The sequence below is a fragment of the Tinamus guttatus genome, unplaced genomic scaffold (genome assembly GCF_059628265.1).
Source record: "Tinamus guttatus ecotype Peru unplaced genomic scaffold, ASM5962826v1 Tinamus_guttatus_pri_ptg000510l, whole genome shotgun sequence".
Lineage (NCBI taxonomy): Eukaryota > Metazoa > Chordata > Aves > Tinamiformes > Tinamidae > Tinamus > Tinamus guttatus.
The window spans coordinates 2,888,232-2,959,149 of record NW_028289044.1 but is presented as its reverse complement, the minus strand read 5'-3'; the positions used below and the strand labels follow the sequence as shown (position 1 = coordinate 2,959,149).

Sequence of the window (70,918 nt, the reverse complement as noted above, 5' to 3'; positions counted from 1 at the left end):
TATCAGGAAATTTTCAGAGACTCCCGAAATGCAAACTGAAGGGATACACTGCTTTATGTCTCCTTCCAAGCCAAAAAGAAATCTGTTTGTGAAATAAGCCCTCTCTATGGTAATTTAATTTGTGGCAGATGTGCCCAACAGCTATGACATCATCCCAAAGCAGGTCTTTTCTCCTTCTCCACTCCCCCCATCCAGCTTTACAGGAGAGATACAGAGCATAGAGGGATTTATCAGGTGTCTTATCATAAATGTGCTCTATATCCTGAAGTGCCTCTGTGAACTGGTTCTCATAGGTAAAAACAGCTGTTAGCTCAGAATCAGGACAAATAAACAGAAAAAAAAAAAGACTGTGCACAGGAAAGAAAGAGTTACCAGCAATTGTGTATATTGCGGAGAAGTGGAATAAAATCAAATATACATCTCATTTGTCTTTAAACATGTGATTTCTTTTGCTGTCAGAACCGTGGGTGAATTCACCTTCATCTGAAAGTGAAATCAGCGCGGGATTTGCCAGCGAGCAGTAAATCTGCAGGAACCATGCTTGGGAGATAAATCAAGCTCTAACCATTTCATCCTTGGCGGCTCTGCCGAGGTGGCCGAGGCGGGCGTAAAGCAACGCGGGTGTCATGGCAGGTTAGGTTCTCTGAACACCCCTCCTCAAAGCCGTCACCTGCCACCAAATTCACTTAACCCAGGCCATACAATGGCCACTGGTTGGTAAAAGACACCAGCCCATTGCATACAGGCTGCCCGGATCAGGCACACGTGCCCAAAGTGAAGCGTGTCAGGAACTTGATGTGCCCAGGGACCACAGGCACCTTGTGGGATGAGATGACCCTGGGAAGCCGGCAGACGATAGGGTGGTCTCAGCTCTAGGAGGATCGTAGTCCCAAGTCCCAATTCAGCTGGGTTTTAGGTGGTCTAAAAGTGACCCTACTTCACATCTGAAAAACAAAACAAAATTAAAAAATAGCAGAAAGAAACACAGGGCTTTGGGATGTGGAATGTGTAAAGACGAGGGAGGTTTGGATAATTTTTGTCAGTACTTTGTACACTATTGGGAAGCCCAGCACACTGGAAGCCCCTTAAACTTTTCTGCTGTCTTTTCAGTGAACCCGCAGGGATTTTTTTCCACTGTGTGGATCTCCTTTTTTTGCATTAAGGTCTCCAGGTTTTCCCAGACCCAAAAACATCTATTTTGGTTGGGTGATGGGGGGACCAGGGTAGCAATGAGCATTGCGCCTCCCCTTGGGAGGCTTCCAGGGAGAAGGAGGTGGTGCACACGCATGCTGGGACGGCAAGGGAAAACCCTTCACATCCATAAAAAACAGAAAATCTTCTTATTGTAGCCATCGAGGTCTTGGCTTTGTGCTGTTTCAAGCTATTGCCTTTCCTTAGGCAGGTCAGTGGGCCAAATCCAATGATAAATACAAAACTCTGAGATCATTATTTCCTTCTTGGACTGTAACTGATGAAAAGCCCCATTCTGTTTGGCTGGGCTACAGTCCAAAGCCCAGTGACCACCCTGCTGCAGCAAAATGCTGAAAAAGGGGTATTCTTGAAAACCTAAAACATCATTGCAGCTTTTATTGATAGGAAAGAGAGGAAGTCCCCTGTGTCTCTGTCTTTAGTCGTTTGTGTCCTAGCACTGTCTTCATTTAGGCTTGAAGAACCTCCTGCCGTTTCACAGAGCAGCCATCAGGGATGCAGATCTTTGCCGTGGGATCTCCCCTTGGGAAGCAGGGAGGCAGAGGGAGGGCAGAGTGGCGCACGCTGCTCCCACCTTCGTGCCCGTCCATGCCCGGGGCCGGCGACAGGGTGGATTTTGGACCTGGCTGAAAGCCAGCCAGGCCACAGTGTGTTCCTGCACTTTTCCAAAGTGTGCACTGATGTCCAGGTTGAGAACATCATCCCCACTGCGGGCAGTGGCGTGGGTTGGACTGGATCTTCACAAAATTTACATTCTGCTTTCATGAGTTTTCAATCTGGGATAAAAATTCAGCGCATTTTCCGAGCAATCTTAAATATTGATTTTCAATGGCTCTTTATTTGCAAGCTTGAATATAATAGCATTAAATTCCACCTCACTTCTGATTTTAAACTTGGACATTTGGGCACAGAAAGAACCCCATGTCCCTCCCGTGTATCCACCTCCACCGCAGTAGGTGAGACTTGCTTCCCGCAAGAATTCCCAAGCACATTATGGCCAATTTCCCCCAAACTCTCTGCAGCTGCACTGGCAAGGGGCCAGCGAGCTCAAGGCCGGATTGGATTGAAGCTAAAGGTGCAACATACACAGCCCAGAACCACCAGCACGAAGGCTCTGCCGTGGCGGAGCCGCCACGAACGAGGACACGCAGGGCTCGTGCCCGCTCCGTGCGGGAATAGCCGCACGGTTTCCATCATTTGTGGTGCTTGCATAGCTGGTGCCTGAACTACATGGCAAGAAGAGAGTACCGCTCCTCTGCAACACTCCCGGGTCCAAGAGGATGGGTCGGTCCTGTGGATTTTGAAGTGGCAGAAGTCACGATGATGCCTGTCTGTCCAGGGGCAGGGAGCACATGGCCCAGGAACCCCACAGAAGGGCTGGTTTCTCTTCACCAATAGCTTCTCTTCCAGCCTCGGGAAGCACTTAGAGAAATGTAAAAAATCAAAGTGAGGATCAAAAATTAATTTATTTTGTGGGGAGTTAGCAAATCTTGCCACTCCCAGGAAGGCTTCTTAAAGGTGGCGCTGGAGGAACAGAGCCAAACTTCTCCCATGCTCTGCCAGGGCAGTTTCTGTCCTCTCTTGGATTCTCTGCCCAAGGAGGGAGTCCATGAGCTTTGCTTGCCTGCAGCAGCAGCTGCTCCTGGTCCAGGTGGGACGATGCCTCCCTGTTCTCTGACTTCCCTGGGTGGAAATCCTAATCAGGACTCTGGTCGTGGAGAATGATTTTGACCTTGAAATGGAAATAATGTTACAGTCTTCAGCCTTTGCAGGGCTGTAGATGCTAGTGCTGACATTACTGAAAGCCAGAGGTATTTTCCAGCGCAGGGTGAGTGGTGGATTCACCGGGATGCTGGTGCAGGGTAAGGGAGGGAGCCTTGGGACAGGTCGCTGGCTGTGAGGGGCACTGGTTTGTTCTCCTTTCCTTAGCTGTTTACTTGGGTGTTTGGTAGCAATATCACTGACTCACCACTATTACCAACTCCCGCATAAGACTTCTTATTTTTATCAGCAATAAAAGCCGTACTTACAATGCATTTCTACGGCAGTTTTAAAACCAGGAGTCATCAAGGACTTGCCTGCCCCACTTTCATGCCGTGCTACTTTTCAGGCAGTTTTTAAATATTGTCCAGAGAGCAGAAATCTGCCCTCTCACAGCCTGGCACTGCGTAGTTAAGGGAAAACCATTACAGAAGGACAAGGAAGTTTCCTTTCTCTTGATGATAAGCAAGAACTCATATATTGACTATAGAGGGGCTTTTGAATCTGTTCCTCATGACATTCTCCTAAGCCCACCTAGGGAAATACAGGCCATATGAAATCATTAGTCAGAGGGTGCACAAGTGGTTGAAAAACATACTGACTTATCATGGTTCTCCATCAGACTGCAAATTCTTTTTTAATGGGGTCACCTAGGGTCCGTTCAGGGTCTGTTTCTGTTTGATATTCTCATTAAGAACTTGGATAATGGAATAAAATCTGCTTATATGATCTGCCTATCGCACTAAGCCAGGCAGATTGCAAGCCATTGGGGCCCAAGATTAAAATTCAAAATAGCTATGAAAAATCGGAGAGGTTTTCCAGAATCAACAAGTGGAAGCAAATAAAGCCACGTGCAGAGTGCAAGCAGGTCGAAAGGACTCCCATTGAAACGTGGAGTGAGCGACCAGGCAGCAGAAAGGACCTGGCATCTCAAGAGGAATAAGCACAGGGTGGTGGAGCACCATGGAAGGTCCCTGGTGTCCCCAGCAGGCCTGGGAGGTTTTCCCATATGGCACTGGGGAAGTTTCAGCTGGAGCATGTGTCCCATGCTGGGCATCACTTTTTGAGAAAGATGTAAACAAAACAGAGTCCCAGGAGAGGGATAACAGGGTTATAAAACCTGATCTGTGAGGAAAGGTTGAAAGAACTTGGGGTTGTTTAGTCTGGAGAAGAGAAGATGGATGGGACTGGAAGGAGTAGGGTAAAAGTGTTTGAAGATTATTGTAACGAGGATGAAAATCAGTTTTCTTGAGGTCCACTAAGAATGGAAGAGCAATGATAGGTGCAACTTGAAGCCAGAGAGATTTAGACTAGACATTAGGACAAGCTTTCCAACTATAGGCAAAGATAAGCTCAGGAGCAGGCTACCTGTGCAGGCCGAGGTAGCACAGTCATTAAGGGCTTTTAAGAACAGATTAGAGAAAGGTATGTCAGGGAAGGTCTACGTTAGGCCACCTCACCCCAGCATGAGGGAATAACTCACAGCGCCCTATGCTGGGGTTTCCTTTGCTTTATTTTATTCTGCGGTAGCTTCTCAGAGCTCCTCAGGAGCTGCAGGATCTGTGTCGATGGCTTCTGGTCTGGCACTCAGGAGGGAGCTCTGGCGGAGGAAGACAACCAACCACCCCCTACCTGCGACGCCCCTCTGCAAGGCCGAAGCTTACACGGCCTCATCCACGGCTGAGCTACCCTGTGTACACAACATCATTTAACTTCAAGTGGTGTTTTAGCTTCCTTGTTCGCTGGGATCCTTCCTTAAAAGCCTCCGGAGATACTTGAAGGCAGTGAAGAAGTTCTCATCTCTCAGGTCTCCTTACTGGAGTTCAGCCATGTTTGATGCTTGGCGGCTGCTCTCAGGACTGGACTATAAACTTAGTCCATCCCCACAGCACCGCTTCAAAGTGAAGTGCTAAAAGGTAAAATACCAAACCAGCAAGTGGTAAAGGCAATCCTGCTGCTTCATAAAGCAAAATAATTGCACCCTGGTAACTCCTCGCATTCCCATTACCCTACTTACTTCAGGGGCGATACAACCTGTAATAAAATATGCTTTAAAAAGCAACACAGTTAAAGAAACCATGCAATCTGCTTATTATTACCCAGTGTCTGCCCTCAGCAGGGAGTCAGTGCCTCTTCACTGCGACGATCCTAAATTATTCGAGCACATAAGTCTATGTTCTAGGAAACAGTAAAAATTGTCTACTCAATGATAAATAATTGCTTCTTCTTTAGAAGCACTTGTTATCACCTCCTAGTACCGAATATTTTTAGTACTGGCAAAGCATCTTCTTTTCAGCCCCCTCGAGACATCTGCTCTCCATATGGTGGACTCGCCTCTGCTGCTCCCACTGCCTGTTTCTGGGAAGGAGCACTCCCGATATGACAAAGAGAAATTATTTCCAGGTCTTCAAACATTTCACTAGTTCCTGACTCATGCAAGTAAGCTTAACAAATTTTGCACAATTGTACACTTTTTAATCCCTCATGCCTATGAAATTTTTGTCACGTTGCTTCCACTGTCAACAAGCCGCCCTCGCGGTCGCAACGCAAGGTTGGCCACAGCAGAGCTACTTATGAGACACTGCTGAGCCCACCTCAGGTACTTTATACGTGTATGTATATACAGTTTTATATATTATATATAGTTTTATATATACAAATATGTATAATATATATATATATATTATATACATATATTTTTTATATACATATATATATGGCTGGGCGTGTCCTTGCCATGCCACGCAGGTGGGACACCAGGATACAGCATCACTACGGGGACCCTGGCCACTTTTGGCGTTTCTGAGCCTGCTCCTCGGAGTGACAGCTCATTCTGCAAGCGCACAGGTGAGAGGCAGCTGTGGCTTTTGGCTGGGCAGCGAATGCCAGAATATGGATCAAGGGATCCAAAACCATTGCTCATGTTTGTGTGCGTGCACATATCTATAGCTACTCTCTTATTCCCTGTTGTACCCCATAATACATGTGTATTCTGATCTCACACCATAAAACACATGCGCTATTCAAATATATTTTCTCATGCCTTACTATAGGAACTGTCAGTTTGAATCTCGATAGAAGCTGTTACAGTGAAAAGACACAAGGCGCTCCCAAGTAATTCATTCAGCAGAACAAAATGATATTGCAAATAACAGTGGAGGAAATCCACAACCATGGTATTTTAAAGGCAAGTCCTCCACAGAGGATTGGGAGACAGCGTTGAATATTAACGCTTTTGACTCTTCATATTTGCATCTTTTAATAACAGTCAAAGGGCTCGTTTTCCTTCCATACTTACAGAAATCGAGGAACTGCCATACACATCTCTTAGACCAAAACTAAGCAAAGACTAAATGAGGGGAGCAGGCTGCGAGGAGTGGGTAGCCTTCCTCGTCATCGTGCTATGATGTGCTGACCCCCCTGGGCACCATCAGCCTTACATTATTCTTAATCAGTTGTGATTTCGTCCTGAAAACCTAACACTTTAAACTTTCCACACAGTATTGTTTACAAGACCTATAGCTAAGCCTCCAAGGATATAATATGTGGCCACGAGAAAGGCATTTAGGCACCCTTTCTCCTTTGCAGTACTTAGTAATCCCTTCTTAATTAGGAATAATAGAAGAGCAGCTGAGTGTGCTCAGTTTTTGGCAGCTGAGCACCACATATGAAATACCTGAAGGAAAAAAAAAATGTACTCCGGATTCTATTGAAAATACCACAGAAAAAATAAAAGCAAAGGACCTGGGGTGAAAAATTAAACCTGTGAAGAAAACAATGTTTTAAAATTTATGGTTAGTGAAAAACTGATGTACCTCTCTTTCTATCCCTGACGTAAAGTATATGGAACAGAGAGTTAATTTCTTGCTAATTAAAATAATATGTGGGCTTACTCTTTTAAGATGTTTCAAAGTTCTGTGTTCTATGGATATGCAAATAAATTCCCCCTATGAACTAGTGAATGGAGCTAGTGAATGAACTAATGAGTTTAGGAAGCATGTTATTGCCTAGTTTCTGCATGTAAGACAGTTTCTGTAGCTAAATAATGTTAAATATATTAGTAATTCATTGCATCATTAAAGACCTAAAGGGCAAAGATGTGTCAAACTCGGTACACTGCTTTGTCTCAACTTTTCCTGCGTACAAGGTTACAGCAGGACAGTTCAGTGGCAAGTTCCCAATTACTGAGGCACTGCCAACATTTTCTTAATGGGATTAAATTGTGCCTTGTTACTATACAAAGACATATTTTACATATGCTTGGCCATTCATTTAAAGTATAATTCTCTTTAACTGAATTATTACCCTGGATTCGTGAATAGTAAAGTCTTTATTTCATGCTTGCTTCAATTCTTCCAGCATTTAAAATTTATCCAATTACTGACAGAGGTATTACTAGAAAGGAGAAAAGGAGGAGCTTTTTTAAAAGTTTTCTCCTACTGTTAGTATCTCTTATCAGTAATTGCATAAATTCTGGGAGAAGAATTACAGGATCTTGACACCTTGGGAGTATTTCTTTTTGCTGCACGTTCTAAATTTAATTGCAGCTAACTGGTACATCTTTACCTCCCTCAAAGCAGCTTTTGGGCATCTCCTCCCTTGCTCCCTGCTCTCCGTAGCGGCTCAGGGCTGTAGGGGTTCACAAGCAACCCCACAAGTTCTTATTGCAGTTATTAACCATTAAACATGTACTTTAGAATGCTTCTTTTTTGAAAATGCAGGATGAACATGTCAAGAAAGGGAATCTACACCATTTGCTCTTGCTAGTGCTCAGTGAAGTTCTTCACTTGCTTAAACACTGATTTACTTAAGACTTTATTCTGATCTTATTTCACAGCTATGTAATTCCACGCCAATGATTTTACCTTGAATGACTTTTAAATACAGTGTATAAATGTGGGAAAATTAGGAGGATCACCAAAACGTGCATGGAAAGAACATCCATATATTTGATTTCGATATAGAAGGTGGAGCATAAAGCCTGATTCTCCTCTGTGGAAGAGTGGAGTGGTAGTGAGTGTATCACAGTTACACTGATAAAAATTGCAGTGCAACTAAGACTGTAGTTTTTATTACAAACTGATGCTTTCTGTTTTTCTTGTTTTGTACTGAATGTTTTTACGTTTCTGTGCGCTGTCAGCAAGTGTGAGCATAGGTGGCTGTTTCCTAAGAGATAAAATTCAGCAGGTCACACAGTTGTGTCCTATAGAGGATGCAGGACAACACAAACAGGGTCTGTACTTCTAACACTGCCTGCACTACCTCCAGTGCAAGCGCCACTATTGGTCAAATTAAAACAAATTTATGGCAAAAATTAAAACATTTATATTTTAACATCTCCAGACTTTATTAGGTGTTCTTTATACAGTCATCTGGTATGTTTAAAGAGTGAGCAATCATATAAAAGGAAATATGGTCATAACTGATTGAAGTAATAAAACCCTGAAACTAAATAACATCTCATAACTCATTACACAGCATATATTAGATTTCATTACATCAGTATATGACTTAGTAGAAAATTCTCCTGATAGCCATAAACCTCTAAAGTGTTGTCATCCTGAAAAATGAAATTAGAAGGAGCGGGGAGGACAATGCCAGGCCGCTGTGGCAGCGCCGCGCGCTGTGGCACAGCCCCACCTGGCGTCAGGGCGCTCGGGCCGCCACAGGCCATGGCGGCGCCACGCGCGGCCTGGCTTTCCCCCCCGTTGCCGCCATCCAACCCAGGGCGAATCCCACCCGTTTTCCAGCCCAAGTGCTGGGAAGAGGATCGTGTTTCTAGCATTTCATTTGTGTTTAATCGACCTGCTTTGTTGACCCCGCTGGGGGATCTGCATTCAGCTCCAGCTGTAGGAACGTCCCGAGAGGACGATGGGCAGAGTGTCTGCCTGCACCTATGCCCCCATATGCCCCTATATGCCCACAGGCACCATATGCACCTCCCAGGTGCCAGTCCGGCTCCCCCATCACCTCTCCCAAGCTTGGGCAGAAGGCAGGATCAACGCCCGGCCAAGCCAAGCAGAGGTTGCCACCACTCCGGGCATCACCTCTAAAGAAGGTGCCCCCTCCCACATACCCCGAGTGGCTTTTGCTTCTCTGTCCTTGAAAATAAACCTCCCCTCCCTCATTTAGCAGCTTCTAAAGACACGGTGCGAGTGATCTGCAACTGCGCTCTTCGCAACATCTGGGAGATCTTAAGGCTGAGCCTAATCCAAGTTGCACTGATGTAATTGTTTTGCTGGGAGAAGGATGATAACTCTCCCCACGTGTGTTTATACTCCTTCAGGATAATCCAAAAGCTTGTGGCTTTTTTTTCCCCTTTTTTTTTTTTTTCTTCCTTTGATGATCACTTATGTCAACACGTGCTTTATTGTATCCTATGTGTTTTTAAAGTGCTGGATGGAAGCAGCTGGAAGAGAAGTTCCCTTTCAAAGCATACTGCCTTATGTTCCTTTTGAATTAGCCTGTTAAATCACTATAAAATTGCTATTTTGTAGGTGTCCAGCCACAAAACACATCCAACAGGCTAGAAATAGGTATTAAAAGCTAAGCATAAAAACAAAGCAACGAAATCCCTCAAAGCTCTAGGGATAGGGACAGCTACAGCCCTCCTGTGCATGAAGAATGGGCAGGGCCTGCAATTGCTTAAGAACAAGGAGAAGAGAAGGCTGAGAGGGGATCTAATCAGTGTATATAAATACCTCAAGGGAGGGAGTGCAGAGGACGGTCATGGTCTCTTTTCAGTGGTGGCCACTGATAGGACTAGAGGAAATGGCCGGAAACTGAAACATCAAAAATTCCATAGGAACTTAAGGAAAAAATTCTTAACAGTGAGGGTGACAGAGCACTGGAACAGGCTGCCCAGAGAGGTTGTGGAGTCTCCTTCTCTGGAGATCTTCAAAACCCGCTTGGATGCAGTCCTGCGCCACGTGCTTTAGGTGTCCCTGCGTATGCAGGGGGGTTGGACTAGATGATCTCTAGAGGTCCCTTCCAACCCTAAGCATTCTATGATTCTATGATTCTATGATTCTGCGCAAAGCCGGGCACTCCGTACCCAACCCGCGTGCCAAAGCCCAGCACCGAGCAGGGCTGCGGGCAGGTTGCTGCCTACAGACACCGCAACAGACGGCCCCCGTCGCAGCAAATGGAGTCCTCAAGTCGTGGGCAACAGATGGGTCCAATACTGATGACCGTGAGAAGCCAGGTGACTCTGGGCCACCATAAACAAACTTTAAGCTATGAATACTAAGCATCTAATTTGGCATAATTACACCACCACTCCTAGAATCAGAATAGCAGCAAGACATCTGTACTACTGAAAGCAAATATGCCTTGCTTTATTTTCCCTGGAATAGCTTTTATTCTGTATTTTGAAAAGAAAATAAAGCATCTCTATGTTGCTGAGGCAGACTCGGGTTTTGATTTTGTTCCGCTACAGCCCAAGTATTCCTAGGCAGAGAGGACAGCCTCAGCAAAGCTCCAAAATGCTGATCTCACCTTTCCTCTGGTACCTCAGCTCTTGCAATGCACAGAGCAGGGCTGAGCCAAACCTCACCTGGAAGCTGAGTATATTTTGCTGTTTATCAGAGTCACTTCACGCTAATGTGACAGTCTCATTAGCTCTAAGGGCAGGCTGTCTCTGCAGATCAGTTGAGGCCTGCTTATACACCCAAGGAAAATTGAAGTTTTCTTCTGTCTTTTTCAGCAAGACAAAGTACAGTTGAGATGTTTAAGGATTTGGAGAATTCTCAGTTAATTGAAGTAAACCAAACATATCTAGCTCTTTTTTATGACTATTCCATAGTAGTATCTTTTCAAGCTAATACTCCACGAGGGATCACAACTTTCAGACAAAAAAAAAAAAAACTCAAAACCTCCAAAGTGCCTCGAAGAGATCTGAGCTTTGGACTCTGAACTTTGCTGCTAAAAACAATCATTTCAGTCTGTTGGGCTGCAGTGGGAGTATGGGGCTTCATAAAAGGGCTTAGGTGTTGTAATACTGAGCACAGCAGCGTTTAGCTTGATGTCTCACTATCCAGGCTCCCTATGCAATCCCACAGATTTAGACACAAAGAACCAGATCCACATAGGCCAGCAGGGAAGCACTTCAAGAAATGCTGAAGAGAGCACAGCCCAGCTGTACTGAGGTGCCTCATTGTGATCAAGTTTCAGGCCCCAGATCCCGTCCCGGGGTAGGGCCTGAGGCTGCACACTCATTAAACTGCAACAGCAGCTACAGCACTTGCTTAGGCTCGGGAGGAGAAAGATCCAGTTCTCTCAGTGCAGAGATGTGAACCCAGACCTACCCTGAAACTATTGGGATATCCTATTCTTCATGGAAAGAAACAGATGAGGCTGGGCCAGAAGAGATGGATACTTACGGTTGTGTCCGGGCATTCTGGCGATAGGACAACTTGGACTTCGCTCCTGATCCAGTTCACTGGAAGGTTCTTAAATGTTCTTTAGAGCAGATTTAAGCCTCGGAGAGTGCCGTGAACTGGGCGTTCCCAAGGTCAGCGCGCTCAGGCATCACCCTCCACAGCGGCCTGCAAAGCACCAGCTCTCGCCTTTGCCAAGCCACGTGCAGTGGATGTGACTCTTTCCTCGCCGTCCCCACTCAGTGGTCCCCAAACATGCCCAACTGTCTATTTTTCCTTCTCCCTTTTCACAGTGTCCATTTTCGGTCTACACGTGAGCACCCCACCCCATCCCTACACGACCCAAAGCATGCAGGGCCTAGCTCAATCCCCCATACTTATTTCCAAGCCCTAGCACATAGTTTCCTAACCCTGGTCCTCTCCCGTTTCTTGACCTGCCCTACGCTCCTTACTCAACCCCTTGGCTGGCTCCTCCTTCTGGAGGCCAGGGCTGGCTCAGGGTTCGGATACCAGGGGAGAAAGCTGAGCAGAAAAGAAGCCATGAGAGAAGACAACCTGACTAGCAGAAATTGCCCGAGCAGGTAAGTGCCTCTCTGCAGGTGGAATTAGACGCTGACCTTATGTTCTAACAGCTGGGAAATCAGCCTGTGGAAGAGCTCTACCAACCCACCGAAGCCATGGTGTGTCCCTGCTACAGCTGATTATAGTTTTCAGAGAACTTGAAATTTCTGTCAAATTGTCCAGAAGGATTCGGTAGCATTAGCAATGAAATCCTTAGGATTACCTTTGCTATCTAGAGAGAAAATACCTTAATTAGGAAGGTGTTTAACACAGGAAAATAGCTCCATTATAACGACAAGCATGATGCTTCATCGAAATTCTTATGAGATTTCTATCTGCTCTAGTTCTCACTTGGATGGAAGCTGGATGTAAAACAAACACGTTTCTTGTTACAGAGCTGCAAAAATGTGCTGCTTCCTGCTCAACTGATCTAAAATTCAAAGAAATTAGTCTGCCATAACAAACATGATATTTGCAAGCAAAGTATATTATTATTTTCACCATGTATTTAACAAAAGAACTTCAAGTGAAGAGTAGGTTCACTTAAAAGCGCAGAAAAATAAGTGCTTTAGCTCAGCTAAAGCTATCAAATTGCAAGGTTACAGGCTCTCTTTTAAATGAGCACGCTAATAATATAATTCTGCCAAAAATGTGAATTCAAGCTACACAAAGACCTCAGTAATTTATGGAATTTTTACAGAAATTCCATCCAAAATAAACTACCTAATGAAGATGAAAGTTTCAAAGGCCAATTAGGAAATGAAAAATTCACTGTTGCCTTGTGACATGACATTTTAAACTTAAGATTTTTTTTTTTTTCCAAATAGGATACCTCTTCTCGTCCAGGAATTCTTTTTACTCTCTTTAATACATAAAGCAGCTTTACTGCACTGTAAGACACAAATACATCTAACTCATTTTAAGTATTCCTGTACTTACTACAAGTGTGAAAGGTTTTCAAAACAGAAGTCCTATAGGATTGATTATACTCCCGCCAACACCTGCAGTATTTGCTATGCGAACAGAAGAATACCAAAATTTTTAATATTCTTGGAACTATTGAATTCAGACTCAGTTTGACTTCAGTTTCTGCACTCCACACTTTGGCAGATCTAGCCCCGAGCACCATACACTGAGAATTTAGCAAAATGCTCAGAAAGCTTCTGCAAAAAGTCTATACAACTTATTCAGTAACATGGAAGATCATTACTGAAAGAAGCAGGAAAAAATCCTGCTCTTCGAACAACATCCTATTTCCTTTTTTACCTGATTAGCTTTTCTTCTCCAACAATTTTTCTTTTTTTTTTTTTTTCTCCTCTCGTTTTGATCACCTGATCGTAAGGTTTTGCTTAAAATGATGACAACTTTTCAGCTAAAGAGCTCATTGCTGCTCATCCTGTGCACGGCCTGCACAATGAATCCAGTAGGATCCTATAGATCCCTGCACCAGAGAAGCACAAGTGCTACGAGAAAAATCATTGAACTGCCTATTTTTTTGCCAGTCCATTTCTTTCCATCACAGATATTTCCATCCCAGACATTTTTAAGAAAAAATACATTCACAAAGGGAAACCACATTGACCCTCCATCACTAGTGAGATCCAGACCTTTCATTTAACTGAGACTGTGTTTCAATTAGCTACAATTAATGCTAGGAGCTTAGTGCACATGTAGGATAACAAGGGACCATGAAATAAGAAATGTCCTGTTTTTTTCCAACTATTTTCCAGCTATTATTAGCCAGTAACAGAACCATTCAAATCTCACCTCGCATATTCTAGACAAGAGCTTGCAGTTTGTAACACAATGCTACAACTCCTCCAAGTTCCCAGGTCCCCAATATCCCTCTGTTAAACCTCCTTTTTGCCTCTTTGACTAAATACCTCAAAAATACAGAAGAGGAGGGGAAAAAAAAAAAAAAAAAAAAAAAAAAAAGGTATTTCCTAACATTGTTCTGGGAAACAGCCTAGCAGTCTTCGCTTGAAGGTCTTCATCAAACCTCAACAGGCTGCTGTACACTATGTGAGCTCAAAGCTAAAAAATAACAACTCCACATGAGAAGTATGTGAACATGTCTAAATGTGAGCTGGCAAACAATCTTAGCTGGGGTTAACAGGTCAGCTTTGACAGCTTCGCCTTCCTTCCACCCCAAAAGCTGTTATACAGACCACTTGAAAAGATTAATTCTGCATTTTGTTTTATTAACTTCCACTATTTGCTTCTGACACTAAACATGTTAAATTAGAGGATAAAGAGGTCAGTGATTTCAGGTCAGAATGTCCTTCCAAAAAACTCAGGCTACTTTAAAGTGTTTGACACCAGCAAAACCCTTTTCTCTAACCAAAGATATTTTTGAAAAAACGCTTTGAAGCACAAGTATCTTAATCCAAACCTGTAGTCAAATAAGCAGATGCTCATCTTTCTGCAAAATCCTACCTTTTATACAAGTTTGACAGAGATGTTTCCAAGTGCTGAAGAAATGAGATGGTCCACTAGATAATGAAGTATTCTAAGAGATAATGAAATAGTACTGATTCTCTTAGAAAATAAAGTATTCTAATAATTCTATACATTATTCGTGTGAAATGTTCCGGTCCTATTCAGGTCTCAGAAATGTGTGAGAAAGTCCTTCACACTAAGTCCACATATAAAAAGGTCTAGAATATTTCAACTGTGAGATTTTACAATAACCTTAAGTAAAAAAAAAAAAAAATAAAAGATTTTCTACATTTACAAGGAACTGAAGGTGACAAAAGCAGCTTCAGGTTCTAAAGGAAGCTTCCCTTTAATTTCTGAATCAATATTGGTGATGCAGCTATTTTTGCAATTTTTTTTAATCATGCCATGCTATGAAGTTTGAAATAGAAATCTGAACAAGGGACCTCTCTATCCTTTTTACAAATGTAACTGAGTGAAGTAGATGTTAAGATTACAAACAGTCATTAGCAAAGCTTAAAAAAAAATGCTTCTTTTCAAGCTTTAACCCCAGCACACTATCTTACAGTGCTAATTCAAACTATAGGCCTGGTTTGCTCTGTATGTATGTAATCATTTCTTAACTCCTCTACCTTATGTTCTACACGTTCTTGCATTTGGCAGACAAGCATGTACTTCCCCCCCAACCAACCTCCCACTAAAAACCAAACTTGTAACTGTCACACAAGCTTCTTGCCTGGACTTTTCAGTTGTGTGTAGCACAAAGCACCAAAGGCTGCCTCAAAGCTATCACTGAGCTATGGAAGACTCCAAACTCAATGTCTGCAGTAATTCCTGGATGTAACTGAATTGCTTCTGCATTTAAGCAGAGACTGAATTCCATGTCTGTCTCTAATGGCATTAAGCCTGTTAGCCTGACAGATTAAAATACTTCAAGCCGATCACTGTAAACAACATTTTTTAGGCCAGGAATCAGATAACCAAAGTTTATTAATATTGTGGAAAGGGTACTGCTTTCACCCTTTAAAAGGTTAGACTGTCTCAAGACCCTGAAGTGAGACAGTCATTATTTAAGTGTAATCCACTACCTTTTATACCACATGCATTGTTAATGCTCAAAAAGTGTAACAGTTCCTGAATTTGGGACTAAGAAACCATTTATGCTTGGCACTTTTATATCTGCTTAGATGCACAGAATATTACATGCTGCTGCCTCGTGATTTCCCCGTAACCTCAATTCCAGTATTCTTGTCTCCACAAATGAAAGGTGATGAAAAAAAAAGCATCTCCTCTTATAACCTAACAGAGACGCAAGCATAAGCAGCCCTTGACCTACCCCGCCAGCTGCTGGAAACAGCTGTACTATGAAAAACCATGAATCAAGAAGCTGGAATGAAGACTGCATGCCACTGTGGTAGGGTAACATTAGCTTGTTAACATTTACCAAGAAGCCTTCCAAGTAGATTTTATACTTTGATATATTTATTTTGCTTGGATGAGCAGATTCAGTGAACAAGCTGAAATATATCCTCCCTCAGCCTCACATTTGCATCTGGTAGACAACTTCTATAACAATGTTCAAAAATATCAGAAAGAAGGGGATATTTCCATGAAGTAGTTCAATAGTTATTTCTTGTTCCATGCTTCTCTTTCAAGTCGTTCACGAATTACTTCTTTTAGATAAGGTTCAAGATAGCGCTTATCCTAGGGGAGAGAGAGGGAAAAAAAGTTACATTATGAGAGTGACAGAGCCCTGGAACAGGCTGCCCAGAGAGGTTGAAGATCTCTTCTCTGGAGATCTTCAAACCCGCCTGGATGCCACCCTGTGCCACGTGCTCTAGGTGTCCCTGCTGGAGCAGGGGGTTGGACTAGATGATCTGTAGAGGCCCCTTCCAACTCCAACCAGTCTGTGATTCTGTGATTACAGCCATGCCCAGAATCAACTAACATCTCTGGGGATTAGTTCGCTCTCATTCCTCTTCAGGAAAAAACAAACACAAAAATCGCCCTGCTTACTAAAAGGTAACCTTAACAAATTAGCAATGGTTGCAAACAGCACGTGATAATTCCTACTGCCTCATGAACATCAAAAGCAATGGCGCCTTCAGCGGTGCCTTCAGAAAGCAGGTCCTCTTGCCAAATATCCCAGGCATGGGGTTGAGGAGTCTCATTAAACTGCAACTCCAAGGCATCTAAGTGACTGCTGGACTCAAACTACTAAACCCACAAAATAAATTAATGCATCTGAATCGGGGAAGACTCCAAGACGTGAAAATGTACAAGATCCACTTTATTTAGAGCAAAGGCCAGCAGAACTTTGCTCTCTGGAAACTAATTCTGCATGTTATCTCTAAACACCGTTTCCTAAACACCATTTCAAGAACATTCAACAGAAATCAGCTTTTTTTTTTTTTTTTTTTAAAAACACTCACAAATCAATCTGCTGTTCAAGTAACTTAAACATTCAGTTGATCAATGCAACAGTTATCAAATATAACAAAGGTTTTCACTTACGTTGTTATTCCTTGGCATTCTTATGAATAAAAGCTTTGGCTGAAGATTTTCTCCAAATTAAGGTTAAGCAAGAGCTATTTGGTAAGAATTTCTAATCTATCTGCAATAGATCACCATACCTAGCAATGCAGAAGTTTCATTTGATTACAAACCAAATTGGCAGGACTGTGATTTTTAATTTAAGCCTTTGTCATCTTGAGCAAAGCATCCTAAAGGGACCTTCCATTGCAACATACAGATTTATAAACAGGGATCAAAAGTTCTGATCTTCAAAGGAATCCCATTAGATACGGAATGAAATATTTACTCATTACGAACAACATGCAGGTATATACCTCCCTCATATAGAAAGTCTCAAAGAGAGGTGCACAGAGGTGCTATTTAAGGTCTCCCCCCACCAAAGACACTCTGTGAACTGACCTCTTCGTATTTCACCCACTGATCCTTTGGAAGGATCTGGTGTTTCAGACTCAAGTCAAGTGCTCTCTTCATGCGAAATATTCTCTCGTTGTAAACGGGTTCCGGAAGCCTCCTCAGAGCTTCTTTTACATCATCATCTTCATACAACACATCATCTCGCATCAACCCTGTAGCAGCAAGATTTTACAGCATCACTAAATAAACACTACTAATTAACATTTAAGCTTAACACGAGTGTTTTAATGCAACATTGGAATAACACTAAAAATACAATAACAGACCAATTCAAAAGAGAATCACTACTTGCTGACAGAGAATAAGCTGACTTGCACACACATTGCTTACTTCATGTTGTACTCTTTTAAAAATGAGCAAGAAAAAGTGTGTATTTGTTTCAGTGTGTTACATAGCAGTAATCTAGCCTGGGTATGAAGGGTGCACTTACGCTGACCAAAGTTAGACCCCTGTGTTTCAGGTGACTGCCTAGGTTAAGGAATTAGAAGCATTCATTACACTGCAGTCACCTAAGTAGCTGTGACTACTTTAGCATCAAGGATCTATTCTCTGAACCCCACTGTGCAGACTGGCAAGATCTCCACCAGGCGTAACCAGCTATAGAGGCCTGAAGTCAGATATTTTGGACCAAGTTTGTTTTCCTATGAAAATACAGTTACTCTGGGAAGAAAAAAAGTAGCTTTCTCAAAGATAAAATATTTTTAAAAATATATTTTTGGATATTAAGAAAAGGAAAGGTTTGTTTTGTTCCTATAACATTCTAAGATAGATGCAGATTGCAAGAATACACATAATGGCTCACGGATAAAGGTCTTGATCTTGTGTGACTGAGCTAGCAATAGTGTCTCTTTAAATATTCTTGAATTCTTTTTTTCCCTTTTTTTAAAAAAGTTTACACTAGTAAATATGCAGTTTATTTATGTATTTCTCTTGAGGTTTTTATTAACATTCAAAGAAAAGTAGCAAGTACTAATAGCTTCAATAATTTTAGCAGACAGGTAAGAAAAGGGCCTAAACCAGCTGCTGTCAAGACAACAATAGGGGATTAAACTTAGGCCAAAAACAAACAAGAAAAATGAAAAACTTCACTTTTCCATGACAGATCTACAAAGTAAAAACCATCCAGGCATTCTCCTTTACTTAAGGAACAGTTTCTACAGCTCCTTCACCCTCATGCTGCCAGGGAGACATCATATGAAGTTACAATGATAAAAAACATAAAAGCTTTTTCCCATGATGCAGAGGAGGAGGGAATGAGAAAGAAAAAGTATCCCACGCAGACTGACTGCTACCAGGGGAAAGCTGCATTTTAAAGGGCAGCCTCTGGAGAGCTAATAAGAGTATAAGACACCACCAAACTTGACATGGTAGGGGGTGATTTCCAGGCTTTCAGAATCTCCTTTATGAAAATAAATAGTCAACAGCTAGCTCCTGTTTAACCATAGTTGCTTCACTGAAAATAAAGAGCTAATACTGAAGGAAAAAAAAAATTCTTACTAGGCAGCAATCACAAGGACCGAAGCTGTTACGAACTTGTTTTCCACAACCAAAAATAGTGGCTGGTTTCAACAAAGAATATTCAATAAAGAATAACATGTTAAATGAACACGTGCATAGCAATTAGACTCAAACGAGCTGGCAGGAGCCTGTGCATGGGTCCAGCAGCAGGCCCGGGACCTACCCAGCTTGTTGAAGCCGGCCGCGTTGTAGTACCACTTCCGAAAGCTCTCGATCAGGCGGCTGCCTCCTGAAACTGAACGGCACCGGTTTCAGTCCACGAGCAGGACAGAGCTCAACAGTCACACGCGCGAATACCCCCCGACGTCCCCCACACGCGGGGACGCGCCGCTACGTCAAGTCCGCGCTACACCCACCGCATCTGACACTGACCGTGCGGCATAAACACCAGAAAGTAAAACAATTCAAACCTCTGTTTCCGCTAAATTTTGACACTAGACCATTCTATGATCTGGAATGGTGCCAACAGCCCAGAAACAGTAACAATTATTTTAGGATTTAAATCCTACCTGGGGTAAGAATATAACATCTTGAGAAAGCTAAAACACCCTGCTTTTCAAAACAGCCACCTCTAACAACAAATTTCATAGCTCCCACTGTGTTGCGCTCTGACTTTGCAGCCATCAAAGTATGTCATTAACTTTCCATCACCTCCTCCAGTTACTTAATATTATTCTTGGGCTCACATCTCCAAAACCTCCCCAAGGCAACAGCGGGAACCTCAGAAAAACGCCTGTTCTAGAGACGACGGCCACGGCGATAGCACATCTGTCTTTTCTCGGCTGCGGATGCTGGGAGCAGAGGACACAGCCGGGGGTTCCGCCGGGCACCGGCCAGCGCGGCAGTAACGCGGTGCCCGGAGAGGGCCCTGCCCTGGGCTCAGCTGCCTCGCAGCGCACCTCGGCAGAGCCGCGCTCAGCGCAGCCCCCTCATGCTCCCCGCTGCCGGCACCCAGGTTGGGAGCACGCCGAACGCGCGGCCTGGGCGCCAGCAAGGACGCCCGGCCCGGTGCCCTTGGGAAGCCGCACGGGAATAAGGCACAGCCCGAAGCCCGCTCCGAGCCCGGCGGAGCCCCGGACGGCCAGGCCAGGCCAGGCCAGGCCAGGCCAGGCCAGGCCGATGCGAGCCCCGGTGCGATGGAAGCCCCGGTGCCATCCCCGACCCCACCACTGCCCCGACCGCCTCACCCGGCGCCCTCGCCGCCATCTTGACCTCGGAGGGGCGCGCTGCCTCCTGGGTAACGCCGCCCGTGCCGCCAATGGCGGCCGGACGCACGCGCATGCGCACCAGGCTGCGGGAGAGTGCGCCGGGGGCGGCGCCAGGCGCGGGGTGGGCGGCGCCAGGCGCGGGGTGGGCGGCGCCAGGCGCGGGGTGGGCGGCGCCAGGCGCGGGGTGGGCGGCGCCAGGCGCGGGGTGGGCGGCGCCAGGCGCGGGGTGGGCGGCGCCAGGCGCGGGGTGGGCGGCGCCAGGCGCGGGGTGGGCGGCGCCCCCACCGAACCCGCACTTTCCCGCCTCTGTCAAGAACAAACCAGGCTCCGCGGCCCTTCCCGCTCAACCTCGGCTCCTGTTTCACCTTAAAGCACCAAAGTATTTGGGAGGACTTCCCAAAAGCTCTTCTATCCTCTCCCCTATTTCTCTTAGCATGTCTATAAAACCTCTTTTTTTTTTTTTTTCCCCCCCAGAAAAAGGGAAAGGAGCAAGAGCTTGGCAGAAGCTCACACATTTAAGATTTCAAGGAAAGGGGTTAGTTCTGACAGCAATCATGTTTCTGTTTAAACATGTTAAAGGAGTTAGTAGCCTAACCTCTAGGACATTAAAATATTAGATGTAATACATTTTGAATCATAACGCCATGTGCCATGGTGATAGCTAAAGATGCAAGAGCAGGTCTGGAGAAAGTAACTGTCTTTAGCACCGTGAACTCCCACACTATGCTATAAAAATATATTTTTAGATTGTTTGAAGATTCTACGTGCTTAAAGCCTTAATGTGCTTTGTGCTTTAATAAGGTGAAATATCTAAGCAAATGTCTTACATACTAAATAGAATGCATCTTATCTAAGAGCAAGGCGGTGGGAAGGGTTCGGCCATCGCATCTCAGACCACCACTTTACATGAAATTTGTTAGGCATTGCCATCAACAACATTAAGCTTTCAGAAAAAGAGACATTTTCATTAAAATACGCTTAAATTCAGATGACAACATCTGGATTTAAGTTTCCTGAACTATTTTAACTGAAAGAATGGAAACTTCTAAACAATAAACTATTAGGCAGTTTGCATTTGGATTGTCTCTTTTTTTCCACTTTGTTCAAATACTATGAATCATTTCATAATTCTATATTAATATAATTTACTGATAACATTAACCACATTCAATAATCTTACAATTCCTAACAGTACCAACTACTTCAGTTAAAACTGAACAAGATAAATTTGTATGGCAACTTGTATACCAAAGCCACATGAATCCCATGAGAGATGGGGCAAAACTACCCTTTTCTTTCCCTTGAGGAGGCAGAGATCAAGTTATAAAAGTAAAACCAGACACACCCCTGAAACCTACAGGAAGTCCTTTTATATATTCATTTTTATCTAGATTCAGTTTGCTGTTTTTCTTTGTATTTCAAACAAAGTTTCATCGTACTGCTTGTAGGGTAGTAAGTCCATCAATTGGCCTCATAAAAAAGCACCCTTGTTAGAGGCTGTTGTTACTGGTCAGTTTTTCACTCTCCCAAAGCTCTGAAAGAGAAAAGTAGAAGAATCTACCTTAATTTACCTTTCTGTCAGTGTATCATTCACTCTAAATTAAATAATGGCATTCACTTTCAAGGATTACATCAACAGCAAACAACATATTTGCTTAATCCCTGTGAAATACACACTTTAAGTTACCATAATGAACATTATTCTTAGCCATTACGCACCACGGATGTTCCATAAGCAACAACTTAAATCAGTAATTAAGAAGCTAAGTGACCATAAAAGGGAGTAGCTTTATATTATAAAATAAGTTTATTTCATACTTTCAGTTTATTCCTTTTTACATGCGTTACTAATTAAAGTGTTTTTAAGAATTTTTCAAAGTCCTGCATTGAGGCTTTGGCAATCTCTGTGCAGAAGACCTCATCGGGCAAGGACACCAGCTGGTGCAGAGAGATGTAGCTGGGTTGTGCTGGGTCATACTGGGCTCTTCCCAGGAACTTAAGAAACAAATGTCTCTCTTTGATTCGCAGCAATCTTGAGTTGAAAACCTAAGAGAGAAAGAAAGAAAGAAAAAGGAGAAGCTTTAGACAGTCTAAATTTCAGAATGTTGCAAATATAAAATAGCAACTGTTTTCAGACAGCCTGAAGTTTTAGCTAGAAAACAATCTGGATCTTTTGCCCTCATTAAGGTCAAAGATCAGAAAGAGGTTAGAATTTAAATCATGTTATATTGAAATGGGAACTTGGGGAACAATACAACTCTTGAGCACAACAGCCTATAGGCTAGCAGTTATTTGCATTATTTTTGTGTGACCACAGCAAAGAAAGAGGAGAGGAGCCATTGAGAAACAAGGGGCAGGAACACCTATGCATTTTACATATAGATGGAAATACTTCTTTATGTAGTCCTTATGTAGCTTTAGATTGGAATTACGGAGAGGAAACCGAGAGGTGACTGTATGCCCTAAGGCAAAACGGTGAGTTGCAGAGCGGCAACAGAGGAAGCAAGGGGCTGCCTCTCTGCTGCTAACAGAGTCAGGACACAGAATTCACTGCTTCAGAACCACCCCGGCCTTCAGCACAGCAGCGTTTATCCTTGAAGCCATCTGCCACCACCAGAGCTGCGCTCTAAAGCGAGAACAACAGTAAGGAAACCTCGACAGAAGCCGGTGGGATAAACCTGAAAAGAGGGAGGTGTGGGGAAGGCCACAGGAAAGCAGGTGCCGTGCAGCACTGAGGCACAGCGAGAAGCCTCACTGCAGAGCTAGAGCTCTGCTCTCTGTGGGCAGCACAGCTGAAGAGAAAGAGGCTGCTCAGGAGCTGATGATAGTGACAACAGGAATTGTGGACAGAGTGAAAGGAAGCGTTTAATAAAAAGGGAAGACAGCACTAGTGAAGAAAGGACTATGTGGGGATGGACACAAACCTGAACTGGGACTGAAAATAAAACTCATTTTTCCTGTTTGCATTTAAGGGCGGGTCAGCAAAGGGATGGGAGAGAAAACTTCTCATCCCTGCTCACAGACTTTAACAGTCTGTGATGATCAGCAGCTGTAGCAGCAGAGAAGACCTGACAAAATATACCCTGGGTGCCTCTTATTTCTGGTATTATTGTCCTTCAGGTTGTCGGCCAGGCCATATGGCAGACTGAGCTGTAGTAGTCCATTTCTGAAGCCTGCTGGATTTGAGGAATGAAAGGGAAGGGCAGAGAGGTGTCTGCAGCAAAAATGAGAAATGGAGGCATCTCCCCCCTCACCCCTCCAAACAAAGAGGGCAGCAGTAAAGAGTGCAGCCCCACAAAGCCAGAGCAGCACAACTGAGAAGGTGGGCAAAGCGAGGCACAGACTGGCATTAAAAACAAAGACACATGTATCAGATATCAAAATAATCAAAATCCTGCAGAGCAGTCTTACTTCACCATAGAATAAATCACTTTTTTAACCAGTTAGATACTCTGTAAGCTTTCCTTTAAGAAAGTTCTTGCAGTACTAAAGGTGCAGCATGTGCTTTATTTTAAAACCTTTTAAAAGTTACTGGGTGCTACACAAATGTGACTACAATTAAGTGACCAAGTCTTTCAACCTCATTTGCGAGGCAATAACTAAAATGAGAAAAATAAAGTGAAAAAAAATCTACCAAGTACCTATCAACTATTTTCATTCCTGGGTTTATTATTATTTTTTTTAATCAAGCCTTTGCAGTAGCAGAGTCAGTGGGAATCTCAGTGCCTCATGGCAAGAAGCTTCTTTTCTTGCCTTTGAACTATAAGGTGTTTTCAGATTCCAGAATCTGAAAAAAAATAAATTTTAACTAGGCAAATATGAGAGAGAAATGTTTATAAATGTGCTCTCTAATGAGCTTCATATTTTCTTTCTTGTCTCTTACCTAGGCATAAGGTTTGAGTACAAGGAATCCCTAAGCAGGCATTAATTTCTCTTGTATGACTCCTGAAGGGATCAGCCTGATTCCTGCTGTTAAAAACAAACACTCTCCACGCTGGAGTGCATGAAGAAACTTCCCAACCGGGATTTACAACAGTTGGTGAGTTGCTAAGAAGAGTTATCCAAATTAAAGTAATAGTCAGACAAGACAAAGAACCCATGTTTTCTAAATATAGTGAGGATCCTCCTTTGGCACCAAACCAGTAAAGCACTTGCACACACAGGACCTACAGTTTATTCCCAGATTAATAGCTCACCTGAGGAAACTGAGTAAGCAGATTGTGGGGAATGCCCATGACATTGTGTAGATAGTCAAATATTTTTCTGAGCTTCTTTTTGCTTGAAGTTAAAATCTTGGGGGTTTTAAACATTATGTGTTGAATTTCATTACGTTGAAAACCGAGTTCAATCTGACATACCTGCAAAAGAGCACAGTTTTATCTTCAGAAGGCAGCGATAGCAAACTCTTAAAATTTCAGTTTATTCTTTTTACTTTTATTTGCAATTTCTAATCTATTAAAGTCTTTTTTTTACTATTATTAATGAGTATGATTTCAATCCAGCAGTCTTAGACATGAAGCCCATCCAACATTTAACAAAAAAAAAAAAAAAGAACATGTAGAATACCTGGTATATTCAGTGTATTTTACAGTTTGCTAATGCCTGAACTGCTTTTTCAGAAACTGTCCTGACTTTAATTACATTTTCCGAAAAGGAAAATCTAATATTTTTTTTTTCAATAAAGTCGGGAATACTTCTCCCAAAGTGCAGCTCATTGAGCTGCAGAGAAAGGAATTCAGCAGACAAGAGTGTTTGCCTGGCAACTCATTCATTTCTTCTCTCCTCCAGTGACATTTATAAGCAGCTTGTTCTTAGTTGTGAGGCCAATGTGCTTGCAGTCAACATGACCAGGCTTTCAAATCCAACTTAGGTGCTTCTTCAGTTTGCAAGAAGGTGGTATATTTTGTTTGCTCACTTTGATCTGCCAAGATTAAAGCTCTTCTCCTCGACTGCCTGGCAAATGCCAAAGGAAGGGTTTGGTATCTGGGTTTTAAGACTATCTTAGGACTTCCAGGCCTGCACTAGCGCTTGTTTCTAGGGATGATTATATTCAAGTCTTTCAGCTACTGGTTCCTCTTCATCTGCTTTGCAAATATTTGCTTATCACACACACAAAAACATTAATAAGCAGATACCAGTGGAGCATAAAGAGATGTTTGTAGAGAGAGGTGTTTTTCACAGCTCTGAACTGGCAGTCATAACTCGCTACACTGAAAACAGAGAATAAGCCCTGATGCCAAATCACTGGAGATAAATAGCTGCCTCTACCGTAGGCTTTATTGTGACAAGTCTCTTGAGCTTTCTACATGCCTGAATTCCTGCTCTGCAAAACAAGACCACAATAATTCTCTCACTTGACATGTGGCTGGAGTGTAAGTGACCTTGATTATTCTCAATTTGACTGCAAATTATTTAATGTTCAATAACATACGGATATCCTTACTGTGCAAGCCATAGCCATGTTCAGACAGCTGATTCCTAGCACAGACAATAGGAATGCAAACTTCCCAATTCTACCGTATCAGTGCATCTCTAATTGCACTTGATGAGCCCTTTAAAGGATGGAATAATCTACCCCCGAGCTCATTTAGTCCACGACTGGTATCTTTTGACAATCAATGTCAATTGCAGCAGTTGTTTCCAGTCGTTTCCAGTTGTAACAGCCCACTCAGAACGAGGGATACCACTGGATCAGTTTGGAATTGCTGCTGGCACATGCCTTTTCTTGCAGACTACCACTTTCCCACCACCAACCCAGGTGGTGGAATTGGGAACACACAGGGCAGAATCCTGATCAAGTCTGAGACATCCAACCTCCAGAGAAGATGGAGCTTTTAAGTATCAGTAGATTTCAATAGTGAGTACCCCAAAAATCTTTCCCCTCTCTCCATAACATTTGTTAAAAATAAGAATTTGCTAGTTAGACAAGATAGTTGCACAGAACTAAGGGTCTTAAAAACACATTCTTTATAATATACTGAATCCCCACCCTGGGGAAACAATGTTCATTAAAAAGAAAGCACTATTAATTGGAACAGCCTGGTGTACTTTCCAGTCTCCTCCCTTACCACACACACATTCCACATTGTAGGATTCCTAGTGCTTAATAGTTTCAGAGCAGTAAGTCTGTCTGAAAATTATATATTTTAATTCATAGTTACGCATTATAGGATAATGGGATTTCTCAAATTGTTACACTACATCATGCTGTTTGGCCTAGCTGGCTTTGCAGCACGATAATTAAAGCAATACACAGTTACATTTTCAAAAGAAAAGGAGTCCCTGTGGGTTCAAAGTTATTTACCCAACAGTTGTTAATAATGACCATCTGCTATCAGACAATAGGTGTCAAATGCACATTTTGGCAGACTAGCTACCTGTCAAGAGAAAAATAATTGACTGCACATTTCTTGCTCTTAAATCCTCCCAGACAATCCAAGTTAGCAAAAAAACACAATAATTAATTTTTTTAAAAAAGGGAGGAAGCAGGCTCTATTTTTCACTCACTGTAGAAAAATGGGTAACCATTTGTGTCAACACACAGCAGCTTTCAGCAGGAAGGCCTCCAGATGAAGTTTCTAACCTACATCAGACTAGAAGATAAAGTAAGATATTGTTCTTTGTGTGCTGCAAGCTTGCTGTAAGCCTCCTACAGAGGAAAAAAACTGGGTTCAACAAAATGCTCTAAGTTATTTACATATTTACATAATTTTTTTTTTTGTACAAGATTTTCCTACAGGAAGTTTTATCTTCTGCTGACACTTTTTAAATTTTTCTGTTTGTTTTTTAAACACTTACTAATAAGCTCACCTGTATGTTTTCCTTTACAGGTTCTAATTTGCCAGTCAGTAACCTTGGAAGACGAACAACCAGATCCTTTGTCTACAATTAGAAAAAAAAATGTATTAGTGAAAGCATGTCTGTGAAACAGTCTCTGAAAGATACAGATCTTGTATTAACATTTTATTTTTGCTGATTTCTAATTCTAGTTGGGCAAGAACTTTCCCTTGTGCTCTGTTTTATCTCAGGCCCAAAGATGAGTTTTGTATAAAACAGCAATCTAATAAGAAGCAAGAAGTTATTCAAATGTCATGTTCCATTGAGACACAGAAGAAAAAAAAAATTATAGCTAATGTGAAACAGTTGGGGAGAGGGAATAAAAGCATCCCCAAAAAGCATGAAGTAGATTGAAGTGCCTACTCCTCCTCAGTGCCTAGGGTCATTTCTTCCTTAAAGTAAAGGAAACACAACCCAACAGAAGCTGTGAAAATCTTTTTTAACTACAGTATTTTATTTCACAGAATCACAGAATGCTTAAGGTTAGAAGGGACCTCTAGAGATCATCTAGTCCAACCCCCCTGCACACACAGGGTCACTTAGAGCACGTGGCACAGGACTGCATCCAAGCGGGTTTGGAAGATCTCCAGAGAAGGAGACTCCACAACCTCTCTGGGCAGCCTGTTCCAGCGCTCTGTCACCCTCACTGTTAAGAAATTTTTCCTTAAGTTCCTGTGGAACTTTTGGTGCTTCAGTTTCTGGCCATTACCTCTAGTTCTGTCGGTGGCCACCAGTGAAAAGAGGCCAGCACCATCCTCCTCACTGCTTCCCTTGAGGTACTTATAGACACTGCTCAGGTCCCCTCTCAGCCTTCTCTTCTCCAGGCTGAACAGGCCCAGCTCCCTCAGCCTCTCCTCATAGGGCAGATGTTCCAGGCCCCTGATCATCCTTGTGGCCCTGCGCTGGACTCTCTCCAGCAGCTCCACATCCCTCTTGTACTGTGGAGCCCAGAACTGGACACAATTTCTCTACCTCGAGTTTGGTTACACAATAATATCATGGTAATATTAGAAATTGCCCCACATCTGCAGAACCCCAGGAGTACTGGTAGTCCACCCTGACTGCAAGATAGTGGCTAAACACCTCACCAGAGCCATCTCCGGCTTTATCTGAGCAAGTCCAGGTAATAGAATACAAATTTTCACTTGGAACTTGTTAATTAGGGGCATCAGCAGCTATGGCAGGAGAAACAACTAGCCCTTCCCACATATTCCAGGAAGTGAAATCCTCAGGAGGTCCCAAAGCAGAGCGCTAAGCACTGATCGTGGCAGGACAGGACACCCAGGGTGCCTCTTGCCAAGCTGCATGTGTGGACGGACACGGCCCTTGCTCACTACGCTGCTCTCCACTGACAACTGTAGTGTGTGGCAGTACCCTGAAGAGATGAGAAGCCCGTTAGTTTTGCAGAAGTTAAAGAGCTGCTTGCTGTTTTAGCAGTGATTGTATAAAAACGTTGAAGGTTGTCACAAGGCCCTGTGTTGCAGGGCCTTTCTACTGTCACTGACAAAGTACCCCGAATCTTTGGTGTGCGTAGCCTTTACCTTTGTGACACTGAGGCCAAGTTCATTTTTGAAGAAACCCAGTCTGTTATCCAGTCTTTCCACTGAAAACAACAGCAAATACGGAGCTCTCGAGACCATCTGAGCGATTTCTGCCTTACCAAATTTTTTTGATTTTAGGTAAGCCACTCTAGGAAAAAAAAAAAATCCAGTGATGAAAATTTTATTGCCTCCATTTATTCTGTACTTGCTTAAATTCCTCAGTGATATCTTATAAACGGACAGATGTTCTAGCACTAACATGCAACTCTGCCAAAAATAATTAGGAGGGAAAATCTGCAGTTATCATAAAAGCAAAATATCACCTCTTCCAATTAATTAGAAACAAAATAAACCTTAGAGCATAATGTCAAACCTGAAGACAGATTTCAATTCCTTCCAGCTGTACCTAAGCAGATAACTATATTAACCTATGTTTAACTACCAGCCTGTCTCCTAGACTGCGAGCACATTAACAGATCATCCTGGGCTAGGGACATGAAGATACACACAGCCTTTTGCTATTTTAATGAATTCCATTTCTACTGCTGAAAGAACAGAGCACTATACCTCATACAGCTCTGTTTTGCCAATAGCACTGGAGCAGAAATATCATACAATGCCATCTGTAGAGACACCATCCAAAAAGACATTTCCAAATCACTTGAACTTACTTTTGTTATAATAGGTCCCTACTTTCAGTTACTGGTCCAAGGATTTGGTTACAAAACATCTGGTTGTCAGAATGGTGAAGAGCTGATCAAGGTTTTTATGCTTAACAGACATTGCTTTCTTTCCAACTCAAGGCTTTTCCCAAACTTTGTCGAATTTAGTGAAAGTGAAAACCTATTTTAAGTACTCCTTGCAGATTATTAGCATAAGAAAAAAAAAGAATGGCAGCAGGATGGGAAATAACACAGAAAAAGCAGAGAACCCATGTATCATAATTAAATATATATATATATACACAAGCATACTATACTTCGGTTTGAAGAGGTTCCTTTGATTTAGATAAGCAGAAATGGAGGTATCTGTTTCAGATGGGCTTAAGACATACAAGAACTGATTTTATCTGACAGTAATTAGGATACTAAATAGATTGCAGAATGTTTTGTAGACAGCCAGCATAAGATGCTTGCTCTTGCAATGAGGGGAAAAAAGGGGGCAGGAAGAGGGTATTTTTTTTTTTCTGAAATCCCGAAAAGCAAGAAACCAAAGAGGGATGGCAAGATTGTGACCACCTGACTCCAGAAACGGGTATATGGAGGAGACACAGTCAGGGGACCAGTTCAGCGAAGCTCTGTGACAAGCCCCAAAGTGCCACCACGAGGGCTGGTCCCCGCTGTGCTCGGGGCCAGCAGATCCCCAGAACACCTTAACTGTTCCCAGCCACCGTCAGCACCACCACGAAACACAGCAGCTGCTGCAGCTGCACGTACAGACGCTGGTTTGCAACTGTCAGAATTGTTAAGAATTATGGAATGTTGGGACTTTTACAGTGTTGATCTGAAGTCACACGCCAGATCTATTGAAATTTGTGTTTTGTTTCCTGGCAACATGGAATCCGCAGCAATAAAACATTCCAGAGTGATGTAACCAATACCACGTCCATCCGTTCTCAAGTGCTTATGCAAAGGTATACTCAGCTTTCAGAAGGCAGCTCTGTGAGGCACATTCACTTTAGAGCCTCCTGTGCACCCTCTGCAGCAGAAGCTCACTGTGACTTTGCAGGAAAGCATTCGTTAATGCCAAACACACACTCACTGAAATCAATCAGCAGAATATTCAGAATAAATTGGATTGCCCCGTTTCACTAACCAGACTGTGCCACAGGACAGCCACTTGATAGCACATCTGACTTCACAGGAGAATTAGAACTGTATCGCTGAAAAACAACAAAACAAAACAAAACACCAAACAAAAAACCCCCCAAAAACTCCCTATCACAATTCAGAAAATCATGAAGAAAAATATAAGCAGTTCAGACAATCTGTATTCAGGGTGCTTTTTACTGTCACTTTTTTGCACATATTCAAAATGATAAAGATTCTTTTCAGATGCTTTTTCTGAAAGACTACTTACTTCTACATAGGAAGATGGAAGAAAAAGGTAAAGAAAAAAAAAGGTCAGGCCTATGTTAGGTGTGAATCTCTAAATGTGCCTATTTCTCAAAAGTTGTATTTTCAAATTTCTGTCTTGGCAGATATTGCATACACAGCTCTTTGGGCTTTTTTATATACTGAAGGTATTATTATTATTATTATTTCATTACAAAGAACACTTAAAAATAGCTGTTCTGAAAAAGAAGACTGTTGCATTAATGTGAGCTTGTGAGCTAATTTTTAAGAATAACAGTCCATTCTATTTATAAAATCAATGTACCTAATGAGAGCATGAATCAGAAAAATGAAAAACATGAAACAAAAATAAATGAGTATCGGTGTCTAAGTGTAAATATGTAAATAGAACTACACGGCAAACAAATATAAAGAAATATAAATTGGTAAAAGAAAAACTAAAACAACAGTATGTCTGAAGGACAGCTTAGCCAACCAACCAACCCACCTCCTCCTTGCAGGTGGAATCTCATTAAAAAAACATGCAAAAAAAAAAAAAAACCCCACAACAACTGGAAGGCGCAAGGGAACCAACAGCCACGGCTCCAGGCCTGAGGCCTCACCCAGGCTAGGCAAGCACAGCTACCCCAGGCACTGCTGCAAGAACGGCCTGGCGTGAGCCCCCTGCCCAAGCAGCTAAGTCCTGCACCCACGTGTGCCCAGACACAGCGGTGATGGGTCACTTCTGACACAGGAGGACGGAGAGCTGATGTCAGGAACATCTCACACGGTGCCAGGCAGATCAACATCTCAACATTCTTGTTTTGACCATCATTAAGCCTCCAATTTAGAAGCAGCTTTATAAAATTACCATAAAATTACTCATACCAGTATTATCCAGTTATAGTTCTACATCTGGGCAAACAAAGAATTGTTAATAAAATAACTGCCATTAAAGAGAAAGCCTCCCTCCTGCTGGGAGGCATTAGCAGGCAGAGGCAGAGGAAGAGCAACACCATGAAGCAGCCTGATTCAGGCAACACTGAAGACCATGAAAACAGTAGCCAGACTTCACTCAAATTCAGATGCAAATCACATCACTTAGAGCCATGCTACTGAGGAAGGAGGAATATATGTATACATATCTAATTTCTTCAGCACATATTTTCAGTTTAAATGGCCCTTATATTCAGAAGGCAAAATTTTCTGTCATTAGGAGTTCCTTAATTAGCTGCATTAACTGCAATCTGCACTACACAGCATCTAGACTTAATACCTTAAAAAACAGTGGTAGGAGGGAGCTATGCAGAAAACGAAAGCAGCGTTAGTATTGCCAGTACAATGGGAAAGCAGCTTTTTTCCCCCTCCTACAGTCTCAAAATAAACACCTGCAGGCACCATGACTTGGTTTTTAATAAATAATTCCACTCTCAAAATAGAATAAGCTTTAAAAACAAAAACAAACAAACCAAACCAACCAACCGAGTATCTTTTGACACTAAGTGACAGTCTAATGTCACACAGCTGGGAACACACCAGGAAAAAAACAGTTCATGAGTGTCTCACGCTCTGTTAGAGCTGGAAAACAGAGGTGTGGGGGAAGCGGAAAATCATGTCTACAAAACCCACTCCTGCTGGTATAAGTAATGACAGAAAAGATCTCTTGTGCTCCTCTTGCTGCAGAGCTCACAAGATACAAGCAGACATTTCATTTAAAAGAGCTGTTCTAAAACGTGATGACTGGCAAAGGGTAAACACTACTGCCAATTATCAACATTTCCTGTGCAGCACTATATGTACAGTCAAGCATGACAGTAAATGAGGGGTTAATGTGGATCTTCACACCGTTAAGCCTTGGGGACCATCATTTTGGGAGCAAAGCAAGCAGCCAGGCTGGCAAGCTGCTTTTCCTGACTGTGGCAGAGACAGGGCTCAGCCCCGTTAGCTTAAACTGCCCATCTTCACCCCGATGCCACCAAGGAGCATCTGATGGGAGAACACATCCTGCTGCAGCATAAATATTGGCATGTGTGTACATCCAGAGGGAGGGAATCGTGCGGAGAAGCAGCCGTCAATATTTGTGCCTCCAGACACTGCGGACAAGGAGACTTGTTCTCCAGGTTCCCTGACCCTCCTCTCCCGTGCAGCAGCAGAAGCTCCATCCAGGCACGCGCCACCTCTCTGCCCTTTAGCTCAAAAGCATCCAGGCTCCTCAAAACGGCACCGAAGGGGATGGAGCTGGAGGGCGTAAGCGCCAGCAAGGCTGGTGTTGATCAAGGCATATTACTCTTCCTTCCTCATCCAGAGCACTACTGATGTCTCCCACTGTTCCTTCTATACTCAACCAGGAGCTGACACAGCCCCTGCCCCAGACAGCTCCTCAGCTGCTGGAACAAATCTGGCTCTTCAAAACTCTCAGCGATCTTCCCATTGCCACCCACCCTACTGCATAGTTTAATTAAATAACAGCACATGGCAAGTGCATGTACAGGGGTGGCTAAACAGTCCCACATCCAGGAGTTTAGCACATTTAAGTAGTAGACCTAACATTCTTCCAAACACATATGTAAAGATAGGCTAATCAAGATGTGAGATGTTAGGTACTAAGTAACCCAGAAGCAGTCTCCTTGCTAATTCAGGTCCAAGCTGCCACCAAAAGTGATGGTCTTATCCCAGTCTTCCTCCTTCCTGAAGTATGTTCCTTCTCATCCTTTGCATAGATGCTAACAGTACAGGGCCATATAGCACCATGCAACTGTTTGGTTTGACCAAAACTTACACAGAAAATGTTGTTAGTGGTCGATATTCAGGTGGATCAGGGAATTCACTCCAACTCACTACGCAACCATGACACGTTAATGGGAAGGGAAGCCATGGGAAGGGAAGCCACGGGAAGGGACTGAAGCCATGGATCAAGAGGGAAAGAAAACAGCAGCAACACAGATTTAGACAGGCTTAAGCCACTTGTTAAACTAGATCTTGAACCAACAGGTTTAAGAGCTTGGCACTATTTTAAAAGCTTACCGGGTCTCTAAGGCTTCCAGATCTTCACCAAGAATGAATGGATTTTTGGTCAGGAATGATCCCAGTTGATTGTCTTCTACACCCACATCCTTAAGAAACAGAAGTATTTTTTTTATGTCTTTTTCAAAGTCCAAAGTCAGTAAGAGCTGGCCTGCCTTTTGACGTTTCTCCACCTGGGATAAATCAACTCCTACAACAAAGAGCATCAGACATTATTTCAATTATGCACAGGTAGTATTTCCTACAAATATTTCAGAAAGGCATGCTGAAGTTTATAGGGCTGCTCCTTTTTTTTTTTTTTTTTTTTTTTTGCACTGATTTAGCATATATCGCTTGCTCAACATCGCAAGGTCACTTTCCACAATACTGCGGAAAGATTCAGATAAAACATGGAAACTGTTTTACCTGCTGCAAATCCCCCATGTGAGCAATCAAGCACACTACAATCTGCCACTTGCAGAGATCTGTTTTTATTGCACAGAAGTGCAAGAGCTCCCAAATCCATCACATAAGCGAACAGTCCTGAAGTAAATACCGTTGGTTACTGGCTCTCACAAAGTGATTGCTAATGGACTGGTTCAGATTTCCCCACTCTCTTTCTGATATTTCACTGCACTTTTGGGAAAAAGGAAGGGGCCAATAGCCTCGATCCCAACTAACCTTCTTGTGCATTCCAAATGCTTTTTGCTGAACACTAAGGTACTCTCCCATTCCTTCCTTCTCTCCTTCCCAGTTTACTATACCCCACTTTGGAGGCTCTGCATAGAACAGCTCTCCCTCCTTCCTGGAAGAGAGAGCTGCAATTTCACTAGCAGCAAATGAAAACATCCTTACTCAGACAAAAAGAAGAGAGACCAGTCAAATCACTCCAGGAACTCTCTACCCCTCTAGAAGTGTGGGAGATGCCTCTTTCCAGCACCTACAAGACTAAGAGCCTACCTTGTCTTCAACTAAATGGCTCTGCTAGTGAGTCATACCCCCTCCTCTTTCCATTTACCCTGCACATCATTGCACTGCCCTTCCTGGCTGTAGATCACTGTTCCTCCAGTTTTCAAGTTCTTAAGGGAATCAGTAAGCTCAAAATGCAAAGCACTAGGTGTAGGCTAACCACCTAAACAAAACCACATATACCTAGGTGCACGAGTTTTGTCAGGGTTTCCGAGTGGTCAACATAATCTCGGAGCGTGGAAGACTGGAAGGGAAGAAGTGGTTTTGCAGTGATCTTTACAGCTTCTTCCTCAGATATCTCCTCCAAAGCAGATGAGGGTTGGATGTCATCCCAGTCTAAGAAATAAAGAGGGAAGAGTCAGATGCATTTTGTGAAAGGCACAGTCACTTCTCCCAACACGAGAGATGTCTTCAGTTCCATCTCAAAAACACAAAGACATTCTGCAAGAACAGCCAGTATGTGGTCATTTGAAAATACATGAAAGCATCAATTCTGCCGCTACTTTGCAGTCCCAAATGTGTCTCTTTCTATACAAGCTAAAAGTCTAAGTTTGTCTCTGCCACATCTCCTTGTCACTGCCTATCAACTCTTGATCACATAACCAAAACTGAACTTAGTTCCCCAGCAAGCCTGTTTCTTCACTGATCACTGCAGGCTACGGATCATATCACCCTTGTGAAAAGCAGTCTTCTGTGTATCTTCACAAATACATTCTTGCCTGATCAAAAGTTACTGCAAAATCGTTTTCCGTAACACCTGCTTCTCCTTCTGAACCAGATGCCTGAATTGCTGTTGTTTTAACTTTCAAGATACTTCACACTGATCTCCTATTGAGCAATCTCTGAGATGAGTGTCTCAGATGATTCCCACCACCTCTGACAGTTAAAAGAAACTTTCCTACTCAAGGAAAGCTCCATGTCCTACTCGATAAGGTATTCCAGATGAGCACCGTTATGTTTTTTTTTTCCCCCTCCCTCAAGTGTCTAAAGCCACAAAACTCAATCCCTTTTCTTTTTCTTAAAAACAGTCAGCTTACCTATTCCAGGAGCTCGCAGAAGCTAGATGAAGTTTGTTGTTCTGCAGGCTGACCCACGGTATTCACCTCAACTATTAAACCAGCAACTAATCAACAGCCCTGATTATAAACTCTTTAGAATGGGAATTTTCTCTGTCCTTAGCATAACGACTAGGGCTTCCAAGAGACAAGGGTAATACTATTCCTTATCAAAAAGGCAAAAATAAATTACAACTGCCACGACAAGCTCTTATGAGCAGGAAGAATCTACTGTACCAAAGCAAACTACACAGAAGAACTGTCAAGAGCCATCACCACAGAGGTTGAGTTAGCCTATCTTTTCCTCAAAGCTCCACTAAAAAGGAAAAACCGTAAAATATTTTCGGTGACATTTACCCCTTAAACAGCAAAAGTCTCTCTCTAGGAATCCATATGGATATGAAATGTTTCCTTTAAGCTGCTGAGGTCCAAATCAATATACATCAATACCCTCTTTGGTAGCACAGATGCACTGTTTCCAGCTTCACATCCTTCAAGCTTCCTATTAGGAAACAGATCTTAAGAAAGGAGCTAGCAATCATTTTTCTTCCATGGGTAACAACACACCCACAGAACTGTTAGTCTGCCTGCAGACAACAATCTGGCACAAAACCAAACTGCACTGCAGGTGCAGACATGTAAGAGCTGGCTGCCCTGGCAGTTCTGGCGGCCTCCTCCAGCCCTGCTCAAAACCCCCTTGCCCTTCCCCTGTACCAGCACCAGCAGGAGAAGTGGCCAACACTGCACGATGCAGGCAGGGGTACAAAAATAGCAGCTCTGAGCTGCTGTTCCAGGACAACATTTCCACCCAGCTGATTATCATTCCAGCCCTGCTTAAAGGCGCTTTATTTCCTAGAGCTACCACAGGTTGCATTATGCATAGGACTAAACTGAAATAAATACTCTAGTTAACCAAGGTGAAAAAATGGGGCAACGCTCAACACCTGATTTGTGGCTTCAGAAGGGTATTCCTAAGGCCTCTTACCTTCATACAGCACGTCTGCATTCAGGTCAGGGATCGTTTCTGCTTTTTCTTGTTTCTGGTCTACCTGTGCAGCCAAAGGGCTTTCAGGAGACTCAAGCGACCCATCCTTGGAGCCATCAGGCCGAGCACAACTCTCTGCAGATAAAGGCCTGAAGCTCTGCGCTTTCCACAGAAAAAAGCCGTTTCTCGAGGGCAGCAAAGCCGGGGGGCAGGACACTTGACACGTCCGTGTTTTGCTGCTGTGACTCCTCAGCCCGTGAGGAACTTCAGGCGCAAGGGCTCTCGTCAGCAAACACCAGCCCCGGGACAGCCGGCGAGCCCACACCGCCATCTCCACGTCAGTAGGGCATCCTGCTGGAAAAGACCCAGGAATAGAGCAAGCTCTGACCTCACATGGTCTACAGGAGCCTGTGCATCAGTTACCCAAGCACTAGAGCGGAAGCTACCAGCTACAGAACCGTAAGGGGCTACAAATACGGGACAGGAGGGGACAGGCCGGGACAGGCCGAGCAGAGCTGCTCAGGCCTTTGCGCAGGCCGTCCTCACAGGGAGGAACTGGCGCAGGGCCCTAACCCCGGCCTCACCGGCCGCCCCAATCCGGGTCCGGGTCCGGGTCCGGGTCCGGGTCCGGGTCCGGGTCCGGGTTCCGGTCCCGGTCCCGGTCCCGGTCCCGGTCCCGGTCCCGGTCCCGGTCGCGGTCGCGCCGCCCCCGCCTCACCTGCCCGTCGCGCGGCTCCTGTGCGCGCGGCGCCACCACGCGGCTCCCCCCGCCCAGGCGAGACCACTCGGCAGCAGCGGGAGGGGGGGTCGGCAGCGCGGGAAGGCTCCGCGCCGCTTGCGCGAGGGGGCGGCCCGGCCCCGCCACCCCCCCCTGCACAGCGTGGGCGCGCCGGGCAGCCGCGCTCTCGCCCCGCCCCGCCCCGCCCGCGGGCCTGGCGGCGGCGCGCGCGCGCACGCGCACGCGCGCGGCGGCGGCAGCGGCGGCTCCGGGCCGGGGCGCCCGGCGGGGAAGCGGAGCGCGGCCGCGATGGCGTCGTGCGTGGGGAGCCGGACCCTGAGCAAGGACGACGTGAACTACCGGCTGCACTTCCGCATGATCAACGAGCAGCAGGTGGAGGACATCACGCTGGAGTTCTTCTACCGGCCGCACACCATCACCCTGCTCAGCTTCACCATCCTCAGCCTCATGGCCTTCGCCTTCACCAGGTGCGCGGCGGCCGCGGCCCGGCGCGGGGACCCCGCGTCGCGGTTCATTGCCCGGGTTGGCGTGCGATTCGGTGCGCGCTCTTGGGTCGCGCTCGGCGAATGCGTCCATGTGAATTGCAAAAGTAATGGTCGAGTGTGGGATGAGCTACGGAAGGAGCGTAAGGAAAGTTAAAAACGGCATAGCTGCAAATTGCTTGAGTTGTCCCTGCTCCTGGTGTTACTGGCGCGTGGCCCCGAGGCAGGTGCGCGCAGGGATCCTGTCCCTTGGGTGGCAAATCCCGAGCCCGGGCGAGAGGGCCTGCGGATCCCGGCTCCGTGCCCTGGACGTGGCTCCGCGCTCCCTTACGGCGTTAACCGGAGAGCCCTGTACGAGGGCTCCTCTTGTGCCGCTCTGTGCAACTCTCCTCTCCCCTGAGTTGGTTGGGCCCGAGCCACAGGGCAGGTTCAGAGCTGTTGAGTCTCCCAGGTCCACAGGACCTGCTTCCTTGTGGGATGCTTTGGGTTTCCTTCCAGGAGGATCGCTAGCGTTTTGTTGGATTTGTCTTGTTTTCTTTCTAATTTCGATGATTTCTTTAATTTTCTTGCCCTTCCTCCCTATTTGTCTCTCAGCTCTACTTCATTTCCTATGTATAAATATACCGATTGACTTCCCTTTAACTGCTTCTCCTCACATTTGGAAGCTCCTCTTGCTCTTTATTTTTTCTCTACTGTTCCAACCCTCACCCCAACGCTTAGGCGTTTCCTAAGCCTCCATGGAGGTACCACATTGCCAATCCCATGGCTGTATCCGGGGCACTGCCCACCGGAGCAGCCAGGCGGGAAGGTTCCTTGGAAGCTTCTCACATGTGCCCCTGGGTCTGGCCTTCCTATTCCTCTGCCTGCCTGAGTCTCCAGTGCCTGTGTCCCTGTTCCCACTTCCTGGGCACACCGTGTTGTGACAAATGTTTTTTTTCCTTTGCTTCCTCTGTGCAGTCAACTTGCATCGTAGTTCTGCTGATTGAGGAAGGAACTTACTTGAAGTAAGTTCCACACCAGGGGGTTTCGTGTGATGTATTCCTACTGACTTTGTTAAATGCATTTTATTCTTTTTTTCCAGGAAATTTGGCACAGGCGTGCTAAAGGAAAATTCACAGGCATTTGGGAATACGGGAAGCAGAATTTAGGGGAAGTTCTGGAGGACTGTGGGGTTATATTGCTGAAGGACTGAGCAAAGCGACACCCATCACAAAGGAAGCAGGAATAAAACCTATGGGGGTGTAGGACTGCCTTCTTAAAACAAAATCCCTGGATTATTCAAGTTGATTAAATGGGATGATCATGTATTTAGGTTTGTTTGGGGGAGTTGCTTTGCCCCACCTCTTCATTCAGCTAACCTCGTGTTTTTTTTTTTTCTTTTTTTTTTAGTAACATTCTAGTGTAACGTAGTGTTGCGGAGCAGGCAGGAGAGGGAGGGGAAAAAAAAGTTAGGTGCTTGTGCTGTCCTTTGTTTTTTCTTGTCTTTCCCTCCAAAAACCACAGACTTGAAAAATGCATTGCTGAAGTGGGTTTAAATTGAGAGAATTTGCTTCTGCCCTCCCATGCCAGCTTCAGAAACTTCACGCTGCATGAATGCTTGTATTTCCAAGTCAGCATCAAAGTTTCTCAGGCTTGGTGGGGAGATGATGTAGCACATTTTCTTGATTGCAGCTTATTGAGATTGTATCTTTCCCCTAGCAGCTACTTTGTTTCCTTTTGTGTGTTTTGGTGTTCTCCAAAATAACTCTTCCAGGAAAATTCTGTGACTATTACCCTAACTAGTGAGGTTGTCACTCCCACCTGATTTTTAGCCGCTTCTGGCAAAAAGGTAAGATAGATATCTAGCTCTTTTGAAAAAAGCTACTCTGAAAATAAAATACCTCTGCCAGTCATTCGGCCTATTGGAATGAGATTTCGATGGTCAAGAAGCCTATGAATAGAGGAAGCACAAGGTGTGTAAAGGTTTTGCAGGATAGACAGCGTTGATTTGGAGGGTGGCAACAAGACCAGGACAGCCTTCCTGAGGCTGAGCAGTGCTCAAAGACCTGATATACAAAGATGAAGCCCTTCTAGCCCAGCTGGCACTAAAATTAAGTGATAAAATCACGGTCTCTTCCACTTCTGCCGTGGTTGCACTGAATTAGACAGTGTTGCGACTAAGGTAATACGGTCACTTTTAAAATAATAATAGAAAACAATCCCCACTTGATGGCACTTGTGATAACATGTTATAACAGAGGGATGTGAGTTTGTTGGGGGAGACATTGGACTGTGAAGGGTCCTGGGTGTCATGAAGCTCTTGTGCTTGCTGAGGGGGCCAGGGTTGGTCTCTGGGGTTTATAGCTGGCATGAGTGTCAGACCGTGCAGAACTGCTGCTGGAAAATGGCTGGTAGATCCATAATGGAAAAAAATACTCTGTGAGTCTCCAAGACTCTGCAGGAGAGAAACCTTTCACATTCAATTTAGGTTTTCCTAGCATGCCGTAGGATTAATACCGTGCTTAGGTGCTTCATAATGGAGAAAGTCTTCTGTGAAGCTGTTATGGATCAGATCTGAGGGAAAGGGAAATAGTTTGACAAGGTGAGAGATACAGCAAATAGATACTGTGGGGCACGTTTATGTTGTTGCAGATTCTTTTCTGAACCATCCAGAAATGCGACAGATGCTTTCCTGGGAAGAAAAGATCTGTGTCGAGTGTTGTGGGTTCTTAGGTCTCTTCTGGCTGTGAAATAACAGTAGCACAACTAATAGGTGCTAATTTATTCCAAGTTTTGCCTTAATAAAAGCACTGCAATGTTTCCGCCGTCCCCTGCACCCAGGCTTGCAGAGTTTCTGTCTCGGTCTGTCTCTGTTAGATAAAAGTACTTTAGATGATGTTTCTGTAAACATTAAAACAGGAGCGTTTCTCATTTTGCTATAATCACTGTTGAATTGTCACCGCTGAAGCCATACTTGTGGCTTGAATGTATAGATCGTCTTGTAAGAAAGGATCTCCAGAAGTGCAGAGAAAACTCTTCAGTGCAGTTAGTACCCTGATTTGGTACACAACCAGTGTGCTTATTTCCTATACTTATTTCTCTATAGCCTATATTTAATTAATGTGATATCTCGACAGCCTTTTGAGTTCATCCTCAAAATGAAACCTTAACACTGTGGTATTGTCTGTCTCTTCAGGGATGATTCTGTCCCAGAGGATAATATTTGGAGGGGTTTCCTCTCTGTGATTTTCTTCTTTCTAATCATCAGTGTTCTAGCCTTTCCCAATGGTGAGTAAGGTTCATACTTCACTTTCTTACATGTAAATTTCTCTTTATTGTCACTATAATTATTTTGATTTTTTTAAAGTGTTTTAAATGCATTTTTTCTTTATTCTTTTGCATTCCTTTATTGTTATGGAACAGTCTAAAAGTGGGTTGCAATGATACCAAGTAGAGATATCAGTAAAATGCAGGTTATTTATAGCTTGTCTGTATCTAACAAGAAAGTCGGCTCTTCAAAATCACAGTGTCCCTATCTGCAGGCTCGCAGTTATGAAGGAATGATGCTGCCTAGTCCTTTCATAATGCTTTGAAGGAGTCTTCTTCAGTGTGCTTTAAACAGAGCTGTTATTCTAGATACTCTCAGAGGTATAACTCCTTATGTAAATCACTGTATCAGAAGCCAGGGCATGGTTGGGTGCGGAGCCTAAATCTAAATCACATCATTGCAGTAAAACTGCAATTGCTTGGTATAAGTTTATGTTGGACAAAACCTTTAGTAACTGGGGGGATGGGAGACAGAAAGTAGAAAGGCTAAAGCTTTTGTGATGCTTAATGCTGTAGAGGAAATGCTGGCTTGCCTATTTTATTTCTTTAATTTTTACATACAATTTCTGAGTTTAAACGAGATTGACATTGTTCAGGAATAGATGAACATGAACTGCGGTTAAGGTAAATTTCTGTTTCTGAGTTGTAAAGTGTTTTTCCCATGTTTGAACTTCATAAATTGATAGTTGTCACAAAGTGCTCCCTGAAAAGCCGGATGTCAGAGAGAAGAATGAGGTTCATGCTTACAGGGATGAAAGAGCAATCCACAAGGTGTTCTGAAAACATCAGCCACTTCTTAGTACTAATGAATGATTCATGTTTAGAGGTTTTTGTGCTTTCATCAGGCTGCTATCTCCTGTTAGTTGCATTAACTAAGAAGTGTGGGAGGGTTTTTTGCCTTTTTTTTTTTTTTAATTCTAATAAAGTCTTTTTATTTCTGTCTATAAGATAAATGGTGCTGATATTGATAAGGGGTATAGGTATCTTGCATCTTGTTAGATACATGATATTCAATTTAGAAGTTGTAGGAGTTTTGGATTTGCTAACAGTTCATGGCTATCTGAAAGTTAAGCACAGTGTTTGCTAGTGCTCAGAAAACTGAATGTAAGGACTTAATTCGGAGCGAGCCATGCAAGACTGAGCTGTGGTCTGTGGAAACCAGAGGAGACACTTCAGGTGACACTAGGGTTATATGGTATCTGCAGACTAAACACCACAGTACTGTTCTGTAGACATCTCCCCTAGGAATAATTGAACATTTTGTCTATTTTGTCTACACTCTAGCAATTGCTCTTTCTCCTCCCAAATATCCTGTCACCCCCCCCAATTTTTTTTTTTTTTTTTAAATGTATATACAAAAGGCACCCAAAGCTTTGGGGTATGTTGCAAAGTTTTATAAAGAATGGGTCTGTGCTTATGCCAAAAGCTCTTCTTTTGAGCTAGATCTAAAAACTGGCTCTGTCATTCTTGCTGACTGTCCTCTAATAGGTTTTTGTTTACTGTCCACAGGACCTTTTACTCGCCCGCACCCCGCATTATGGAGAATGGTTTTTGGTAAGTTTTATATTGTATTTCTGGTCTGCTTGGTGCTTCTGCAGGATTGGCCATGGAGTCTAGGCTAGACTCTAAGTGTATTGTCAGAGATAGGCACGCTGGATTTAAAAGCTAGTCTCTTCCTTTTTAGAAGGACTGTGAATAATTCTCTCTTCTACCGCTTGATAAAGCTAAAAATAACTAGCCTCCTAAAGTAGCTGATTACTCATCTGTTGACATTGAGAGGGTAGTTGGGATTAGATAGTACTCTTAAAGAATCCTGCTGCTTGTGAGGGTTTGGAAAAGGTCCTGCTGCCTCTTTGTGGTTACAGCAGCTGTAAGTTAAAAGGACCTTCTCAGTGCTGAGCGGTTCAGAGCTTTGACTCCCTGTGCTCTGGCAAAGAGACCTCTCGCAAAAGGAAGAGCAAGATTTTCCCCTGTGTGATTGTGCTGCTCATGGCCTGGCTTGCTCGGGCGAGCTTGAAATCAGAGCAGGGGACAGTGTGTTCATATCTGTGTACCTGTGCAGAGCTATATGGCTACTCCCAAATTAGTCTTGGTTAAATCTTCTACGTTTCTGCTATTAGACGTGCAGTGGGGAGGAGAGTTGAGCTGTGAACGTGCCAGTGATGCAAAGCTGCGCGCCCGGAAGGTCGATGAGGCTGCTGTAGTTCTACTCGTAGGACACTTCTTTCACTTCTAACCAGAAGAAAATCGGTATTCAGACTTGGGGAGGAGAGAGGGCATAGTCCCAAATAGCATTGCAGAATACAGAATAGGGTTACGGAACTTAAATCGTCTGAAAATATATCATGAGCCATCTTATTTTTAAAGCTTCAAACAGCAGATTGTCCATTTCACAGAAGTATCTCGGGTGTGATGGTCTGTTAGAGTAGATATGCAATTATTCTTCATTGCTCACAGAGCTCTGTATTGCCAGGTGGGATTATTAAACTGATCATTGCGTTGAAACCTGCCATACGGGCCTAGAGACCTACATTAGTGAGACTGACAGTGTTTAATCAAGGGGTCAGAGCCAGTACAACTGCGGGGTCCTAATGTGCCTCTTGCTAAGGAGCTTCCTGAGCCCTGTGTTGTGCTGCTCATGTCTAAACTCTTCAGGTTGGTTTTTGTTTTGACTGGGTTCATGCAGTCAAGCATATGTAACCTCACAGGAAATGGGAAATATGCACAGGGCTGGATGCTTCAAGATTGCCATCTGACTTGTCTCTCTAAGTTTTTTTTGTTTGTTTGTTTGTTTGTTTTTTGTTTGTTTGTTTGTTTTATTGTATGTAGGAAAATCATTTGTGAGAACTTGACAGTAGATACCGAGCTCTAGTTTGAAGGCAGCTCTGAGGACTCTGGGTGCCGCAGAGCTTTGTCAGTGAACACGTTTCTAAAACTGAGTCTTTTTGCAGGTCTCAGTGTGCTCTATTTTCTCTTCCTGGTGTTCGTGCTCTTCCTTAACTTTGAGCAAGTAAAAGCAGTAATGTACTGGCTGGACCCCAATCTCCGATATGCCACAAGGGAAGCGGATATTATGGTATGTATCTGTGGCACTGCGCTGTGCGTTTTGGCTAATTTGCATGTAATTTAAGTGGGCGGGAATGGGTAAATCTGAATTTGCTTGCATGAGCAGGGCAAGTTGGTATCTGTACTCACTAGAGTCAACAAGGCTTTTGTATCAACTGCTGCTATTTCTTTCCCATTGAAATCGATGAGTGAGAGAAGCAGCCTTCTCTCTGCTCTTTCGGGCTTTCAAATGGGTGCAGTGGGGAGCATGAGAAATGTTTGAACTGGAGCTTTGGATTCCTTAATAGATATGAACCTGGATGTTGCAAATACTACCATGATAAACGTATCTAGATGATATGATATGTGGCCTTCAGATCAGGTTTTTTGACCTGCTGTGGTGCTGCCTTACATGACCTTTGGTTTTGCCTTATTGCTGTGACTTGGCATGTGCCTGGCACGCTGTCGAGTAGGTAGAAGGCCAAAAAGAGCAACCGCAGGCTCTGCTGCTTTTCAGCCGCCCACTGAAGTAGCTAATGCTGGTGCTGTTGGGAAATCGGATCCCCAGGCTGTGATCTTCAGTGGTGCAGAAAGCAGGCTTGCTTCCCCACCTCTTCAACAGCCCGCAGGGAGATTTCCGTGCAGAGAGCTCCCTTCAGGAAGGGGCTGTAGCGCAGGGGGACGAGATGGTGGCGGGAGGCATGGGAAGAGCACGAGAGGTGTATCGGGATGCCGGCAGAACAGGGGCGAGCAGCTGAGCAGCAGGCAGGGGTGGCTGTTGCAGGAGTAGAGAGGCCTCTTCCACCACACTGCTGCCCACCCCCTGAGCAGGCTGCCTGCTGTGCCGGGGTCTGCAGATCCGTTTGCGGCACCCACTGCCTCTTGTAGGGTAGGTGCCGTTCTCAGGCTCCTGCCTCAGGGGTCAGGAAATGCACTGGTCACCTCCTGCAAAAGGCCATTTACTGCCATGACAACTACCACAGCACCTAATTATCAGTGGCTGCAAGCTGCAGCCCCGTGGCACATAAAGGGGAATGCAAATCTCCACAGTGCAGTTAGTTTGTGTCAGCGGCCTCACGGCGAGGACCATGGGCAGCCGCTTCCCTGCAAACACCTGGATGCTTCTTGCGCTGCCCCTCAGCACCGGCACCTGCTCCGAGGAGGTGAGTGATGGCAAGAGGGGGAGCCACTGAGGGTAGAGGAAAGTGGGGGATCACCAGGAAGGCAAGGCAGTTCCTTGAGGGAACTCCAGCCTGGGGTTAGTGGCATTGCGGAGCCACAGGAGGAGCTGGCACGAGGAGGAATCTCAGTCTGCGAGTCACTCACCTGCCTCTCCTGTCCTCAGAGTTAGGAATAAATAGATTCAAGCTGAGGGGACTAGTATTACTGTGGACACAGAACTGCACTAAAGCATATTCCCTGACTGCAGCAGTCAGCAAAAACTTAATCTGTGCTTCCTCCAGTCTCATTTTGAGTTGGAGTAAACTTTCCGTGGGAGAAGGTGCACAGCAGTGAAGGCTACAGCTTGGTGTCTTGCATGGGGCTAGCACAGGCGCTTGAGTATAAAAGGAAGCTGAACACTTCTGTGTGTGTATGACTGGCAGAAGTGCAGTTGGAAAGAAGTTATGGGAGAAAAACCTCTGTAAAAATAATAAAAGCCATAGCTCCACAAAAGAAATATAGTTTTAGAGCAACTTTACTGTGTCCACTCAATATAGATTCACAGATAAAATGCTGCTGCTAGGAGCCTGCACCTGACATTTTTCAGTCAGTGCTTCTCATCCTTTTCTTTAGGGTATGAAGCACAGTGACTTTATGTGCATATAGATCACAGTGCCAAAGTGACTCCAACTCAGAGCTTGCTGTGCTTTGAGCCCATATCTCTTTTTTTGTATATATGTACGAAGCAAAAGAAGCAGAAAGCTGGAAGACAGCTCTAGTGTATGTGGATTTTTCCCCTATTTTGCAAGTGTACCCCATCGCAGAGCAGGATGGGGAATAGAGACATTAAGTCTGGCAGTTTCAGACCTGTGGATAGAGACATTAAGTCTGGCAGTTTCAGACCTGTGGATACAGGCAGTAAAGCTGCAGCTTTGGCATCCTTCAGGTAAGTGATTCACGTTCCAGTGAGTGATCATCAGCGGTGCCACGTACGAGAAGCAGCACCAAGGGACACTTGCAGCTTCCATAGGGAGTGTGCAAGATGGGAGATTTATCTGGGCGACTTTCTGCCTTCCTGTCGTTGTGGGGGCCAGGATCTCCGCCCCCCTTTTTCACCTTGATCATGGCTCCTTTGCACTGGAATAAGTTTTGACCTCAAGGAGAATTTAGAAATTCAGCAGCACCGAGCAGTGCTGTGTTGCACCTGCAGGTGGCAATGTGTGTTTTAGGAGGATATTGATCAGCGATTTTAGTCTGTTTGCAGTTGGGAATAATCTTGTTTAATATGTGCCCAATGACAAGACAAAACTCTGCTGATGCAGCCTCCAGATGGAATACAGATTTTTTTTTTTTAATTGGGCAGTGATTTCTAGCACTCACTGTGCAATATGAAGAGAGAACATATTTCCTTTGATATCAATGACTAGAATACTAATTATCATTCTTAAGGAATCTGCCATTCATCTGTGGTGGAGCACTTGCGGGATCATTCTGATTCTTACTTCAGCCATGTGTCCAAATGTTCTGAATATGAACGTGGTCTGGGAAGTTGCTTTGAGAACAATAAGACAAAAAGGATGCTCAAATGATCATTGAGGAGAATAACTTGTATATGGCTCTGCCCCAGGCAGACTGATGGGGATTAGCCACTGATGAGTACATCTGACCACCAGACAGCAGGAAGATGAGGAAAGGTGGATATTTCAAATCACACTCTCCCCCCACACACATACCTGCACACAAAAGGCAAAGAACTATTTTCTAGAGTATTACTGTTTCCTGTTTTTTTTTTAAAAAATGTTTTATTGTTTCCTGTTTTTTTTAATTGTTTTATTACTTCTCCTGTTCTTTGGTCACATAAAATGTACTCCAGGTTCCAAGGTCTGTGTTATCTCCTTTGAAATTAGAGCTGTATTATTATGGCACTTAATAGTGCAGGTGTTCTTGGTCAGAAGGAAAAGGAAGGGCAATAATGCCTTTCTCATTCCAAGCTTGTTGCACTGTATAGAAAGAAGTTTCACTATTCTAATGCTTCTGAGGTTAGCTGTTCATTGAGGCTTTTTTTTTTTTCCTTGTTTGTTTTTTGTTATTAACAGGAATATGCTGTGAACTGCCATGTTATCACCTGGGAGAGAATCCTCAGCCACTTTGATATTTTTGCCTTTGGGCATTTCTGGGGCTGGGCTATGAAGGCTTTGCTGATCCGCAGCTATGGGCTGTGCTGGACCATTAGCATCACCTGGGAGCTCACCGAGGTAGGCCGCCCCCTTCTCCCTTGTGAGAGTGTGAGAGACCTTACTCAGGCTGAGTGCTAGAAGGTCGACTGGGTAGTTCTCAATACAGGTTGATATTTTGAGCCTATAAACCATATGCAGAGTCACTGGTGCAGTGAAGAGCAGTAAGTCAGGGTTTACACGAGTTGTGCAGATGATGGCTTACTAATACTTGAAGTAGGGTGAAAATCTAATTCAGTTCATTGGTGCCATCTGTACTTGTTTTTTCTGTTGTTACCCTTCTCAACACTTGCGCTGTTTTAAGTTCTGACTAGTATGCTCTGATGTATCAGAGTTCTTGCAATCCCTGTGATCTACTGCCTGCCCTCAATACAACACTATTTCAATACTTTGTAAAGTGGGAGTTACGTGTTTACCATGCAGTGAAATGGAAAAGGGGGATACCTATGGAAAACATGAGGAGACACATGAGGAGAAATCTATGTGAAATGACAAAACGCCATGCAGAGTGTTGTGGTCTCGAGACCTGAGCGCACAGCCATGTTATTTTTTGTTAAAACACACTAGCCCCAGAGCTGAGCTGGCTCACACAGTGTACTGATCCCCTGCACCATGGTTTGGAGGACCACTTATTTTTGCTAAGAGTTCTCCCAAACACATGCTTAAGTCAGTTGATTCTTGGCACTTTAAAATCCTATTTCAGCTAAATGACTACAGATGTTTAGTTTAGGCAGTTGACTTCACTCAGGCTGCTGGTCTTTATTGCTAGATCTGTTGTTTCTGCTATTCTACAATTGCACAATTCAGAAAAGAAAAAATCTAATTTTGACCCTTTTTTGAGGGGGACAACATATTCTAACATGTCAATTTTCTGCTAAGTGTGGAGTTATCACCTGAATTTAATCTTTCAAGTCTCATTTTGCTGTAACATTTTCTGTCTTGAGGATTCTTGGCCCATCTGTCAAGGCATTTATAATTCAGAAATGATAAAGATCTAATTGTCTAAAATTAAACTGCTATGTTCGAAAATACTGTTGCCACTAACTCCTTTACAAAACATGTTTTTAACCTGTGTGATTCAAGGATACTCTTTTTTTTTCAGGCCATTATGAAATTATTCAGTTAAAGATAGGTGTTCTACAAGTACTTATCCGTAAAGCCCAACAGCTTTGCTGGTTATTGTGCTCCTTTTTCCTTCTGGAAAACAGGTTCAAATTTGGGCATGTTTCACACACACTCTTATCATTCAGTAGATCAGTGCACGACCATCGTCTTCAATTTGACACCACATGAGCTCTCTAGTATTCCCTGTTGCTGAAAGGCAGATTACCAGAACACAATGTGTTGGGTAAGGTTCAACATATAGAAGGCCTATCGCTGCTCAGATGTATTTTTTTAAATGAGTTAGTTGATTCAAGAGGGTCATTAGAAACCTAGAGAATTTATCAGGGCAATTACACAGGGATTTAGCCGTGCTCTCCTGTTAACGCTAATGGGTTTCAACTGGCTCCTCATTCTGAAATGGGACACTTGACTTACGCTCCATAATATCACATGAAAGTTGGGATCATGCAGACCTTGCTCTCTTGTTCTGAGAATGGCCAGCACCTTGGAGATGAGCTGGTAAACCCTTGTGCTCTCTTTTTTGCTCCCTTATTAGCTGTACCCCATGACACCTTTGTGAACTACTGCGGATTGAGGTTCATAGCCTAATGCCCCTTTCACGTTAGATATTCTTAAAACCTTGAAAATAAGCTGTTTTGTTATACTTCTGCCTTTGCAGGGGTAGTGTCGTTGCCAGTATCAATCACTGTAGCATATTATAAATTGACTATGATTTACTCTTAGTTTCTAGCAAAAACGTTCTTTTTGTTCCTTTCCCTGCATTTGAAGTTTTTGGATATTATGTGTTTGCCAACAAATGACCCTGTTGTAAAACCCTGCTATTAACCTTTCACAGACACAAATCTATTTTTACATATATGTATGTCATCTAGCGTGTGTATATGTATGTGTATATATACATATACATGCATGTGTATGCATATATATACATATATATATACCTACCCATCAGATAACATACATACGTTTATGGAAGATAAGAATGTTATCTAGATTGCTGTGTGTTTTGTTATGCAACTTCATGAGTGTTTTGAAGGGGGCCTTCAAAACATACAGGCCTCTTGGTTTCCAATACACAGCTAACTCTTTAATCTCTAGTTTGGGAATTACTTTTTTGTTTTGTTTTTCCTCCTTGTGGAATAGAGAAAACAGGGAGCTGAATCCATTTCTGGGGCCTTAACTATGGCCCTCTGAGCAGTCAGCCTCCTCCACTCTGTCAGAAACATGAACTCGCCAATTTTCAGATACTTTTAATTGATTTACTGGTGCTTCATGGTGAGCTAAGGTGAGCATTAAGTTCAGAAAGCAACAGATGGCTTCAAAAGCAAATGATTTGTGTCCTCTCCAGAGGAAATCTTTAAAGGGCTGAATATGTGAACCTGGATCCAGATGGTGGCTACTTTGCAATATGGTGTTGGTTTGCTTCTGGCCTCATTATCAGTATCTTCATCACAGTTAGTGCTTACAAGAGACCAAATTGACGCGAGAGCAGAGCATCCCCTTAAGCCACTGATAATCAAGGGTGGCAGCAAAGCAAAACTGGTTTTGTCTGAAATGCTGATGACTCTGAGTCACAAAATTCCTTTAAAATGGTGAATGAAAGAAAGCGTTGAAATGTACATTAAATTTGAACAAGCTTTAAGTCTTGAATTTCAGCGTGCTTTAGTACTGGCAGTTGTTAAATGGCCTACCTGTCACATGTTGTTGCTGGTTTAGAAAACAAGCTTCATAAGACTAATTTGAGGAGGGGAAAAAAAAGGGCACAAAATCCCCTCACTCCTCTCAAATCTGCAACTTTTTTCTTGCTTGATGCACTTCTGTGACCCTCCCATGTGTCCTCTGAGATGCCAAAAGCTGCACTAAAGCCTTCTGTGCTGCACAGCCCCCATAGGGAACAGGGAGCCGACGGAAACCTCTCGAAACATCTCAAAATCCTGGAAGGATTTTCAGGGCACTTCAGTGGGGGTCGCGCGTGTCCGTGAACTATTGATGTTTACTGAAAAGCTAATTTTTATGTGTGTTCTGAAAAAGTAACTTTATATATGAGTTTTATAGGAATGCTGTTCCTCACCCAGAATCTTTTTTGCTGTATTTTGTAGCTCTTCTTCATGCATCTTCTGCCTAATTTTGCTGAATGCTGGTGGGATCAAGTCATTTTGGACATCCTGCTTTGTAACGGGGGTGGCATCTGGTTGGGCATGGTAGTTTGTCGTTTCTTGGAGATGAGGACCTATCACTGGGCAAGCTTCAAGTAGGTCTAAATTTAATATTATGCTTATCAAGCTTTATGTTATAACATTAAATTCAATTTCTTAGAAAATAGTTTACTTTGCATATGTAAATGTATATGTTATAGAAATAATATGTAATTTGCATTTGCTAATGGTGCTGTGTATTTACTGTAAATGTTAAATTCCATCTCATAGTGATATTGCTGGATAGCACATATTCCTAAATGTGATTATTGTGTGTGTGTGTGCGTGTGTGTGTGTGTTTCCTTTGCTGTCCAGGGAATAAGTGTCTGTTCTGGAACCTCAGTAACACAGATATTGCTTTTTTCCCCCTTGCATCTTTCTTGCCTTCACCCCAGTCTTCTCTTTTTCTAGGGACATTCACACGACCACAGGGAAAATCAAGAGAGCTGTGTTACAGTTCACCCCAGCCAGCTGGACCTATGTTCGCTGGTTTGACCCGAAGTCTTCGTTTCAAAGAGTGGCTGGAGTCTACCTTTTCATGATCATCTGGCAGGTAGCAAATAAGTTCTGTGAAATCAAAGCTGCCATCAGCTCAGTTACTTATTGGCAGCATTTGGCTAGAAGATACTCTAATGCAATGTGTGTCTGTCATTGAAATGCACAATTAAATGAATTGATAATACAGCGCTGGTCCGGCCTTTGTTCGCAGGAGTTATGTGATAGTTCAGGAGTGTAATTACAGAATCTGTGGGGAAAAAAAAAAAAAACCCGAAATGTTAGAAATTGCTGTACTGGTAATCAGATTATTCTTTGCAATTGGTGGTTTTTGAAACTGCTAGACAGGTTTTTCTTCCACTGACTGTTGGATGAGTCACTGATACTCAGAACTCTGGCCTTGGTCCAGCAAGACTCCATAATATGTCCCAACCACTTGTGTGTAAATGCTGAAAGACTTCACTAGAAACAATTCTGGTGTTTGTTGTGTTGTTATTGTTTGTTGTTTTTTTTTTTTTTTCAATGTGCTGAATTTATTTTTAAAAGAGAATCAGAATTGTTTGAATTTTATAGATATAATCTCTTCTGCTCTTTATCAAATTTTCCTCAGTCGTTCATATCTGATTTAGGATGTAGACATTTCAGATTGGTATCTGGCCTCTTAACAGGCTTCTGGAAATAGACTTAAATGCTTTTAACAGGCTTCTGGAAATAGACTTAAATGCTTTTGTAGAGGTGCCTAGGGGAGAATTATTTGTTTTATCCATATATTCTTTGCTTGCCCTAGAGTAGGAATTTCAGGCTTTTGAAATCCTCAATCCAACCAGCAGAGTTGCAGTAGAGCGTAGTTGTCCTTAGGTAGCTGCCATATTAATCTCAGCCTGTTTTGTATAGCAGTTCCATAAGAGCCATATTAATTGAACCCAGACAAATGCAGCACAAAGTATAACCTTATTAACCGCCTTTTTCTTTTCAGCTGACTGAGTTAAACACCTTCTTTTTGAAACATATCTTTGTATTCCAAGCAAGCCACCCTTTAAGCTGGGGGAGAATCCTCTTTATAGGAATTATTACAGCACCCACTGTAAGGTAATTTTTGGTGTTTTTTCTTGGTGTTTTTTCTTACATTTGGAGTACCTTGCCCAAGAACTGCATATAGTTTGTAAATAAGTACAGCACATTTTAAGAAATTTACGCTTTTGCTGCCATACCCATAGTAAAACACCCATGATTTGCAATAAAGCTTTTTTTTTTCTGCACCGTACATCAATAAGGTAAGATTTGTATAAAAATCCATTTTATAGGGATTTTAGGGATACAGAACATGTCTTTTTAGTCATGTGTTTGTATAGCGTTTGCCTGTGTTTTGGATTAGCTGAATATTTCATCCTTGAGGATTGCATGCAAAAGGGTCTGTATTCAAGAGTCAGATGCTCACTATGTCCAGATGAGGAGAAGTAGAGCTGCTGAATTTTCTTATTCGAGCTGCTTCCTTCTGCCTGTCTGTGGGAAATACTAGCTTGTTCTAAGAACATTACTGCATCCTGAGCAGCAGAACAGCATGCAGTGTGTGATGAGGATAGAAGGACCAGATGGACTGCCTTAAAAACCAAGCTTGTTTATAGTTCTTGTTAAAACAGCCAATTGTCTTGTGCTTCCTTTTCCTGATGGTTGGCTAAAGCTAAATTGTACTAAACTGCTATATTTTTGATGGTAAACTTCAGCACACAGTGAGTGAAATGGCTGTAGGTAGCAGAATGAGCTCAGTTGTGAAGTTAAAGAACCAAGGGAATTCCCATTCAAGAGTAAAGTGACATTACCTTGGACAATGCAGCAGTAGCCTTGTGTTGCTTTATTCCTAAAACTCAGCATCCTTTATAGCTGCATAGTCTCTTGAGTTATGAGCAGTGATTTCACACTCTTTGCTGAATCATCATAAGCATCCTAAAAGCATCTGTACAAATAAGCTTTGAAGTATTTTTATGGTATTTCAAATCCTGTAGAAGTCTGTCCTTAAACTGATGTTGTTTTGTTGAATTAATAATGCCTCCCCCATATGTTAGTTGAAATCAAAAGACAGAGGCTGAAAAAGGAATTTTGGTCTCACATCCTGGGATTTCCCTAACTATACTCAAAACATTTTCAAGTATAAAGGACGCACCAGAAGGGTGTCCAGACGGTTTCCAAAATAAGACAGAAATTGTGCTGTGCTCTTTAGAGGATAAAGTGTCAGTGGTCAGAGCACTTGCCCAGGATGTGGGAAACCCAGATTCAATTTCTTCCAAGATTCACACCCACATATCTCAAGAAAATGCAGTTGTTAAATTAAAAGACAAACTGCAGAAGTGAGAGATCCTCTAAATCTTTTGAAGCTGTTGTGCTTTCCCTAAAAGAATTGAAGAATTAGTGGAGGAGAGACTGTAGGAAAATACGTAGCTTTGTTAGCCTGCTGGTTTGGGTACCTTTGTACTTCTTGCTCTCAGGACTATTTTCTGTGTTGCTTCAAGCTATTCAATTCTAATAGGGCAGATTGTCATATGTATTGAAGTCATCTGGTAAACCTCCAACATGATTGCCTGTGATTTCAACCATCAGCATTTGTCTTGAGTACAGACATATTCATAACATACAATAGTTTTCTAAATGTAAATATTTTAGGAACTTTCAGTAAAGATTTTTTTTTTCCCTTTGCAGGCAATACTATGCCTACCTCACAGATACACAGTGCAAGAGGGTGGGAACTCAGTGCTGGGTGTTTGGGTAAGTGCTCTTGTGTGCAACCTGAAGCTCTTGTGCAAGTGTTAAGACTGTGTCCCATGCGGGAACAGGCTTTGCATGAGACCAGTCCCTATCTAATGTTGTGTTTTAATATAAAAAACAGTACAGGCAGATTTTTCTGCAAGTTCAGAAGAAAGGAAAATCCTAAATTTGGAGGTGTAACATGGGAAGTGATGGTAGAGTAAGAAGAATAACAGAAGGAAAAACTGGAAACTGCTGGATAAAATTAGCCTTCCTCAGAGAAGTGTTGTCCTTGCTGCCATATTCTCAATCATGAGAGAAAAGCTTTTGCATCTACCCCTTACCTGTTACTAGGTTATTGTTCACTTGGCTGTCAAGGGGGTCACTGCTGCTCTTAGAGGATTCACAACAAAAGACAGTGACACTAACCACAGTTATGAACTACTACTGTTCACGAGGAGAAAAATGGTGGTTGCTTTGGCTGCAGTCTCTTTCAATGCATCTCTCGGGGGAGATCTTTAAATAAAGAGACTGCAAGATTGCATCTAGTGAGAACTTCCTTAACTAAAATGTACTGTTCTCAAAACCAGAAGCATATGCTGTTGTAGCATCTTTAAAAGCTCCTTGTAAATAGATAATAGGTAAAATATAATTTATGTCCAGAAAGCTTACAGATGGGCAAATATAGATGTTAAATCTTAATAAACCCTGCGTGTGTATAAGTATGCTTTTCAAGAATCTCATTTCTGATAGACATGATTTTAAATTAAAACAACTATTTCATTTTGATTTTCAAGTTTAGTGTATTTCTCATCTCCAGAATTGTCTGAACCATTTTGGTGTTTAACAGAAGAAGCTATTACTGTCTTGACTTAGAATAGCACTGCAATGAGCCATAAAATGCTCCAATTTCATTTAAAGATAGCACTTTAGCAAACTGTCTTTCATCTTTACTGTTAGTCTCAGAGATGTCATCTTGTTTTAGGAGCAGTGCTGAGCAGGAAGGCTTATTTCCAGGCACACCCCAGTGCCTTAAACAGCACCCCTTTCTCAACAGTAATTGAGACTAGAGCAGAGCATGCTGCAGTGTAACTCAAGGGATTTCTACTCTTGCCTTAAATATAACCTGGAGAACATGGCCCATGTCTCCTTGGGTTTGCTGGGCTCAGGTATTCACCTCTTTCACTGACATACCACTTTCTGGGATGGATCTAGTACCATCTTCAAGTTGTGATCATAACATCTAAGGGACAGTAGCTCTTTGTGCTTAGTTTTACCAGTGTTCAGCAGGAGTTAGTATTTCCTGTAAGCCCCCTTTTTAGGGAGGAACCTGCACCCCAAGAATCAAGGTGTGCATTACGATTCCTAAGGAGAGATGTAACATGCGTGACCCTTAAAAATACACTGGTCTTTTTTAGTGATTGTTGCAGGGTAATCTGTCTTTCTGGGTTTGCTATGGCATGTTTAGTATTGAAGATGGCTAATTAATCACACTGTCAATATGGCTACTTAATGTACAATTAGAATCAAATAACCTTGCTCTGTGCATAAGTATCTTGACACGATATAAGATGTGTATACAAAAAAGGAAAATTTTCAACTATAGATAGTAATTTTAGAGTCTTATAAAAGACACTTAAAGTAATTTTGGAGGGAGAGTTTAAATTTTGCCCTATGAAGAAAGATAACTTTGTTTCATCCCAGATAAATATATATATATATATATGTATATATATAAAACTACTCATTTATTAAGGGAAATATCATGCTGAGCATTTGTCTTCTGGCTGTGAAGAATTGCTGTGGTTACAACAACCATGACCCTTGTCAGAAAGGTCTCACCAAACACATTAATCTATTATAGATCAGCAAATAGATATGCAAATATCTTTTAATGATTGCATAAAGGAACCGTAGTAGAATATTGGTCTTCAGTCTGATCTGATGGTGAGAAGTGAGCCTGGAAAAAGTAATTTCCTTAATACTGCTTGATTCTGTAATCTGCCAGGAAGAAAGCAAAGCTAAACTAGGAGTTCCTGCCATTTACTGGAAAAACTGGGCACTTCCAATGATTTAATTACCTTGAATAGTTAATCTTTGAAACTATTTAAAGCAAGTGTATAGAATATTATTTCCTCAACCACTGATTTTTTTTAAAAAAAACAAACTTATTTAAATTGTGAAATACTTAAAGGCACACATCGCATTTGTTACAACCAAACCATGGGAGTAATTAAAATCAAGGCTCTGTGTTTATATTAAGCTGTATACTCTGCAGCTTCAATATATACTATAACGTAACTCTTAACAAATGGACAATAAATGACTTAAAGCATAAATATAGCCAGTGCCCCAGGTCTGCTGGAGACTGCACTATTTTCATTAAGACAAAGCCTTTCAAAAAGGGTTGCCTGTAAAGATTTTAGAAGACCTTTTCTGTTGAATAAAAAGTTAGTGTATTTAGTAATGTGAAGATTTTCATCAGTCATCAGTAGAACACTTACAGCTTTAACTATTAGTGTTCTTCTGTCTTAATTGTATTTACCTCTCCTTTTGAACAATGAGGAGCTCAAGTTTTTGATAAAAATAGTAGGAAGACTAAATAAAGGCATTACAAGCAGCTGTATACATATATTTTTGAGAGATTCTGTTGGAAATAGCTTATTGTTTTGTTCATAGCTTCAAGTATATCATACCCATGTGTATTTGTTTCCTGGTAGTGGTCTTTTTGTCCCTGCTGCTGTACTTTAGTTTAACTAGTTGATTTCTCCTCCAAAAATAATATAAAATCAAGAAAGAAAAATAACTGGTGACCCTACAGAGTACTGCAGCTGGCAAGTCTTTACTAATATGCATCTCAGTAACTCGAAGTATTGGTTAGTAACGTGTTAATTCAACAATTTTAAAATGCCTTTCTGTAGTCCTCTCTGGATTTTTTTGTAGTGTTGTTGTTTTTGATTTGTGATATGAAAGAGATGAGGGAGAAGTCAGAGAAGAAGCACATGAAAGAATAATTTAGAATGTATTCTGGAAAGCTCCACAGCACAGAAAGGTGGCTCCGAATGCCAGCCTTGGCAATTTCAAGCTTTAACAAGTATTAGAAGGAATTTCACTGTGACAGCATTCCACATACATAATTTCAAAAAAAAATTGAATAAAAAGCTTTAAAATTATTCTTCTGAATTCTTATTTGCAAGGAAATAAGATGATATAAAGAGTAGGACTTAATATGTTCCACTCTTCTTCAATAAACACTTTCAAGGAGATTCGGCATATTTTAAATTTGTAAATCTGGAGGTTTCTATGGTGTAAGATGGTATTTATCATATAAAGGTCTGTAGGGCTGTGCTGATTTACCCACCCTAATGGCAGATGTGCCCCATAGCTTTTGGCCCAGATAAACCCAGAGGAGGAGGACTCGGAAGTTGTCTGTCATTGCGTGTTGGGCCCTCTGCCTTTGGCACTTGAGGGACCACCAGGACAGCCTTGTCAAACCATTACAGGGTTCTGCTCAGCAAGGAAGGGTTTGCTTACCAGATTGCAAGGGGCACTCCTGAGAACCAGGCGCTTGGCCCCGCTGAGCGTGTGGTAATTCATATTACAGAGCACAAAAATAGCTGCAATGTACTCCTCGCTCTCGGGTCAACTCCGCCATCCCAGTGGTTGTCACGCATACGCTAAGTAGTTTGCTTTAGACTTGCCTCAGCTTGAAAGAGTCAGTGTCCTACGTGTTTGCTGCCAGAAAGTAACTAATTAGCAATAAGTAATATTGACAAGGGTTTATGTTAAAAAGATGTAATTTTATATCCAGGACCTGCACAAACTGAATATATATGCATGGCAGGAGACGGAAGCTTTGGATTCGTAGCCCATCATTCCACGTGAAGGTGTGGGCATGTTTCTCCATATCTTTGAGCCTGAAAAGATGTAAGTATCTGGTGGTATCAGAGAAGTATCTCTGATATCAACAGATATATTTGTCTGGTGATATCAAGGAGGTGGAGATGCTTGTTTTTTATAATGCCACATAGGAAAGTAAACATTGCAGTTTTCCTCTCAAATTTCTCCACAAATTCTCTGTTCTTCTAGCGCCAGCCTGGGTTGTACATGTAAACCAGATCACATGTGCAATTTCAGAGATTTAGAATGCCATTTCGCACTCATTTTCTTAATAAATTCTATCAAAAGTGACCGGAGTAGCTACTGGCCAAAGGCCTATGTAGACCTGTGGTAAATAAAGTTGGTTATGTCTGACAGCAATGTTCAAATCCCATTTTCTTAGTGGACCCAGCAGGGAGTCAGCTGGCTGCTCAGCATGGAGGTGAGACCTGGGTTTTGTGTGGGCTGCAGCGCAGGAGCAGGTGGAAGCAGGACCCTTGGCTGTTGTGCGCCCTCCTGCTCGGTACCTGCACAAAGCAGAGGCCCATAGACCTGTGAACTGCCTGGTGATCACCCCCGCTATGCTGCTTATGCTGGAGTATAACACAAAAAAAATAAATTTCCCAAAGTATTTTAACTAATGCTATTAGAGAATAGCACTTATTTAGAGCTGGCAGGAATTTGGCTTGTACATGTGTGTGTTGCATCTCTGGTGTTTGTAACCTTTCTTTTTTTTTTTTTTTTCCCCTCTCCTTCCTTTACCCACAGGGTTATTGCTTTCCTTGAAGCTATTGTGTGCATAAAGTTTGGACAAGATCTTTTTTCCAAAACACAAATACTCTATGTTGTGTTTTGGCTCCTTTGTGTGGTGAGTGAGATTTTTCATGTGAAACATAAAGCAGAGCAAAAACACTGAAAGCAGCTTCTAAATAACTTCCTCTATGGAGCAGTGACAGCAGGGGGCTGTTGTGGGAGAATGCTGGTAAAGTTGCATGCCCTTGAAAAAGAAATGTGAGATCATTTAAAACATATTTTGAAGTGACTGGAATAACTTTTCTCACATCTTTACATAGCCGAGTTTACTGGCGCTTTGGAAGGTAGCGGTGAAACAAAAGCTAGAGCTTTTTGTCTGTATGAGCAAAAGTACCAGTTCAACTGAGGATAAGTTTAGGGATGCTTCCAGTAACTCCTCTCCCTTTCCAGTGGGTGCTAATGAGAAGCACTAATAAGTAATGAGTGTTGTATTGCACTCCTGTCTTAAAATTGCATAAACATCCTTGTTTTATCAGGCAAATCATTCTTGCTCAGCCTGCAGCTTTCTGTACTTCAATGTGATTACTGCAAATGTAGCATGAAATGCCCATTGCCTAACCATAACTGTATGTCTGTCTTGCCAGACTTGTAATGATTCCAAAGACATTTTTACTAGTCAGTAAAAAATAAGGCATTTATAATGGATTGAGAAATTTATGTTTCTCCTTTCTAGCTGGGAAGACAGTTTGAACAGGTGTTAGGGAGTCAGAATTAACTGTTCCATTACTTAGTTTTATGATTTTATTCCTAAAACTTCAGAGGAGAAATAGTACTGAATTACTACTTCTCAGATCAGAGCCCCACAAAACTCGGTATGTACTCCAGCCTCTGAAGCATGGGGCAGGGGGGAGGAGAACTGTTATCCCTTCCCACATCCTCATGTTCATGTTAACCTACCTGCTTGGCAAGTGCCTTTGGAGGATGGTGGGTACCATGTGAGGGCAGAGGAAGTCACAGTGACCCTGTATCCTTGTGAGTGGTTTGTATGTAGTCCCCTTCCTGCTGGGAACTGCTCTGCGTGCTCCAAGGTGGCACCATGTTTGCCATGAACTTGGAGTGCAGGGCAGGACGCTCTCATCCTGATCAAAGTGCTGGCAAAAACAGCATGAAAGTCTCCGAATGCTCAGAACTCAAATGACCTTGAACCATCAAAGAATTTGTTAAAAAAAAAAAAGATTTATAGACTCTTACAATTTTTCTTCTCCCTTGTTTAGGCCTTTACAACTTTCCTGTGTTTATATGGTATGGTTTGGTACGCGGAATACTATGGCCACCGAGAAAAGGTATTTTATTAGGAAGTCTATTTTCGTTTTATACTGGAGCTTAAGTACAAAGCTTCTACATATTTAAATTCTTTACCAAAACTACCATACAAGGGGAAAGGGGGATGGTACAGAGTCCAATTGAAGTCAGTAGAAAGAACTCTGAATTCAGCAGCCATTGGACAGACCCCAAATTACATTGTGGCTTCTGAAGAATGCTGTCCTCTGAGTTACTCAAAATGGGGCTGTAATTTTAGCAGAGCATTCAGGGATGAATGGTTAGCTAATGTCCCCATTCTATAGGTGCAATGCTCAAAGAGTATTAAAAATACTTGGTTACACAACAGATCACATGACAAAATATGTGTTCTTAATGTGCCATCAATATCTTACCTCTTAACAAGGAAGGAAAGAGATTTAAGTATTGGCTGAATCTTTTGTTAGGATTTCTGCCATCATTTAAGTTTACAAGTCTAATAGGAAACCTTATCTGGACAAGGAAGAGCACTGACCACAGCGACCAGCATCCTAATGACATCTGTCCCTCTTGGTTTTGCAGACCTTGTCAGAAAGTGAAGACAGCCCATACAGTCCAGATGCTTCCTGGCTTCATTCAAAATTCACCAGAGGTATTGGCACCTTTACATGCACATTCTCAAAGTGGTAATACTGGAATTACTGGTCAGCACTAGGAAATGATGCTTGAGAAACTTACCTTGGAAGCAGTTTGTTTTACTTAGAAATCTCTGCAACAGCTACACACATAAATCATCTATTAAACTGTCTGTTTTTATTACATTTTGAAGAGACAGAAGGAAAAAAAGCATTTATTTTTAATGAAGGAACTTCATTTTCTGCAGCTATTCCAGACCATTCTTTGAGTGAAGGGTTTACACATTTCATAACTGTTCTGCACAAGTTCTCTCCCTGAATATTGCATGTTTGTTTTTAAGTAAACATTTAAATGTGAAGTGTGCTTTTATTCCTGCCTGTTAAAGAACAGTTAAGAATGTTCCCTGGAACTTATATTCTTCCTGACACTTACCTAGCCAGTGCAGTGCTGCTGATCCTGAATAGCTTCCTGTGTCCTAAGCAAAAGCAGCCCACAGCTCTGACTTCTTTTCCTTCCACTGGAGTTCATTTAAGTTACTTGTCTCCTCCTTTACGTCTTCAGTATGGATTTGCCTGTTGGAAGAAGACAAGAAACTGCCTCTGTCAGAGCTTATGCTCCAAGTGTATTTGTATTGTTTAAAAGTATTTGCTTGAAAAACACCTGCACAGCTTTGTATTTCATATGTGGATCTTCTAGATGCTGATGTTAATTTATTCTCAGTTTACTAAATTGGTAGATTTTTATATTTTGGCAAAACACACTTTCATTTGATTTTTTTTTCCCCAATTTGATATGCCATGCAAATCTGGCCAAGGAAATCTGTTCTCTGATTTTATTTATTTATTGCAAATTTTAGCTTTTTTCATGTTTTGCTTTTGAGCACTTGTTTAATCCCCCATTTTCTCTCTTTGCTGTATCGGAATTGAATGAAGGATACAATAGGAAAAACTAAAAACAAGACACGTACTCATGCAAGAAACTCCAGCATTTCTGTGACCTCACTTCCAGAGTTCTTACTTTCTGATAGTAGTACTTGCTGGTAATAAGTCTGGAGGTTTATATCATTCATGACACTTAAAGAATATTTCCCCGTTATTTTCTGCTCCATCAAACTTCTAATATTTTCTAGGAAAAAAAAAAAGAATTTTACAGTTTAAAACTGCCTTTTTTGTTAGACCACTAGATGGAGTACACGTATCAACCAGTTCTTATTAGCCTTAGATAATTCCTACTGTAAGCACTGTAGCTCACGAAAGCCTTACTGACTTTAAATCAATAGCTTGGGAATGTCAAATATATCAAAAAATTTATTTCTCAGCAGGTGCTGACAATAGTCCACCAAAACATTCAGCCAATAACGAAAGCCATTCGTCTAGAAGAAGGAACCGTCACTCCAAATCAAAAGTAACCAATGGAATTGGGAAGAAATAAGAATAGTCTCTGAAGATGTCCTGCAGAGTGAGCAGAGATGACAGAGGAAATTGGACCTGACTCTGAGTTTCCGCGTGGGAGATTGATTTTAAATTTAAAATTTAGAAAAAGAGCGGTTGAAGAAAGCAACCAGCTTTTCAGCAACAAACAGGGCCTAGTATCTTTCAAGATGGAGCTGCCAGCGTATTGCAAATCACTGCCTGCTGTCACGTGCCATTCACTAAATTAAATCTAATTTCTTCATCATGTGGCACCTAAAGCTACTGAAGAATATGCTGGAAAGAAAAATAGTTTTGTTATAGGAGATATACTCTGTTTTATGTTCAGGTTTTTCAAGTGAGGTTTTAATATCTTAGTTGAGGACATCAACACGAAGGTTAGTAAACTGATAAGCAGTTGGCATGGTTGGATTTTTTTATTTTACTGTGGTTTTGTTTAGTTGTTATCTAGCAGAGTACACAATCTTTTGAGTAAAAGCACCTCTGCCCTTCTTTATCAGTCTGACAACTAAACTTTTCCATTCAACATAGAAATTTCGTGCTTTTATCCAGCTGCCCACTTATTGAAATGCTCTTTCAGCCTGGTGACAGGGTTTTACCAGCTAGGAAATGGGTCCATGTTTCTTTCAAAGGATGCAGTTTGCTCTTCATATATGGTTCTTCTGTATTTCCCTCCTGCCTTCTGCTGGATTGTTGCATATTCATTTCTTAAGCTTTTTTTTTTTTTTTTTAACATCTTTATGAAAATCTGTTGGAAGGTAGAGGGTGACACCTCCTGTCCTTAGGGACAGACGTGTCATTTAGTGGGTTTTCTGTTTTACAGAGATGTATTGCATCTTGAAGTGCAAGTTAGCAGGTGTGTCATTCTTCCAGCTGCACTGCATTTTGTACAAAGTCCTTCTCCACCTTCGTTTGATTTGCCTCTGCCTCATCTGTAACCAAGAAATCCCAATGCCTTTGATTTTTAGAAACTGCTTTGAAGGCTCTGATACCCTCCTAAGCCTGATGAGGAGCAGTTTTTCACTGAATTTAAGTTGCCTACTACCCACATAAACAAATTTGTGCAGACTTGTGCTCTCCAGTGTCTAAAAGATAGCGTGATACTACTGTCATATACCATGTTGTTTCAGTGTTTCCTAACATGCAATCAGGTAACTGACAGTGAAGTGACTCCCTTGTGTACATTTTTCTGGAGACAAGCTAATTCAGACCTCCAGCAAAGTGGCTAATTGTCTAGCAGTGAATGTAGTGATTAAGCCAGAGGTAAATATGCAAGAGCAATCAGTTTTTGTATTAAGTTACCAAAATACTTTTGTGCCAACTAGATTTTTGGGATTCATGGGGTTCAGAGAGGTGGGTAGGTTAAGCATGGGTAAATAATATCCATTAGTCAATTGTTTTCATAATAAACTGGGATTTCCTTTTTCTATGAATAATGTTACTGTGATTTGCCATAGAGTATGTATTAAAAATAATGCAGCAGAGACTTTATACAACTGTATAATACTGTAAATAGGAAAAAATGTAGCCCATATAATCCATAAAACTTGTATGTGCCAAGATTATCAACATTTTCAATGCACTTACTGTATTGCTACTGAACTGTTTCCCATCTTCCCTTGCAGTCAAACCCAATGTGTACAACTTCAGAACTAACTTTTAGCTGCTATATCATTGTTGCTAAAGTGACATTAAATGTTACATGAGAAAAATGATAGGAACATTTTCACTTTCCTACAAATACTCTGGTTTCATTCATATTAGCAATTCTTTCGTATTGTCTTTATTTGTGGTGTGCTATGTATTGATGAATGTATTTGTAGCTTTCTTTGGATATTCAGCCTTGTTATTTTTTTTAGTGTCTTCGTTAATACTTCAGTCTGTAAGACTAAAGAGCGACATTGTAAATCTTCTATTGACTCAATACCAAAGCAAGAGGTTGGAAGTTCAAAGGTACTTTAAGGATATTTTAAGTACCTTTTTTTTTTTTTTTTTTTTTTTTTAAGGTGAGAGCCTGTGTTATACTGCAAAGCATGTATGCACCAGTTGTGTATACACTTACCTGTGCAAGCAGGTGTGGAAGTGCAGTGTCTCCTTGCCTGTGTTTGGTGGGAACAAGCAGATGTTCTGTGAACGCAGAACTAGTGCTCGCCCTGCTGAATTGCACCCTAAAAATATTAAAAAGGTAAACGTGATATGTCGACGTGTTGGGAGTTGACTTCTGTATGCTACCACAACAGCAGAGGCCTTGAAGAAATGTTGTTTGACAACACTTTCCAAATATTTCCCATGATGTTTTATTTTGTACTTTTATTTTACTACTTTTAAAGGAGGGGGGCAGGGAGAGGGAAAACTAAGTAAATTTGTCAAGCACTACTCAGAAAATGGTACTTTGTGTCCTCTGTCAGCAGTTCTGGTTGGAATTCACATGTGTTCACACAAGTGCTCTGCTGACTGACAGCTGTATTTTCTGCCCCATCTTTGGAAGTGGACTTTGCAGAAGCAAACGTGGGAAAGGTGCTCTTGATCACTGCTGGAAATCTCAAGTGATCCCAATTTTATCATTTCCTGCACTATTGCTGATTTTTTTATGTGTGTAACACCTAAAATGACAAATCACTGAGCTGTTTAGTAATAGCATCCATGTACGACTGCTGCTGCTTGAACAGTATTTTGTAGTAGTCACAGATGCACTGTCCTCTTTTTAACTACTTGTTCCATCTTGTTATCTTATCCTTACTTTCCTGCTTCTAATGTCTTCTCTGTGACTCTGTCCTCTCGTGATCTCCCCCTCTGCTGTTGAGATATCTGAATTTGCCCTCTAGAGACTGTCCATCAGGAATGTCAGTCATTGAAGGGAGGCTAATTCAGGGCAGCATGGCACAAGCAGAGGATAGTGGCAAGAAGCTGTGGATTAAGTAAAAATGGAGAGTTTTAAGTATAAAGAGGCTAACCATGAATACTGGATTCCAGTATTAAAGTTACTGTATAGAACATATGCAATATCTAAAATATCTGGAGATGGATTCAGCAACTGCTTTTATTACTGTTTTGTGAAGATAGTCATTTGAGGATCCAACAATTAAAACCTTGCTTTTTACCATGTTATCACAAGAGGACACAGATATAACCATGTATTTAATAGTTTTGAATAGAGTTGCTCTGTATTGATTGCAAACTGTTGTATTTTGCAGTAACTCAGTAAATCAGCCCATGTCACCGGTATGTGTGTTTGTCTGTACTTGCAAGGCACAGGGAACAATTACATGCTACCTCTAGACACTATTGCATTTTATTCTGCCTCTTGCTCACTGACTAATTTAGCAGTTTCTTACCAACATACAGTGCACTGAGGTTTTGCTGTAATTTGTTATTTTTGGTGCAGCAGAACTGAAATCTGAACACTTACAATATGCCCTCTGCTTCATTTCAGGATTTTATTGTACAGGATAACTCTGCCTTTTCATTTTGTATTTTACAGTTGAATGGGAGAATTGAGTTGCAAGATGGTCTCATGACAGATTCTTTAAGAGAAATGAACCTTCATGTAGAAAAATAGTAAATCAGCTTATTAGCAAGTAACTAACCTGACTAGGTCAAGCTTTACTTAGCACCCCGTCTGCCTGCCCTGGCTCTTTTCACATTTCTCAGTACACTTGGATCCAGAAAGGATTATCAGAGAAAGCATGAAGATAAAGTGGTTTCCAGTCTTAAACTAGTTCTTCACATCTTAAATTTCCTATTTAAATGGTAAATCTTGAAGATTTCCCATCTTGAAGAGCAGATGCTGTTCTCGTGCAGTGTTTGCAGTCTTCTGCAGTGTTGTGTTTGCCTGGTGTATTTATTAAGGACAGCTGCTGAGCAGAGTTCATTCCAAGCTCCCTCAAACTCAGGTAAGTAAAACCTCTTTCATCTTTATACTCATAGTTATTTCACAGGACTCGAAGGACTGATTTGAGATCAAATTTTATTTCCATCTCCTTCCTAACTCTTAAGGATTACATCTTAATGTTTCTACCACTTCTCAGAAATAGACCAGGATTGTTCCTATGCTTGGGCATTTCTTGTCTCACAGGGGAGCAATTCTGCTGCCCTCCACAGTCTTAATTACATTCTGGTAAGACCAAGAGAAGCTTTGCTTCAATTCAGGCAAAAAAAAAAAAAAAAAAAAAAAAAAAAAAAGTCTGGGAAAGAATGTAAACTGTAAACATTGAATTCCTATTATCAGCAAAAATGTAAGTGCCAGACTATACTAAGCATACACATGGGTTTAATTTTCATAGTTTTCATGGGTCTCAGCTTGTAGATGAACATGAAATAAATGGATTGCTTATTTAATTTTTTTTTTTTGAGTAGGGGAATTTACAGCAGCAGCATTCCTATGGACCTGATCCAAAGCATGTACTACAGCTATTGTGCCCTCAATTCAATTATTTCAGTGGTTCTTGCTGGGGGGGAGGGGGGGGAAAGGTATGAAATACTTGTGTGTGTATGTGTGTGGGCACATATATATCTACCAAATTAACTTTCTCATCGAAATGCTCCGTGTATGAGTTTGTGATAGTGACTACTGTGCGTGTGTGTACGTGCATGTGCAATGTATGGGGGGCAACAGGCATTGGTCTCAGTGTTGCCTCTAGGTGCTGCTATAACACAAACACAGGAAATGTGACCTGGCTTTCCAACTGTTGCTTCTAACTTGGGGCTAACGTTAGCCACCTTCGTTCACAGAATCACAGACTGGTTGAGGTTGGAAGGGACCTCTAGAGATCATCTAGTCCAACCCCCTGGTCCAGCAGGGACACCCAGAACACATGGCACAGGGTGGCATCCAGGTGGGGTTTGAAGATCTCCAGAGAAGGAGACTCCACAACCTCTTTGGGCAGCCTGTGCCAGGGCTCTGTCACCCTCACAGGAAAGAAGTTCTTCCTCACATGGAGATGGAACTTTCTGTGTTTTAATTTGCACCCACTACCCCTTGTTCTGTCACTGGCCACCACCGAGGACAGTTTGGCCCTGTGATGGCCACCTGCCTCAGGGCTGTTCATTATTTAGGAAGATGAACTTGCCCTGCTTCACCAGGCCTTCCCTCCTCCACAGCACCTTCCCTCAGCAGCCCAAGCGCCCCCTGACGCATACGCACGTGGACCCCATGACCGCTGGCACCAGCAGGCCTGTGCCTCCAGCAGCTACACAACCACCTTCTCCCCAGGGTAACAGGAAGGCGAGGGAAAGTTCCAGAAGGTCGTGGAGCCGCCTGCTTTTCCATGTTTGATCCAAACCACCAGAAAGCCTCTTTCCCAGAGAGGCTTGATTTTAAAGACTTCGTAACTCCTGCTGACTTTAATTACATGTACCACACACACAGTCCTGCAAAATGCCCATGTTGTCAAACTTGCTGCAGAACAACCAAAGGAAAAAAAAATCAAATGAGTAGCTTTGAGGAGGCTTTTAATTAAAATGTTAAATGATAGCTCTAGACTTGGAAAGTAAGAGTAAAACTTCTATTTTGGTTTCTACCAAACACACACACTACCATTTTGTTGTCAAAGCACCTTCCCCTGTTGGAAGGAAGCACAAATCTGTCCCGAAGCTCTTCAGGAGGAAGCTGCGGGCAGGGTCCTGCTAGTACCATTGGTACCCTGGTACCACTGCCCCTTGTGTGGGCATCAAGGCGGGACAGGGTTCACCTGTCCTGGTTTATAAGATTAGCAGTGGTTTTGTTTTGTTTCTAGCATTCTGCTCGTCCAAGCCATAGTCCCCTGTAGTGCATCTTCTCACAGGAACCCAAATTTCTGTCTGTAGTAATGAAGCCAGGACTTTGTCCGCTTGTTCAGATGAGCCCGTTCCTCATCTCCTCAGTCCTCTTCGGGGAACTGAAGCCACTGGGGACAAATTATTGTTGCTGTCTTTATACAGCTTAGAATTTGGGAAAGGCTCAGTAGTTTCAGTAAGTATTTAGGACTTTATACCATCTGTGAAGAATTTCTATTTTTTCCATGAAAAGCAAATAGGTGCTGAGTATTTTTTAAAGGCTTGGAAAATCCTTTTAGCGACAGTAACCTCAACAGGCACCTGCCTTTTAACAACTGCTGTGGCTTCTATCTGTTAGTGCTGAGATGTTGTATGTGGTCGGCTGAGAGAAAAAAATTGCAGCCCTCACTTCTTGCAGAGGAAACAAAGGGCCCTTACTCGTCTGAATTTTATTCTGGATGGGGTCACCACCGATAGAAATCTATGATGGTTTTGCTGTAGCCTGGTTCAGTACTTGCTCTCACAAAGCTATCAATGGAGAGGAAAAAGAATACAGTAAAACGTACCACTAAAGGAAACATATTTCCAGCAGTCAAATATGTGATCTGGAAGAAAATTAGGAGCATGTATTAAGATAGCTGAAGCATTTTTTTTTTCCCTCTATGCATTATAAGAACAGTAGCTGACACAATCCAAGAAGGGTTAAAGTTGGAAGGGACCTCTGGAGATCATGCAGTCCAACGCCTCTGCTGAAGCAGGGTCACCTAGAGCACAGTTCCAAGGATTTTGTGCAGACAACCCTTGAATATCCCCAAGGAAGGAGACCCCATGACCTCTCCGGGCAACCTGTGGCGGTCCTCAGTCACACTCACAGTAAAGATTTTTCTCTTGTTCAACTGAAACATCTTGTATTTCAGTTTGTGGCCGTTGTCTCATTGCTAGACCACACTGAAAAAGAATCCGGCTCCAAACTCTCTGCACCCTTCCTTCAGATACTAATATGCACTGGTAAGATCCCCTATCAGCCTTCTCTTCTCGAGGCTGAACAGACCCAGGTCTCTCAGCCTTTCCTTATAAGAGAGATGTTCCACCCTCTTAATCATCTTAGTAGCGCCGGTGCTTTAAATATTATAAAATGATGCTTTAAGTATTATTTCTACCCATCAGCTGCCTTTAACGTGTTTAGAACACAAAACAAACTTGGATCAATACATTCCATTTGACCACATTTAAAATGTGCTTAGATTAGCAAGATGGAGCCTGGGAGGGAAAAAAAATGATGTCTGAGAGCTGAATGGTAATTTCCTGGTGATAGGTTCTCTAAACATTGTAAAGTGTTTTTTAAAGTTTTTTTTGTTGCTTTTCACAGTTACAGTAGTGCAAGAGCCAATAACCATCTTTCATGCTGTAGAGTTTTCCTTACATCATTTCAGTGTCAAAGGAATCTATCTGAAACAATGCATAGGACATTTCAAACCTGATGGAGGTTGTGATCAGCAAGCTATGGTTAAAGATTAGAAATCTTTAGACAAAGGATGTGTTTGTCTGCTTGTCTGCATTTTCTCAGGAATCTGAAGATAAAGACAAGAGTAGGATCCCAGACCTTCAGTTCCCATGCTGGAACCACAAAATCATCATGGGACTTCCTAAAAAAAAAAGCTTCTGTAGTAAATCCAAGAATGTTATCCACGTCTCTTAATCCCTAAAATGAAAATATACTGTATTACATAAAGAGGAAGCAGGAGTTATTTGATGCTCCGTTTATATATCATGGACTTCACTGTATTTTGCTAGGTTGTCTCAATTTACCTACCTTTTCTGATGAGCTTTCATGACTGATAACCTGGTTCTTAACTTAAAATTAGAATTTACTAAAAGTAGGTAACTGCAGGGGGGAAATGGGAGAACTTCAGACTCCAATTTTTAGTTCTAACGTGGCCGTCTGTCACTCAAGCTGCTCTGTGATTTGTATTTCTGCTGTGCAAAAGCAAGTTTAAAAGCACTGGTGCTTCCGAGCAAGCTGCTCTGTGCTTTTTCATTTCAGCTTCTAGAGCCTGATACATTTGACTTTCCTTGATTCCAAGCAGTCAGATAGGCAGTAGTTTGTGTTCTTCAGAGCCCACCAGGTCCAAGGGATAGCAGTTGGGATCAGGCTACAGAAGGAGTCATATCCTGAGTTTGGGATCAGGATTCTCATGTTGTTTTTGAATCAGAAGCTATTCCATAGGGAAATCTTAGCCATTTGGAAAGACTAAGGCCCATTGTTAGCTCCTTCATACATGAAAAATAGTATTTGGAACTATTTTAAAATAAACAACATAAAAAAACTCTGTCTTGCACTCATGGGCTCCCTGCTGTTTCTTCTCCCTGCGCAGAGCCATGTGCTCTGTTGAGATTTTCTTCTGTCTTGAGGTGAGAGATTATTTCACACCTTTTGCATATATCAGGACCCTACATTTCTCATAAAGCTAGAATCACTTTTGCCTCTCAGCTTGCTTCCTGCAGTTTCCTTACTGTGGGCCATCATACTGATTATCTTCTTGCTTATTTGACCATTAGACTTTAATCTTATAAAGCTTCCAGTGAACCTTTTTGAGAAAAGCTTCTGTGATAAACCAATAGCACAACCTGCCTGCATCTGTCTGTGCAGCAAAGCTTTAGGTAGTTCTCAGCCACTGATGCTAGTTGGTTACAGAGGGAAAAGGGTGTGAATATTAGTATTTTCAGTGCAATTATGCATCTAGCTAAGGCTATAGCTCCAGATGCATAAATTTGTGCAGGGCTCTGGTGAACATCATCCCAGCTGTCCATGACTGTTGCCTAAGGACTTAAAAACAGATGGCTATGACTTCTCCTTGTGTGCCACTGGCTGTCAAAACTGGCATGTAAACTAAGTACATGGACCATGAGTCAGCACCAGATAGCCATAGCATTTCCAAGCAACTGCTGACTCAAAAACACAGTGCTATAAATAAGCTGTAGTGCCAAGCAATTGCCTCTCTGATGTCTGCAGAGCCCAAAGCTGAGATCAGGCAGGCTTCTGGTCACCAAATAAATTTAAGCTTTTTTTCTCCATATTTGTTTTTAATGAGCAACCCTATGCTGTTGCAGAGAAACCTGTTTGATGTGCGTTTGTGTGCCCGGGCATGCATTGCCTTCTTGCTTCTGCAGGAGTGAATTTT

General features: G+C 42.5%; 3 protein-coding genes across 4 annotated transcripts; 1 reads left to right on the top strand and 2 right to left on the bottom strand.

Moving 5' to 3' along the window:
* Window positions 1–15,805: 15,805 nt before the first annotated feature.
* On the bottom strand, window positions 15,806–20,054 carry UQCRB (ubiquinol-cytochrome c reductase binding protein). Its single transcript, XM_088533646.1, has 4 exons — window positions 20,000–20,054; window positions 18,976–19,047; window positions 17,280–17,446; window positions 15,806–16,049 (listed from the first exon to the last, which is right to left on the bottom strand). The coding sequence occupies exons 1-4, from the start codon at window positions 20,016–20,018 to the stop codon at window positions 15,972–15,974; spliced, it is 336 nt and encodes a 111-aa protein (XP_088389772.1). The 5' UTR covers window positions 20,019–20,054; the 3' UTR covers window positions 15,806–15,971.
* A 1,759-nt stretch (window positions 20,055–21,813) lies between these two features.
* MTERF3 (mitochondrial transcription termination factor 3) lies at window positions 21,814–36,805 on the bottom strand. The gene is made up of 7 exons (XM_010221546.2): window positions 36,465–36,805; window positions 34,608–34,760; window positions 33,477–33,666; window positions 28,399–28,546; window positions 26,831–26,902; window positions 24,217–24,378; window positions 21,814–22,066 (listed from the first exon to the last, which is right to left on the bottom strand). Exons 1-7 carry the CDS (start codon window positions 36,793–36,795, stop codon window positions 21,872–21,874), a joined length of 1,251 nt encoding a protein of 416 aa, XP_010219848.2. The 5' UTR covers window positions 36,796–36,805; the 3' UTR covers window positions 21,814–21,871.
* Window positions 36,806–37,464: 659 nt separating this feature from the next.
* Window positions 37,465–62,383, top strand: PTDSS1 (phosphatidylserine synthase 1). Of its 2 annotated transcripts, none has more exons than XM_088533587.1 (13): window positions 37,465–37,670; window positions 40,861–40,952; window positions 42,501–42,545; window positions 43,943–44,067; window positions 47,294–47,452; window positions 50,656–50,807; window positions 51,163–51,304; window positions 52,223–52,335; window positions 53,941–54,006; window positions 58,633–58,732; window positions 59,892–59,960; window positions 60,499–60,568; window positions 61,874–62,383. In XM_088533587.1, exons 1-13 carry the CDS (start codon window positions 37,492–37,494, stop codon window positions 61,981–61,983), a joined length of 1,422 nt encoding a protein of 473 aa, XP_088389713.1. In that variant the 5' UTR covers window positions 37,465–37,491; the 3' UTR covers window positions 61,984–62,383. The 2 variants fall into 2 exon arrangements, with proteins under 2 accessions (XP_088389713.1, XP_088389711.1); XM_088533585.1 differs by having other exon boundaries at window positions 61,871–62,383.
* Window positions 62,384–70,918: the final 8,535 nt, after the last annotated feature.

Excerpts from the sequence above, each read along its gene's own strand:
- UQCRB (XM_088533646.1), bottom strand. Across the intron at positions 17,447-18,975 it reads GGCCGGCTTCAACAAGCTGG|GGTTGATGCGAGATGATGTG; the intron begins GTAGGTCCCGGG and ends TTGCTGCTACAG. Across the intron at positions 16,050-17,279 it reads AGTGGGTGAAATACGAAGAG|GATAAGCGCTATCTTGAACC; the intron begins GTCAGTTCACAG and ends TCTCTCCCCTAG.
- MTERF3 (XM_010221546.2), bottom strand. The coding sequence starts at position 36,795 with ATGGCGGTGTGGGCTCGCCGGCTGTCCCGGGGCTGGTGTTTGCTGACG. Across the intron at positions 28,547-33,476 it reads CTGGAAGCCTTAGAGACCCG|AGTGGCTTACCTAAAATCAA; the intron begins GTAAGCTTTTAA and ends TTTTTTTCCTAG. Across the intron at positions 24,379-26,830 it reads CTGTAAAGGAAAACATACAG|GTATGTCAGATTGAACTCGG; the intron begins GTGAGCTTATTA and ends GCTCTTTTGCAG.
- PTDSS1 (XM_088533585.1), top strand. The coding sequence starts at position 37,492 with ATGGCGTCGTGCGTGGGGAGCCGGACCCTGAGCAAGGACGACGTGAAC. Across the intron at positions 50,808-51,162 it reads TATCACTGGGCAAGCTTCAA|GGACATTCACACGACCACAG; the intron begins GTAGGTCTAAAT and ends CTCTTTTTCTAG. Across the intron at positions 60,569-61,870 it reads TCATTCAAAATTCACCAGAG|CAGGTGCTGACAATAGTCCA; the intron begins GTATTGGCACCT and ends TTTATTTCTCAG.